This window comes from Lonchura striata, chromosome 11, assembly GCF_046129695.1.
Source record: "Lonchura striata isolate bLonStr1 chromosome 11, bLonStr1.mat, whole genome shotgun sequence".
Classification (NCBI taxonomy): Eukaryota; Metazoa; Chordata; class Aves; order Passeriformes; family Estrildidae; genus Lonchura; species Lonchura striata.
In genome coordinates this window covers 11404186-11462674 of record NC_134613.1, presented here as the reverse complement: position 1 = coordinate 11462674, position 58489 = coordinate 11404186, and the positions used below count along the sequence as shown (strand labels likewise).

At 42.5% G+C, this 58489-nt stretch overlaps 1 protein-coding gene across 1 annotated transcript; it reads right to left on the bottom strand.

The window, feature by feature from the left end:
• Nucleotides 1–5206: 5206 nt before the first annotated feature.
• Nucleotides 5207–53012, bottom strand: RFX7 (regulatory factor X7). Its single transcript, XM_021537403.3, has 9 exons — nucleotides 52915–53012; nucleotides 31564–31597; nucleotides 24392–24474; nucleotides 23481–23603; nucleotides 17429–17545; nucleotides 15587–15671; nucleotides 14714–14921; nucleotides 13416–13711; nucleotides 5207–12529 (listed from the first exon to the last, which is right to left on the bottom strand). The coding sequence occupies exons 4-9, from the start codon at nucleotides 23588–23590 to the stop codon at nucleotides 9218–9220; spliced, it is 4128 nt and encodes a 1375-aa protein (XP_021393078.3). The 5' UTR covers nucleotides 23591–23603; nucleotides 24392–24474; nucleotides 31564–31597; nucleotides 52915–53012; the 3' UTR covers nucleotides 5207–9217.
• Between the last annotated feature and the right edge of the window lie 5477 nt (nucleotides 53013–58489).

Below are 58489 nucleotides of genomic sequence, written 5' to 3'. Positions count from 1 at the left end.
AAACCAAGCCACTGCCTGCAGCAGTTTCAAGACCTGCAGTTCTACTTGCTCCTGCAGGACGACAGTGAGGTGTGACCATCACCCAGAGACAGACCAGATGTGAACCAGAAATTCTCTGCTCAAGTAGCTTTTTTCCAGGGCAACGTGCAGACAAGATTTAACATTGCTCTCCAAGCGTGGGCCTGTGTTCCCCAGGCACAAACACCTGCTCTGGGCCAGCTCCCTTCTTCCCTGCCTCCCAGGAAAGATGCTGAGCTCTCTAACTCTCACAGGGTAGAAGAGAAACTATAAAGATGTTTTTCCTAATTTTTGTGACTTGTATAACAGTTTACAAGCAATTTCTTTTGGAAATATCTCTGTATTGATGAGCAAACCTGCATAGTACGAAGAGCAACTATAGTGGAGGTGGAATGTCATACTCATTTTGTGCATATGCATTTGAATGAAATGGTAAACACTTGTCTGAATCACCACCACTCAAATGTCATATTTTTCTCTCTATTTTCAGCTTGAGGGGGAGAGAGCTGCCAGAACAGAAACCCTGAAGGGATGAGCTCCAGTCAACTGCTCCCAGATTAATTATCCACCAGTGATCCCATGTTTACCACACTGCTTGTGGATATTTTTGCTAACAGCTCAACCCATCACAATGTTAGAGAAGTAAGAACTTTTCAGGGATTACATATTTGGGTTTTTTTTCTTTAAATACCTTGAGAGTATCCTTCTCCATATGTGTATGAAGTAGTATGTTCTTTGCCAGTGCCTAAAATATTGCTAAGACCAGGAGAAGCTGTGTTCTGATACAGTGTGTGACTGAGCATCACTAATGCATTCCCATCTTCCCACATCTCAGTTTCACACAAGATGTTCCTTCTTGTAGTGTTTCTCTCTTATTTCATTAGGAAAATGGGAATAGTAAATAATTGCTATTATTAGTTTGTTTAAATTACTTCTGAGTTGTTTTTAATGTTCAAATACTTTTGAGTACACAGATTTTCAATATGTTATCTTTGGTCCACTGATTGGCTTCCAGTGATCTTGAAAGTTTTGTAATTGGGAATTAATTACTGATAACACCAAACTACACTTAATAGCACACCATCCAAGAAATGTCCACATATCTTCAGGTCTGGCTGGCATAGAAAGTAATCCCACAAGAAGGTACTCCTAAAAATCAGGCTGACTGACAAGAATGTAGGGCTTAGTGCATGCTGTAAAATATTTATTAATGATTAGGGTATTACCTCTGCCAAAAGCAAAGGGAAATGCAAATATCCTCCTATTATTATACAACTACTGGTTTTGATAAAAAGCTAACCTCAGATAATTCCTAAAGCACTGAAGTAATTTAAAGTTATGTGCAGCAGGTCTCCAGCAATTCCTTATTAGTAAGCACTGAGATCTGCTATTTTGGTTTTTCAGAGACAGCCATTTTAGGCCCCTGTGTTAGTTTTGCTGTCCACAATTAATCTTTGTCAGAGCAGATTTTAGTTATGCCATTGGTGCAAGAACCAAGAACCTTTGAGCAGGGCCTCTTAGACACAGGCACTTCATCATCCTTCTCATCTCTATATATGTAGCAGGAAAGTTGGTTTTAATTTTTCAAAGCAATTTGAAATAGAATCAAGGAGAATTTTTTTTCCAGTCAGAATTAGTAATTGCTTATACACAGCTTTTTAAACAACACATTTTGAAATGCCTCTTCTTGTCTCAGAGCAAGGAGGATTTGGGCATGATCCCTCTGGGAAATTATTATCATAGCCCTTGGAACAAGTGTCCATTAGAAGTACTGATACAGAGCAGGCAAATAGAACACTCAATGGTATTCTTGATAGGGAAAAGAGATGACCAAGTCTTTATCAGTTAATTTATAATGTAGGATAAGTTACAGAGTTGTGTTTTCCCATCCATACTAGAAACAAAAGAAGAATATTTGCAAAAAGAGAACCCAATAGTCGAAGTATGTTGAGAAAGTACGTTGAGAAGTAGGTAGGTTGGCTACCTGAAGAAGGCTGCAGGGACAGGTTCTCTTGATTCCCACTAGCTACCTGCTCCACACAGTGCTTCAAAAACCTGAGGCTACAGATGGACTCAGCTCCAGCAGCAGTCAGGTAATGCCCTGTTCTGTTTAGTCATCACAAAAATCCACTACTAACAAGTGAACATAAGGCTATCAACTCCTGAAGAAATAAAAAAAATATTTTCAGTTTCCTATGTATCTTCTTCTTCCCACCTTAACCACATATGAAGGCTTAAAAAGCACATTTAGCTTATTTGGTATAATACATACACAACTTTAAAAATAGTTACATCAAAAGTGGCCCCTTATATGCATAGGTAGGTTAAATGAAGCTCACAAACTGCTGAGGCTCATTTCAGTCCTTGGGCCAATTTTTCAAGTACAATTTTAACATTTGACTCAAAAACCCCCTACACAAACAGCAGCATATGCTTTGGATCAGTAGCATACTGCTAACATTGCTTGAACCAGCAGCTTGAGATCCACTGAAAATTTTATTCTAATAGGCATCATCTAATTAGGTAGTGTGCATAGGCAAAGTTCCAATGATACATAACTTACCATAATCCATATAAAAGAGTTTATTTAAAAGAAAGCTGACAGCAGAGAAAAGATGAGCCACAGGGACAAAAATGGAGCCTTTTAAATGATTTCAGAGCGGAGGTATTACCAGATATAGAAAATGGGTAGGCAGGCCCAGGAAGTACAGACTAAGGAGGAAGCATAACAAAGCCATTGGAGAATAGATATGCAAATGTTCCAACACATTTCAAGTATTTACATCACTAGTAGGATATTTCCTACATATCCAAAGCACATGGCAGAAATGTTATGACCTATCACGAACTGTAATAATTTAGTTACGTATTCTGCATTATATCAAGATAGTCTTTTATTTGGGGTATTTAAACACTTTAATCTGCAAGAAACAGCTGTCTTTTTAACACTAAATGTTTTCTAAACAATTTTTTCCATGCCCTCAGTTCACTTCCAACTTAATTAATCTGGCTTTCCTGAGTTTGTATTTCACCCCTTTCTTTTTTTAACAAGTTGGTTAGGAAAGGCAAAAGAAACTGAAGGATTTGCAATTTCATCAGGTAATGTTAACTATGCACTAGAAGGTGTTGATTTGTTACAAAAACAGTAACAAATGCACTCAGATCCTGTGAAGTAATGCTTAAAATGCCATTTGCTGGAGTGAGCACTATGAAGAGAGGACAGTACAAGCAGTCTCACATCCCTTCTGTTCCCACAACTGTGCAGCATGGAATGGGCCACCAATCCACCCACACATCTGGCCCATGGAAGGCGATCTTATTTGAGTTTTTATAGGATTTTCCTACCAGAAGCAACTCTGCTCACTACTTCAAAAGTCAAGCAGAAAGGATGTTCACATGAGAACTTCCAGCTGCACTTTCAGATAAAAGGCAAGGACACACAAGTGGCATCACTGCCAGCACTGAGTGGGAGCTGCCTGCAGGCTCCTCTGTTATGGCTACCTGGCCAAGGTTTCCCTGCAGGCAGAGGACAAACACAGCAGAGCACAAGGACAGCATAGCCCAGGCTTGGGCACAGGTTAATTGTTAACTATTTTGTGGATCCCAACTCAGAAACATCTTAAGCATACAGTCAGGTCCCTGCTCCTTCCTTAAGTTTGGAATAACTTCCTGGTGTTGCTCCAATTTGTAAGCCTCACTATATATTTTTCTTCAATTTTGTCTCCTTATCCAAGCTTAACTTGTACCATTTTTGAGAGAGGGAGGAGAGCAGCAAGATCCAAGCATTGGTTAACTCTGATTGGCTTCAGATGGAGCTTCTGTCTTTTGAGTCTAGAACAGTTTCCACAGAGGCCATTTATTCTGTGACCATGTAATAATGCAGGTCTGCTCTAGAGAAGAGCTATCAGTTGTCAGAGATACTGTATGGACTACATGAACCACTGCCTCATTTGACACAGCAATCCCTAACCCCAGAGGTAGAAGTCTGTTTACTGGAATATCAGCTGCATTCACACATACAGATTTGATTTCTGGAGACAAAAATATTTCAAAGCAATTGTTTAAGACTTACTCTGGATGTCTTTATTAAGCACATAAGCATCTAATTATTAGAAATCTACAAAGGTCAAGACTTCAGTTCCAAGATTTCTACCTTGTCAAATCTTTCCTGTTAGGACATTTCCATTCACAGATTTGTCTGCTCTTTTGATCCTTTTTATTAAGACAAATTCTTGCAAATTTAGAGCTGAGATATTCCAACTAAAACCCATTATTACTTCAAGTGAATCAGCAATTTCTAAAGTATCCTTCTATTATCTCCTACATTATATTCCATCTCATAGCTTGGGAGTTTTTAATTTGCATTTTTTATGACTGTGGAACATAAAGGGTGTCTGTCAATTGTTAGTTGAGAACTCTTTGTAAAGGCATGTTCAGAATGCAGTGAGATATTTTAATAGTATTCCTTCCCATGATATGTTAAAATTAGTATCTTTCTGATTCTTTTATGTCTCTGATAATTCTTTTTCGTTGTTGATGAGCCTAAGTGATTTTGTGCAACCACCAAATCTTGTCACCTGCCAGCTCATCTCAGCATCTCTATAGTCTGGGATGTAGTCTAAATCTGAACAAGTGCTATCTCTTTGGCATGAAACCCTGAATATTTATCCTTATTTTTTTGTAGCCAGTTCCTGCTTTGTGGCAATGCCTTTCCATCCTGTTCACACAGACTGTGCTAGGTACACTGATGGGTTTACATGCAATTTTACAATCCAAATACAGGACTCTGCAGATCAAAGCACACATTTCCCCTTTATGTCAGCAGCTCAAGCCACACTAACACCCTCTTGTAAGAGTGCCTTACGTATATGGGAAGGCAACACCAGCAATGGGATGTTGTATGTCACAACAGAAAGAGCTAGTACCCAGGCACTGCAACACCAGCAATGAATTGTTGTATGTCACAAGAGCAAAAGCTAGTACCCAGGCATGAAACCAACACTTGGACTTGATCTGACCAAGGCACTCCAGCGACGAAGATTCACCTTCTTGCTCAGCTTTACTGGGCTCAGCAATTGCAGCAAGGTTCAACTGGGCAGCTGACATCTGTCATCGCACAAACTACAAAGCTCTGTATTTTAGACCAGCCCTAAAGCACATTTTCCATATAAAGAAAAAACTCAAGAAATAATTTTAATACAAAATGTTTTTATTGTTTTTGAAAACATTTAAAAAACAATTTTTGAGCACTTTCAATAAAAAAAATAACTGAAATGCTACTGCAATATTCAACTACTGTAGTTTCAGCAGTACAACAGACAACAAAACACTGGGGAAGAGGGGAGAAACTGGATTTCCTGCACTAAATGAAAATGTGGAACAGGGATTTTTCTTTCCTTATGGTGCAGTAAATAAAGCACAGTATAGTACAAGACTATTATATGATCCTCAGATGCACTGCACAAGAAACGCTTTCCTTCTTTTCAGTTCAGAAGTCAGTGCTTATTGCAATTACTTGCAAATTATTTACTTCATGAATTATCATGATAAAATGATGCAAAAATGTTTTTCAACACCAGAACAATAAAAAATAATCCAAGAAAGGAACATATTCAACAATAACTAAGCTGAATTAGTTAACATAAAAAAGGAAATAACTTGTGAATAACTATGCTCACCTGGTTAACACTGAACCAGCTTCAATACAGCAAAAGAATAAAAAAAAAATAAAAGTGGTTACAGGAATATATCTAGTACTGTACAAGATTAAGTCATTAACACTCATGCACGTTTTGTGATCATGTATTAACATGGTGAAGCAAACTAAACTTAATTTTTCCTGCTGCAATATTCTCACGTAAGAGAATCAAAAATAGAAATATCTCATTGAGATCAATGCACATTGCTACATAAGACAATTTCACCTGTCACTTTTAATGACATTTTGCCTTTTAATAATGAAACACATTAAAAAGTTTTTTTTTTTTTTCATTTTGCCTTTTTTTTTAAATCTGTGGGCCGTATTTGTTGTATTTATCCTAAGGAATGTGCCTGCCACAGGTTCAACAGAATTTTAGTGCAATATATGAACCCAGAAAGTTTGCTGGACTAACCAAGCAATCAAATTTAAAGTGTTTGCTGCAATACTGTACACAGGGTACAAATTCACTAGTTTTTATACTTTAGCAAAAACTGCTATCAAAATAATTTATTTCTTATGTTAGTAGGAAGCCAATAATGTAAACAAGGGGTCAGAACTGTCTCAAATTCAAAGTTTTGGAGTATCTGACAAAGACAGGCTTCCATTTGTTAGGATCACAGAATTTTCCTTTGGGTATTGCATACTTTGGTGTGCAGTAGTGCTCTGTCTCAATGTATCATAAAGAACCAACTAGCACTAAGTACAGGGACCTAACATTATAACACCAACACACAAACTTCTCTAAAATGATACATACCAATGTACAAAGCTGTGCCTGTGCCTTGGATTTTACTTGAAACAATTCTTAGCAAATTTAATACTTTTAAATTTAAACATATATTTGCTTTTAACCCACTGATTATAGAATATTTCTGCTGATTAAGTCACATGTTAGGCCCAATGTAATGTTTGCATTTAAAGAGAATTTTAAATGCACTTTTAAAAACCTTTGGTGATGGCTGCATAATTTAGAATGCATCAACTTTAAATCTACTTTTGCTTTTGTGAGAAATCTTCTTTAAAAAATTAGCAGTTAGGCTAAACCTTCCTTCCCCCAAGTGCCCATCAGTGTCAGTGACTGCGACCCGAGGCGAGGCCAGCCCACTGTGGAACACGGGCTGCTGCAGCAGCCGGGCAGCTCCTCCCGCAGCTGGCATCGAGTCACAGAATGACACAAGGGCTGAGCTGGAAGGGATCCTCCCCCCTTCATCGAAGCAGGTTTCACCTATTCACAGTAGTGCTCGCACTTCACACAGGGTCAGGAAACAGAAACAAAAAGGTGCTGAGTGTCTCTCGGACCCATCCTCCTACCAGGGCGGGAGGATGTTCAACACATCCTCTCAAAAGGCCATGGGCAAGTACAGGATTCAAGCCCTGCCTTCAGCAACTTTAGTCTACAAGAAAAATAGTTCAAGTCTTACTGATGGACACCTGGCAGGACAACAAGCAGAAGGTTACTATGCAGCTTTTAGTCTCCTCCCCATTACCTTGGAAGAGTCACTTTGTCTTAAAGCAAACCACATTATCGCAACATCCTTGTGCTTCAAGGAGGGATCAGAACTCTCCAGGTTCGCTCCTGATGAAGTGGCAAAGCTTCTGATGCAAGCACAGTGAAATCAGACCCCCATAAGGTGCTATTACTTGGCACACCTGTTCGTCCTTGCAGAAGAAGCCCTAAACTGGTGATGAACTGGGGGAAGGGCAAGAGAAGCCATGATATGCCAGCATCTCCAGTGCCAATGCAGCAGCACAAGTTGAATCAGTACTGCCAAAAAAACTGACCAGTACTGGGATCTCAAGTCATTTCCAAAAACTGAAGAAACAGAAAACCACCAAGTCACTTAAAGAAAAACACAAATCACATGAAAAATCTGAGCATCTTCCCCTTAGAGAAATCTAGGGGGTGGTTACTGAACCTCCCCCTTCGTAAATTTATGACCACTCATCAAAGAAATGCAAGAGAAGAAAATCTTTCCTGCTCTATTTTCTGCTTTGTGTCAGGCCACAGGAAAAGTAATAATTTTTATACTAGGCCTAAAGGATAGTATTGTAGCATACTCAGTGCACCACTTTTTTTTGTAAAAATTTGCCTCTGCAAGTCCTCTTTCTAGCATCAAGGCCATAGCTGGGTAAATACCTCTCTCTTTTGACCATTAGAGACCCATATATGCCATGCTGATAAAATAAAAGGTCTTTTTGGTTTGAGTGAACCAGTGAGACATAAGTCTAATTCTCATTTTCCAGAGGGGCAGTACTTTTTTCCTTTTAAAAAAATAGATTGATCAACCCTGTCAAATCACTTTTGAAAACTGAATTCAGGCTTCTAAAACAGCAAGTATTTTTAAAAGAAGTTTTACCAAAAGAATGATCATGTGTTTTGCTGTGTATCTGTAAAGTGCCTGGCAGTATTATGGCTCTATATGAAATATTTTTAGATTAACCACGTTTTCTAAGATTTTAATAATCTTTTGTTTGAAAGAAGGCGAGCAAGAAAGAAAGGCTCAACCTACTGAAGTAGAGAAAAAATGACATCTTCCTATGCCCTACACTAGGTTAGGAAAGAGCAAACTTTTAAAGAAAGGAACTTTCAGAAACAGTATTTTAATGAGCTCCAGCAGCTCCCTATTAAAAAAAAAAGGAAAAAAAGAGGGAAAATATCACGTTCCTTCTCTAGCATTGATACACAGTACCTATCACTTTAAAATAGGGGGTTATGCCTAGATTAAATCTCAGTACTCAAAATCTTTTTGCATTAATTTTACCTAATATAAAAACATTGACATGAGAACTAAAATATCAAGTATGTAATGAATATTAATGGATAAAATAACTACATAGATTTATTTCTCTTAAATAAAAAAATTTAGTGCATCTTTTTCCTTGATCATTCCTGTTAGCTTTTCCCATCTCTGCGTTTTACTGGAGACGCCAATGGCACCAGTGCTACAGAGATTTCCAAAGGTCACCATCGAGCAGTGCTCCAGACAGCTACACAATGATCAGGCATCTGCATGTCACCTGGTCCACTTGTACCCACTCCCCACCACCTTACCTACCTGCAGGCACCCTGCATTTCAAACCTGGATAACAAAGGTCAGTACTGATCATCTAATAAGAAGCAACAACCAATACAAAGTATGGAAAGCCTACTAACAAACTTGAATTAAAACCTTCCCAAAGCATCAACCATAGCTGTCATCACTGGCTGCCATTAACCACTTCTTTATTTGCTAAAACAAGAAATGTTGAATGGGAAACACTCCAAAATTCAAATTTTAATACTGGCTCTTTGATAGCCCATCACCTTCAGAGATTTGTTTAAAATTGGTAAGACTGCCTTTTCCTTACTGAAGAATGAGCAACAGGTACAGCAAACTTTTTTTAAAAATGCCACAATACATAGCAAGTGTTTCTGCTGCAGGAGGCACTTCCATTAAGACAAATACAATACGTCTGTCTTTTAGATACAGTGTGCTACATACATATTATAAAACAAGATTAACCCAACATTTCAACAGCAGGATGATCCTTACTCTCCATCCACTCAAAACCTGATGCAGTCATTGAGTTAATGGATTCATTGCAGATTTGTTGAAACAAGGGGTCATTTTTTAATTCCTCCAGTGTAGCATCATCATCTTGTCCCTGCTGACGACCTGGATCAAACAGTAGATTTGTGTCTAAAGTGTTCAGATCGTTAATGCTGCCTGAGAGGTCGGAAGACAACCTGATGTCGCTGGGAAAGACAGATGCAACATTATTGAGATCTGATGCCACCTGATTCACCAGCTGCTGGTTTGTTGGCAGACTGTCCTCCCCTAAAAGGTCTTTTACAGTGCTGCTAAAATCTATTTGCTGCTCTCCGATGTCTGATTGTGCTTGGTTATCTCCAGAAGAAAAACTGATCTGATCGGTGCTGCTATTTTTTGTGAGGTAATTTGGTGTTTGGAATTCATAAACTGAAGTGCTGGAATTGATCATACTTTGTGGGTTGGCACTAGGAAAAGCGGTGGATGTCTCCAAAATCTGAGTGAGATTCATCCTGGCTGTGTAATTTGAGGGCATGTTGTTCATTCCCAAACCTCTCACTGCATCATCACTATCAGAATCAAGTTTGTTTAACAACACATTGGTTATTTTTTTAGTGTTTGTTTGTTTCTGAAGAGATGGGAAGGCCGTCTGCATCATCACAGTCAACGGGACTGACTGGCTTCTCTGTGCTATGTTATTGGCACTGGTGTCTGCATGGATATTAGCAAATACATTGTGAACTTCGGGAGTCACTGGACTTCCAAAAGGTGTCAGATTAGAACGTGGTATATTTGACACAGGGTAAACAGTGCTCCCACTGAGATTACGCTGGCGATGGACAGCAGGGCTCACACTCCGGCATCTCAGACTGTTGTTGAGAGATGAACCAGTTCCTTTGTTGTCCAAAGGAGCAGGAACAGCAAAGCCCTCCTGCTTGGTAGTGCTACTGACAGGGGCTGCCTGGTGCTGCACAGGTGAAACAGGAGTCACGCGACCAAAATGAGTGTCGTGGTGGCGCGGCTGAGACTGGTATGACTGGCCGGGAACTGCAAAAGCGTGAGGTTTCCTGAAGCGATCTTCCACCAGCTCCTGGTAGCTTGTAAGGATGCCATGGTTTGCAACTGAGGAATTACCAACCGCACTGTAGCCATTATTCATCCACTCGAGCTTGGTTTTGTCAGGATGGGTAGCCATAGGCCGCTGCATCGGCTTCACAGGGCTACTTGATATGATGCTGGCATCGTGGTAAGCCATACTAGAGCTGATGGGAGTAAATGCAAATGGGTTTCGGCATTCCACAGGACTTGGAGGGACACTGCTGCTGCAGTTGGAATGGGGTGTGCCAATGGGCGTGTGCCGGCTGCTTCCTAGGGCACTGTCAACGGGAGTCGTCTGAGCCAGCCTTGAACAAGGGCTCTCTCGAGACATGTTCTGGGATCCAGCAATCATTTCGGAGGTGGGTGTTGGAGTTGGGGTGGGAGTGGGAGTTGGGGTGGGAGTGGGGGTGGGAGTGTGAATTGGAGTGCTGTTGTTATGGATTGAATGGTAAAAGTGCGTGCTGCTTGGATGAGATGATACTGGAGCTCCTTGAGCTGCAGCCTGACTCTGAAGTGTCATTCCTAGACAACCACTATAAGGATGTGAATTATTCATGGACATTTGCTCCTCCATGAGCACCAGCTCCTCCACAATGCTGTCCTGGGTAAGGTCATCATCAAATGAAAAGAAGTTTTCATTTGACTGAGGGACTGTATGCTCAAACTCTTTCAGCTCAGACTGCAGAGGTAACTGATTTGAAGACTGTGCTTGTATTTGATCCAAGGAGTCCTGGATCTGGCTCTGTAACTGCTGGCTGTACACATCCTGCTGTATACCTTCGCAGTGCACCGGCTCCCATGCGGATTCCTGTAAGTCACTAGAGCCAGAGTGCCCAGCAATAGTCATAACACTGATATCTTGCTGCTGATCACAATTCACAGATGCAAAGTCAGAGGTTTTGGTGATATGGTGCCATGTATTTGGGTTAAAGCTGCCATCAGATTTTGAATCATTTTCTATGATAAACAAGTTTCCTTCCAATTTTACTTTTATATCTGGAGATGAAGCTGATGCAAGCTGCTGTTCTAAAGCAGGATCACAGGTATTTAAATTGGTGCTCAAAGAAAGGTCTGTTGCTAAGGTTGCAGCAGCTGTAGGAGGTACAGGTACTGTCACAGGTACCTTGATGGGAACTTGAGCAAGTGTTGCTGTATTGTCACTGTTAGCTAATGATCCGACCTTCAGAGACTTCTTAACATTGTTAGCTTTTTGACCCTCCACAGCACTACCAGTTGCAAACTGCTCCACTAGTGGTTTCTTTACAGGTGGTAACTGGGAATCCTGAAGTGTGGAAGGTTGTCGCTTTCTTGGACTTCTGGTGCATGTTTTGTCTTTAATCATGGACTCACTAGTAGGAGGTGAATTGATGCTGGTGCTGGACAAGTTTTGACTGGCAACTGTGAGCTTAAGAGGGCTTTGATTATTGCCTGCTGAAGAAACTGGTGTGATTTCATCAGACTGTGTCTTATATTTGGTCCCTGCTTCTTCAGCTTCCTGATCACAGCCCTTACCTGGTTTTACCTCAATGACATCATCCGTTGAAACCTTCAAGGCTGCAACCTCAAAATTAATTAGCTGTGCAGGAGGCAGGTCAGGGGTTGCCTTTATGGATTTAGACACGTCAGAGCTCTCTTGGCCTTGTGCAGAGTTCTCATCCAGCAATGCTTCTGGTTCTGTTTTGATCTTGACTGCAGGCGTAGCTACAGCAGTGCTAGGCTTGGATCCTGGAGACTGAAGTGAAACAACAGATCCATTTTTGATCTGTGGACCAGTCCTCCCTTCTTCCACTGCTCCTGCACTAGTGCTAACTGAAGGTGTCTGTTTGACGGGCACACTACTGCTGCTCGGGGCAAGAGATATTGCTGTCATTTTTACCACATTTAAGGAATTCACATGTGGGGCTGGCACAACAGTCTTGATTGGGCTACTGGTAAATAGCACCGTTGTGGGAGAGCGGATGGTGAGAGCACTGGTGCTTGCTGGCTTGGGTAAAATCTGCTGGTAGCGATGCCGGGCAGAGCGGTCACCAACGGGGCTAGCAGGAACGTTCTGGGGAGTCTTTGGTGGCTGCTTGACTGATTGCATGTGCTGAGTGACCACCTGAACATTGAGTGGCAGGACTTTGCTATCAGACGATCCCATAGGACTTGGAGATGTCACCAACTGCCTGGTTCTTGGCACCTGTAAAGAGAGAAAAAGAAAAGGTGTGGTAATGAAGTGAGAGGTGCCCAAGCCCACACATGATTTCAGCCCCAAACATTTCAAAAGTGAAAGACAACACAGCTCAATACACCAAAGGTAGTGAATGTCAGTTTGAAACAAAGTAAGTTCTACTTGTCTAAGACAATTTCTATTTCTCTGCCTAAGGATTGGTAGACAGACATATGCCTTCTATTTTTAAGGCATGAGGCACTGAGTGTACGCACTAGTCTGCTCTTCTGCTAATGAAAGGGTCATTCTCATACAATCCTTCACCACCTGGGACGAAAAGACAGACATACAAAGCTAAAGAGGAGAGGGTGTGTTCAAAATACTGCTCATTGTTAACTCAAAACTGAGTTAAATGCAAACTCACTATCAGACAAAAACTAGCTTACCTATCAAAATGAACAGTGAACATCTTAAAACCAAATAACCTTCCTATACTCCTTAGCCCAATTTCATAAGGCTGAAAGACAAAAATATTCTGCACTACAGACATTCATTCAAAATAAAATTGTACCTGTCACTAAATGCACTGGGCCAATGAAAGGCAATTTAGATTCTGTATTAGGGCCTCAGTGACCCACACAAATTAGTGTCAGCTCTCTCATCTAGTTAAACTTCATGTCCAGGCTCACTTTAATGACTTCCAAGATGAACTTGGCCCATGTTAGATGGTCAGAATTCTGCTGCCTCTGTATCAACCCAACTAATGAGCTCTGACACACTGCAGACAGAAAAGCATCAAGGCACCCAAGCCCTTGAATGGAAACGATTCTAATCCACTGTCACCACTGCTTAGCTACCGGCAATGTACAACCTTTGCAAAGGGTGGATTCTCTAGAGAATTGCCGGAGAGAATTACCGGTATGGGGCTGGGGACAGCAGCCACAACGATGCCAATAGGTGGAGGGGACAGAATGGCAGGACTTCCATTAGATATACTGGTCACACCGTTGGTTGCAGTGCCTTCTGTTTTCTTTACTGGAGACTCTCCAGGCAAAGGAGACTGCAGTTTCTGTTCTTGCTGCTTCTTCTGGATCTTACGCTGCAGCTGCTGCTTAGCATCAACAGGAGATGGCAGAGTTTTCACTTGTGGTTGAAAAGAATTACTTTCAGCAGTAGGTATAAAAGCTGAGGGCTGGGGGATCCCTTTTATTCCTGAAAACGAAAGAAGGAGAACAAATTGCAACCAAACATACCCTGTCTGCTGTGGTGACACTTCTACATCTAACAGATAATATATGGCAGGCATGTCCAAAACCATTCTGGGAACACTTCCTCCATGAGTTGCTACCATCCATTTCATGTTTAAATATATTCAGGTTCAGTTGATTCCCACATTTGTGGCAAAATTTCTGTCTATTAGACAAGCTAGGCATTAGCTGCTAAAATACTCTGTATGGGCCTCTCATTTCTAATCATGTGAAATGGCAACTTGTGTGTCAGCACAATCTCAGCCCGGTGCATTTCACTGAACTGGCAGCAGAGGGCGGCGGGCACGTTTCAGATGAGCCTTTAAAATCCAGAACCTGCCGTGGTTTTGTTTTGTTACCTGTTCTAAGGCAGCTTTAAATGAAAAATGTTTTCAGAAAGCTGTGGGTCTGTGTCACAGAGGAGCAGCTTTGATCAGATCATTATCTAATGGCCAAGGCATTAAATATAGTGTATCTAGTATCAGAATGGATGAAAACCTCTGTGTGATCAGGGATAATGGGGGAAAACAGCAAAAAGAGACAGAAAATTGTTTCCAAATCAGGGCAAGTTAGCAGATAGAAACACAGCTACACCAGCAGTCTATCTACAAACCAGCACTGTAGTAGCAACATACTCCTGTTCTAGTCAAATATGTAAGTTCAGCACGATTACTCACACACCCTGAAGCTCACATGCCCTTAAGTGCTTTAAAACACCAGGATCCTCACCACAGGAATGGGAGGATCACCATCTAAACCTGAGACCAGTGCTGATTTTCAGATCTTTACCCAGATGACCAGCAAGAACAGTAATTTTCAGCAACATGACTAAAATCACATAAATGAATGCTGAATGCTCAGAGTCAGTGTTTAAGTTTGCCCTGAAGAGAAGTGCTTTCTCAAACCAAGCTGTTACTGCTCTCTGCTGGAAGATCCCCCATTTCAACATTCAGCATTGTCTCATTACCTGCTGGTGCCCCTGCCATTACTGTTAAAGCTGCCATTGACTTGGTACCAATATAGTGACTTTTGACAAGGAAACGAGCCAATTCCAAAACTGTATCAAAAGGCTGGCTCAGCACTTTCTGGGCCCATTCACAAACAAGCCGGCAGGCTGCAGAGACGACTTCCTCATCTGCACTTTGCAGCTGCCCCGATGGCTCTGCTCCGTCCAACTAAACCAAACAAACAAAGGAGGAAAGGTTACTTGAATTAGTAAGGGTCATAAAAGCATGAAAACAAAAATAGAAAGCAAATTATTATCAGAATCACATCAGAAGTTGGAGCAGTATGCTCACAGTTTTACATGAAATTATGAGAATGAGATCACAACATCAATATCTTTCAAAATTAAATGTCTTAAAAATTTACAGGTTGTTCCCAAAGGCATTATATGGAATTGACATTCCTGGAAGAAAATCACAGACAGAATCCTAGTATTTGGAGCACCAACAATTCATTTCCCCCGTATCCAGAGTCTTGTCAACTTAGTAGTCACTACTACCTAGGAACTGCTTCTTTCACTGAACTATCTCTTCCTTAGCACTGACTTTAAAAAATATGGTAAAAGTAAAACAGAATCATAGTTTAAAATATGTATACAGTGGATAGGAACACTCTGGACATCTACCTCACCTCCTAAACTAGTTTAAGAGTATTGCAATTCATCACGAACTTTACAGAAAAAAACATTAAACACTGATTCAGAACACAAGAATCATAATAAAAATCTTAAAAGCTGAAAATATCTTCACTTTGTTTTGAAAAGCTCTGACATAAAAACAGCATAATAAATGCTAACTTGCAGAAATATATATAAATAAGCAAATACATATCATACCCCATCTCCAGTTTTATGAAAGTCAAGGTTTGGCAGTGTTGGCATATGCACAAAAGCCTTCTTCCTCAGTCCACTGTAGCAATATGTGAACAACAATTAAGGTCTACATTGTCTGCTTGTTAGCTGGGGGATAGAAGAGCAGTAATTCCTCTGATAACCCTCATAAGCTTCAAAAGCTAACTCAACACAGAACTAAGAATTCCTGTCATTAGCCTGATCTCACAGCCAGTCAGAAGTCTATCAATAGCTGCATTCTTGGCCAGGTCATTGGGTTTCTCAATCCAGGCAGAGATGCTGGGTATGATTAACTTCATTTGATGACTTAGAACAAGCACAAAACCATTCCAGGCAGCTTCAATCAGCTACTCAATATTAAAATAATTAACATAAATCTTGACTAAACTCTCTTTCTAAAACAAGATAGGACAATTAATAAAAAAAAAGTCAATCACTATTTAAAAATGCATTCTCAAACTTAGGTTCTACTTTGTTTCCTTCTCCTGAAGGACTTCCTCAAACTGAAGTTTCCCAGGACAAGATAAAAAGCCCAAGGAGTGCATTTCTTCCTAAGATTTCACACTATTCTTGAGGCACTCTCTCCTCATCCATGATAATTTTTCTGTAAAAATATAAAGACAGACTTTTTCTGACACTGATCTCATCATTTTCGTATACAAAAATATGCTCCCTTTATTATTTGTACTCACTGGTTTATAGGTCTAAAAATCAAATCATCCTTTCTTTTTCCTTTCCACAGCATCATCTGGGAGCTCACACACACTGTCTTTTCTCTATGACACACAAATCCTTTCCAGGATCACTAATTTCTCACATTCTGTAAATATGTCTGTATTCTTTCCTAGGCCATGGAGTTTGCAATTGCTTGCATTAACCTGGATGAAGCATAATTACAGTAAAAGAAATCTAAGGAGCCTGGGAATTACGGCAGGTGTGAGACAAGGTCACATTTTCATCATTCTGAATTAGAAACATTGGAAATAGAACTTAAAGAGATCCCCTGGGTCAAGCAACAATTACATTGTATGAGTTCTTCCTTAACACTTCTCTAGCTCTATCCAAACATGAGTACTAAGTTTCAGATTTCACTACTAGATAATCCAACGATGTATTCTATGAAACAGTTTAACTGACACATAACTTCTCTATTTACTACAGCATGGAAGGCTTTTTCCCTCAATGGAAGAGAAGCAATTCTGGGCTGCCTGCTAGCATTTAATTCTCTAAGTGCATGCTTCAAGTGAGACCTGGGAAAGGCCAGTACCACAGCAGATTCACTTCTTTTGGGTTCTTTTTAATTAGGGCCTACAAGCACCTCAATACCTTTTAGCCTTTTCATGGTCTCCCTGCCCTGCTTACTGCAGGGCTTTGCCTATCCAGCATGTCAGGAAGCAGTGAGAACCAGCCCTGGGGAATGCAGCAGGTAGGACATTACTTCACCATAGCTTCTAAGGGCTCTCATGGGAAGATGTAATTCTCAGCTCAGAAAAGAAAAATTCTGACTGATGAAAAAGCTGGCTTGAAAATCACTAACAGTTTTGGTTCCTTTATTCCAATATCCCTTTGCACCGAATTATAGAACTTTTTTGATGCCTTGCTGCTGTGACAACTAAGTGTCAGAACCAAATTTAAGTACTTGTTTCCAAAGTTATATCTTGCAACCTAACACTACTGCAACTAATAATTTTTAAAGAACGTTGGAAAAGTGTAGGCATTTTTTATTCAACATTACTTCTACATTTAGTCAGTAGTTAAGCCACAATGACAGATGTTCTCCAGGCAAGAGCGTAACAAGTTACTGAGAAGCATTCTAACAAAGGATATTTTGATTTGCCTCTTGTGCCTAGACGACGGGCCTTCATATTTGGAAAGACGTTTTTCATGATCTTTCCAAAGTCAGCAGCACTTAATGGGTGGTAGCCAAGATTGTCACAATAGCTCCTGCAACAAAGAGAAAGAAAGCGTGAATGGAATTGTACTTAATACAAGAGGCCAGCCTACATGCTAGACTCCAAAGGTTTTCAAAAGAAAACACTTATCCCCATCCATATTTAGAACCACATTTAACATTAATGAAGCTATCCACCACGAATTGAATGCATTAAAAATGTATAAACAGAGCTATTAATATCATAGTTTTTGCCTTGTTCTCTACTGAGTTCAAAGACAAGTCATGTGGAGACATAACAAGCAGCGGCACTATCTAGAGCACAGTTGAGATTTACTCCACATCTCAGTTTGAAGCATATGTTTCGATTCACATATTTCAGGACATAATAAAGCAGAGACCCTGCTCTAGCCAGAAGCACAGCTGAGTGTGGTAGGGCCTGCAGGAATATTTGAAAAGCAATAGGTAAGAGATGTGTCAGTGTCCAGAGAAAGATTTTGCATATAAAATTTTTATTTAGTAGACCTTAACAGAATTAAGCTTAAAAGATGCCTTCCCAGGGAACCAGCTTTATAGGCGTAACAAAAGCACATACTGAGGACCCAGTCCTCCTACCACTGTGACTCTACTGAACGATGAGAGATGCTTGATTATAGACAACCCTATTTAACAGTGCTAAATTAAAGAGATTCCAACTGCTGCTGCAAATGAAGATTGTCATGCAGCTCAGTATACAGCCTGATGATAGAGGGGAATAAAGAAACAAAACATAATTATTTTGCCATCTTTACTTGTTCTAGTAAAATGGGCACTGTCATCTGTCTTCAGTTCTCAAAAAGAGCAATAACAATTCTGATTCGGCATATGAGACATTTAAAAAATTACATTCTTGAGGCAGAGAACAAGAATTGTTGATTTTGCTGCAAAGGTGAATATGCTGGAAAATCAGAAACATAAAGGAGAAAACCAGGACCTATTTTGGAAGTACTTAAGGCTGCACAAAGACAGCAACTCCTTGCACTGTTGCACAGACATTGATGTGCTGTGGCCTAAAATGTACCAGTATAAAAACTTCTCAGTGAGATTCCCAACAGCCACAGCATCAACACGAGACAGCAACAACCTCCTATCCCGTGAGAAGTCCTATCAGCAATACACAAAAACAACCTGCCTCTGAAAAGGTGACTGCACATGATCAGTGTGGTTATCAGCAAGAGTGCAGAGAAACAATGACTTCACACCCCACAGTTGCCTCTGCCCTAACCAGGTACATACACACAAACCAACCCCGGAAACTCAGGTAGATGCAAAGGAAGAGCAGCAGTCTGAAACAGATGCTTCACCCCAGCATCACTTAGTAATGATCTGCATTCAGTCAAAATGTCTTCTCTTCAAGTTGTAGCTCTGTAGAAAGCTGTATGTATTTCTTGAGATTTATGAGATTTGTATTTATGAAATTTATTTTCTTTCACCACTGCCTTTACTTTCTCAGTAAAAATATTAGTTACTACAGAGCAAGTATCTGCTGCTTTTACCCTGGCTGTATGTTGGTATCCTCCACTTGGAAAGCACCACCACAGATTTAATGATTTTGATGATGACAAACAGCAACATTTATGCTCTTAGGTGCTGACACTCCCCTGCAGAGCCTCCCCACCACTTCCAGGGCCACTCTGTCCAAACCAGGATACATTGTCCAAACCATTGCCTACAACTGGTACACAGTCAGGCATCAGTCTTGTTTCTGTGTAGAATATCAAGAAGCTTTATATCCAATTTATATACCAACACATTTCATTTCAATGTATGTCACTCACAGAAGCTGGTTTCTAGATCTGTCCCTTTGAAGTTATTACAAAGGAATTCTCTGCTGCCTCACTGTACCCTCATAGGAATCACACATTGCTCTGTGTTTAATAAATAGATTTCTGTATGCCTTTTGTCCCTTGCATCTTGCCAGGCCTCCCTAGATTCAAACTTTAGACTGAAAATTCCTGAATGGAGGGTCTTTGCTGCTTACCAATGCTGATTACAAAACTTTAAATCTCAAATACCATTCAAAGGAGGACTCTGAATTTTTCTGCCATAGACAGTAGTATCTTTGATTAAAACTCAACAATGTCAGCAAAATAAAGTAAAAAAAACAAGCTAGCAAAATACCAGGATTAGGGACTTACTACTAACCTCAAAGTTAAAATTATTTCCCCCTTATGAGAAAATAAATAAATTAAAAGGGAATAAAGTTATCCATTCCTTGGGTCTAGCACATCTGCTGTAAGACAATCACTTGCTAGCAGTATAAACATACAGTCTAAATGGTCCCCTCTATCCCCAGTGGAAGCTCCTGCAAGCCTGTACATTCTGAGCTATCAGTATTATGGAATTTCAGTCTTCAGACAGATTACCCTACATGGCCCCTCCCCCTCCTGGCTCAGCTGAGAACCCTCCATGTCCATCTGCAGTCTCTCATTGACTTGACAGGACATACCAGGAGTGTCCTCCCCGAAGCTCTTCTCTCTGATCCTTGCACTCTTGGCACATCGCTGAGCCCAGGAGCTGTTTTGCTCTTTGAAAGGTGGGTGGGAAACAGACTGGGGGAGGGAGGGAAGGCCTAAGCAGAGACAGGAATGGCAAGGGACACGCGGTTGCTTTGTTCCTCTGTGCAGAGCTCCCCCACATGATAAGCAGAAAAGGTGCCTTTTTCTTTTTTTTGTAAGATCTTCAAATTGAATGTCCTCCAGACATAAAATACACTGGGAGCACATCTGAATTAAAATACACAAAAAAAAAATAACCAAAAAGCTGATGAAGAGAGACTATACAGCCCAGCTTACTGGGCAGAAAAAATCAGCATGAATAGCAAATGAAGAACCTATCAAATGAAACAAAATAGAATTATTGGTTTATCCAATCCACAAAACAATTGGTCTCTAAAAATGGGTTAGAGTCAAGAACCTCAGAAAGATGTAGGCTCTCATTAGGCTGACAAATAATGCTGGCACATAAATGAATCCTTATAATCAAATAGGATGGAAACCAGATGTCTGAAAACCACTAGAGAAATGAAATTGCAGGTCAGACTCCCAGGAGCAGCAGCAGAGGTGAGAAACAAGTGCTTTAAGTGGAGTTTGATTGGCTTTCAAATGAATTATATGGGTAGTTGCTTATGACACAGGACTAGACTTTGCAACACAATCAGTCCCATCCTATTCCTATCAGAAAATATATAAAAACCCTGGATAAGCACTACCCAACAAGATTAGTATGTACCTTGTGTCCTTTATGTGTTCAACAGACATGGTATACCTATACCTACTGGCCTCTTCTGTGTTAGCTTCTGAATATTTTTCTAACTTGTTGGTTAATATTCTTAACACTTAGTGCATATAATCTATGCATCAGGTGGCACCAAGTGGCCTAGCAGTCAGTAAAGCAAGGATTAATGATTTACAGACTCAAGGAAAGAGATACAGGATGACTCAAAGACCTCCTAATCCATATTAAGCGTATCAAGTGAATCTTCAGGACACCAAACTTAAATATGAATAACTTTTGTCCCTTATGTCACAGCAGTAGAAGTAAGGTAAGTGTTTACTCAAGAGTTTTCTGAATGCTCAACAAATCATTTTGTGGACAAGTAAGGATTTTGCCTGCATAAGGACTGCAGGACTGCAAATAGATTTGAAATCCTAATTCTCTAAACTCAGCTAAATCTACACATGGTTGTGTGCAGAAGGATGTTTTCTAATAGGGACAAGATACCCAAGTAAAATTGACTTACATGAAAACACTGAAAGGATCTAATGGGAAGCAGCATCCATTCACTGCATGCTGGATAACATGCTGGGCACCTCCCCTTGAGCTCCCATACTTTCTAGCCTGTATTCCCACCTAACTCTCAGAGGAAGATGGCAGAAGAACTTTGAGGACCCAACAGAAACCCAGCCTCTTACAGCTCAATGTATTCTGTCAGTACAAGCAGCATCAGAGCACCAACAAGAGGTGAACCAGTTCCCATCTACCTCCTTTCTAAAATTCAGCTGCAAGCTCTCAGCCTTCCCAAGTGCTACTGCCTTATATTGTGATGCATTTTTAATTTATCCCTTTCAAAAGAAAGATGAATCCACTCACTTTTATCCAGTTAGAAACATGAATTCACCCTTAAAATGAAGAGTAACAAAGCACAAAGAGTCACTGTATTGAGTAAGCCCAGTGAGAAGGGGCTACTGAAATGTGAAGGAGCTGAAAACACTATCAGCACTTGCCAATGGTGAACTTGTGTGGAGTGCAAGCTTCTGTCTTTCCCTCTTCATAGAAAAAAAATATGGAAGGTGATGCAGAAGGCTGGTAGTTTTGCATGATTTATTTTGACCAAAATTATTTTGACCAGGAATGAAGATGCTGGTATGATGCAGCAGTCTTCTGAAGTCCTGCACTTTTGGTTTACATATGCAGAGTGCATAAGCTTGCTTATGTGAGCTCATGAAAGATCCATCTCTACACACAGGAGAAATGGCAACTGGTTAATATAACAGAACTGAGTTTTGCGAGGTCCTAGTACCCTTAAGTAAAGAAAAAAGACATACCAAAACTAACTCACATATTTATATGCCTGTTCCTCACGTCCCACTCCAAGACTACTTCTCCTTTTGGGTGTAAGAATAGCTCATGAAAATATTCAAAGAAACGGAATGTTTTAAAAACAGAACAGAAGCTTTCAAAGGAGAGCAGATTCTAAACATTTGATATTTTTCCTGAATATTTGCTTACCACCCTTATTTTGTTAGGGAAAAAAAAATACAATACACAAATACTTGATGCAGCTACATACAAAGCCATCCAAATTTCACACTCCACAATCTGTAGATGATGATATTTCCGGGCATCTGCAGCTTGGCACAGCATGGAAGCCAAGCAGATTTGTTGCTGAAGCAGGCCATAAATTATTTAATAAGAAATATATTTAAGAATAAGGCTCCCATCTCTCTCCCGCACAGCAGCTGCCGCTGTTGCCGTGTCTGCGCAGCGGCTGCTGCTCGGGGATTGGCCACGGCGCCGTGTCTGTGCCATTGGCTGCACTGCCAGGCTGCGTCACCGCTCCTGGCCGGGCAGGAGCTCGCACAGAGGTGTGTGCATGTTTATCAACCCAGGCAAGCCAATGCCATCACGCTTCAGCTCAATCAGAGTAAAACACTTCAGCAGAGAGACTTAATTAAAGAGGCATTTGCAGAATGCAACCCTGCAATAACAATTACTAAGGGGTGAATCCTGTAGGCACTTAGGAGGTGAAGGGATTCAGCTCCCTGCAAATTACAGTAATCGTTCAGATTATGGAAATATTCATACTAGATCACAAATCTGTTATTCATCTTCAGGCAACTAGGCTGAGGATGATTATTTCTTTCCCCCTCCCCCATGGGGTATGTTCTGTAAATGAATTCAAATCCAACTTTCATCAGACAGCTCTCTCTCCCTTGCTTCTAATCACTTCCTCATTACACGGTAGCTTTGAGACTTGACAACACAGACTCACAGTGGCCTTGGTTACTGGTTTCATACATATTCAGATATATTGTGCCTCTATAGAAATCAGGTTTGCTGCAGGAAGGTGAATATTTATGCATTATTCTGGAAAGAAAGGTGCGATGGGCAAGATCATATGTGCAAAACAGCTGCAGCTATGGGGAACAATTCAACCCCTCACCCTTGTTAAGGCTGTCATATAGGTATGTAAACAAGCAGACTAGCACACGTTATAAGATCGTAACTGATGAGTTTTACCTGTGCCACTGCACAAAACAAACCCAATATTCATTCATTCACCTGATACTGATATTCACTTGTTAAGAAACACCTGTACCTTTCCTTCAGCAACTGTACATGTAATGCCTAATTTAAACATCACAATCTTATCTTCAGAGGCAGTAGTAACGAATATAGTTTGCCACAGAACACTGCACTGGCTAAAGCTGTACACATGGCACTCACTTGTACTCATCATAAACCTCCTGCTTGGGCAGGGATGTCTCGGGGTGCTCTTCCAGGGTGTTGCGTATCCACGAGAAGGCGTGCATCTGCTGGGCACGGCTGGAGGACATGGAGAGCTGATCGCTGGGGAGAGAACGAGCGGTGCTGATGAGGACATGGCTCTATAGAGGACTTAATAATTGTCTGTCTATACAGGTGGAGAGACACCAGAGACAAAAAAGGCTTGCTCCTCATGGATTTACCTATTCCTTGAGCCTTGGGCAGCAGTTTCTCCCTCTTTCACCTACAATTTAACAAAGAGACTCCACACTCCGGTCCTTGACTGATACACAGCTGCAAGTATGCAGTGACTCTTAAATTTATTATTCCTTACTGTCCACGTCTAAGCTTCTGCCCACTGAGTTGGTCAGCTGTCCTTTGGGAACACCCAGTTTTCCCAGGAGATACTCAGTGTGTTTCCTATAGGCATCTGCCTGCCTATAACCATCCTACTGGGAAGAGGTTTATTTTGTGACACTCTGATCTGCGGACAGGTTTTCTAGAACTTCCTTTAGTCAAACAAGTGTTACCAGAAATACCATCAGTTTTTTCTTTCACCCACCATCACACTGGTGTTGCTATTTTATGACTTCATACATAAACAGCGTAGGAACAATGACAAAGATTGTGAAACACTTTCTCTGATGACTCTTTCATTTCAAGATATTTATAATCACAAGCTTTTCATGCAATAAGAGATTCTAAAGTTTAAAAAAACCTCAACATCTGATCTTCAGGAAAATAAGAGTACTTAATGTTTAATAAAGGTTGCTTCTGCTACCAACATCATATGAATGATTCCTCAGCAGTTAAGTGCCACAGGAAGTAAAGCAAGTTTTCAGTATTAGCTGTTCACCTTTATACTCACATACCTTTTATCTCCATTGTTGGGACCCGAAGGCAGCTGAAGGTAGAGGTAGAGTTTCTCTAGGTCTGTAAACTTCTCAACTTCTTGCTAGATAAGGTGTTTTGGTTTGGAAAAAAAAATGTGGAGAGAGGTAGAAGAGGAAAAAGCAAGTAAGAATAGTTGAACCTGACAGCTAAAAACTGTCATCTGACAGTGTATTCCTAAATAATATAATTTCAAATAACAATATATTTATTTATGTGAAAGAACATGACTGTGAGCACTATGTGACTAGAAATGTGATTTCCTATTTTATTCACACATCATCACCCACCAGAAAGCACTTATTACAATTACAAAATTCACATACAATAAAAACAGAATCTGGAAAAATGTTAACAACAGATTGCTTCTGTAACCAGACATGTAACATGAAAACCTGATCTTGTCAGACCACACATGAAGCACCTCTGAGAATCCAGAATCACAACCAGCTATGCTGTAACAGCATAGAATGCCAGATGTGATCCTGCAATCCACTATATTTACTAATAGTTAAGTGTCATAGACTTTCATGAAGCTATTTAAAAACCTATATATGTACATATGTATTTTTTTGTTTCCTTTGAAAATCAGTTATTGAAATTGTTACTGCACACAAGCTCTTCATTTAACACCCATCTCAGTTATGCCCGACTCCCCCTCCAAAGGATACCAGCTGAGGATCAGACAGGATCCTCACAGATAAAACTTCCCCTGGTGTATGCAGTCAGTGACTGCTACACAGAGACTAGATTTTGGTCATCTGAAACCAGTACATGGACTTAAAAATAGAAGGAAAATGAACTGTGATAACATGCTTAGGGCCTCAGCAGCAATGCAAAGAAAGCCATGAACAGGAAGCACAGGGGGTTTCCTTTGGGAAGATGCTACAGAAACACTGCCTGAGCTGGTGCTCCATCAGGACAGAGTTCGAGACTCACATGATCCTTTTTGAAGTCAGAATACAGCTTCTGGATTACTGCTAACTCTCTTTGTCTTTACTGGTGTCTTACTGCCAATGTAACATTTTCCAGAAGCAACAGAAAAGAGGAGGGACCAACATGCAGTGAGACCTGGATCACTTCAGCAGTGAGCAGAATGGGGAGTGAGGAAACCAAAAACCTGAACTTCACTTTAAACTGGGGCTCCCTACCAGACCCCGTCACATCCAGACCAACCTTGCCAGCACAAAACTGACAGCAGCACAGGAAGGAGGTTCCACTTCCTCCTCCCAGCCCCCAGACCCTGCACAAGGACTGGTGGGACATGGTATGCAGGGAAGGGAGCTGGGAGAGCGCAGGGTCTCAACAGTCCCAGCCAGCAAACCCCAGCCCAGAAGTGCAGCACAGAACGGGGCCACCAGCGATGCCACAGACCTGCCCAGAGCCAAGAGAAACACTTCCAGCAGCACACAGGTAACATAGACACTGGATGTGTTGCTTTTGTAAGCTGAAGCAAACCACTGCATTTGGTTGGGTTTTTTTTCTCTGACAAACTCTTGAAATTTGCTGACACCAATTTCTGTGTGGCTCTACAGCAGCTTACACAGCAGTGGTGCTCAGACCACACAGTATCCAGAGAGGTATTTCTTAATAATGGGTGCATTTTGTCAAATTCTCTGTTTCGTCTTTCCTGGATGAATAACAACAGCATTTAAATTGGTGGGTTTTCCTTTAGCAAGTTCATTATTGCAAAGTCAACGCTCTAATCATCTTTGAGAAGACAGAAATTTAACAAGAAACTTTGTACTTCATTATTAGACATCCTCTTGTCCAAGGAACTTAGCCCTTTTTGTTTTAAATGACAAAAGCCCAAGCAGCACACCAAAGGACACTGTCTGGGTGGGACTACCTTGCATGGTAAGCACTATTTCATGAGACAAAAGCATCCCAGGCAAAATAAATTCCCCCGCCACACCCCGTGAGTCTGACACTGAAGTGAAAGACAAGTTCTCCCTTCCAAATCTATGCCCAAGTGCAACACAGGAGGCAAGGTTTTAGAAGAAATATGAAACCTTCCACCAAAATACATTGCAGTAGTTTCAGTGCCCACTGCAGCTGAAGCCATTTCTGGGTCATGGTAGGATGAACGGGCTGTGTGAAGGGCCCTGTCTGAGCCTCTCTGCTACACAGTCCCCTAATTAAAGAAAAACAAAACAACAAAAAGCCCCAACAACAAAAGAAAAAAATGTGACTGGGATTGTGTTAGCAGAACCTTTTCCAAAGGATGTGAATGAGCCAGTCACTCTCCCATGAGCAAAACTGCATCACTGCATCTGAGGTGGCTGATTACAGCTTCCTCTCATCCATCCATGGCAGAGGCAGCTGGAGAGTGATGTGATCTCACTGTCTGCACTCTAGCCCCACTCCTCTCCATTCCTGGCCCTAGGCAGCACTTTCTGCACAACTCCTTCAGCTTCCAGCAACAGTAGCAGGGAAACCCTGGAACACAGGACCTCCTCAGAATGGGAGAATTAAAAGAAGTCACAGGCAGTTCACAGAGGTAATCCTACCTGGCTGATAATTAGATAAACCTAAGCTTATTAGATGAGACTGAATCTATTTAGAGAAAATCATCTTGAAATTGAGTAAGTGGCAGCAAGGAGATAGAGTGTGGCAGTCAGTGCAAGTAGATTTGGGAAAGACAAAAAAGCATTTTGTTCAGTTAAAATTTGTTAAACAGTGTTTTGTTTAGGCTGTTTTCTCTACACATACCTGAAACCCTCAAAACTTGGTTACAGTCTTGGTAAGTACAGTCTCTTCAAACTTAGCTGACATCCATCAGTTCTCAATGCTAAAAGTCTGGTGAATCCAGTAATAACTGCACTTGTTGTTGCTACAATTGTTCAAAGCATCAAAAATTTACAATTCTTAATGCAATCAGGATCACAGAATTTGGGAAATTGGAGGAGCACTTCAGGTGCTCTACTAACTGACCAAGAAGAAAATGGTTCGTTCATTCTGTGTTATTCTTTGTGCTAGGCTGGATGCATATGGAAATAAGTAAAAAGAAACAAGAACACAAAATATTCTATTAATTCCCACCCCAATCCCCAAATACGTCAACAGTGTGGAAAAAATAGGTCATAAGAGTGGAAGAGAAAAGGAATGATGCTATTTGAGTGGCATCAAAAGGAAGAATGTGATGTTGGCACCATCTTGGACAAACTCCCCTTTGTGCAGCCTGTTAAAGCTTATGCTACTGTTGTTCCAAAAACCACAGAGCCTAGGCTATATTGGGGGAATCCTTTTCTGCTATTTAAAAGGATCTAAGTAAAAATCCTGCTTGAAGTATCCTGACCTTGACTGACTGATTCTATCACATCAGATGAAGATGGTCTAATTCTCCAAAGGCTATTTATAAATCATATTTCTTGAAGTTGCATTAGAAAAATGCAGAAGCATTCTAAACTGCTTGCAGGACACTGAGGTGTAAAGCCAGCACAAAGCATTGCCTCTGGTACTCATGCTCTTCACACATGACCTTTATCCCCTGCAATTGGAACCATAAAAACAAAGGAAGATTCAAAGAAGATGGGGAACAGGCAATGTTCATACTAATTTTTACAACTTGCCTTCAATTTAGCCAAAAATCTATCAAGCACTCAAAATACCTCCATAATCCTATATACTGAGACAGAAAAACTAAGGGCAAAGAATTAAAAACCTCAAGTCACAGCTAAGCAAAGACTTTCCGTAACACATAAAGAAACACGCATCTCTGCGATTTCTGTTCCGACAGTTACCAAATACAGACAGATAACTACAGAAATGCACAAAATAAGTAGCAAACAAATTAAACCACACAGATCTGCTCCAAATGAATCTGTCCTTTTCATGCCTAAGATAGACAAAGAGCAAGATTGTCATTGAAACAGATGCAACTTTCTTTATAATTTTAACAGGCATTTTGATTGAGCAAAATAAACACCTGTGAAATAAACCATAATGACCAAAATTATGTGGGATAGGGTTTTTAAAAATGAAAATAGCAGGTTTTGATATCTGCTTCCATTCTGGGAGACACTAACTTGCCACTGCAAGTTTCTGCAACATAAAGAGACAAAGATCTATTCAGCATAAGGTTAAGGACTTAATCTGTGCTATAGGAAACAGAGTTTATTCATGCTTCTGCCTGAATCAGAGAACCTAGAGATCTGAACATGAATCTCCAAACCCAAAGAATATATTTCAGGGTTCCTGACCTTGGTGGATTGTTTCTCTTCTTCTGGTTTCCTTTGACTGCTCATCTACTGTCAGGTCACAAACATTAGTCAAGCTTCATTTCAGAGCTGTCAAAAGGGATTACCAAAGGAAAACTCCAAGCAAAAAACCCATGTGCTTTTTCTGGATTGTTTACCTAGTCAGGCCAAACTTTAAATAAGATAGAAGAATATAGTAAGAAACAATCAGAAGAGCTGCTACTTCTGTCATGTACACAGTGCAAATGTCATTCAAATTTGAACTACTTGAAATTTCCATAATGAAAGCAGAATTACAAGTTATTTTTGTCCTCAAGTTTGGATAAGGGGAGCTGAAGGCCAGGGACACCGCAAGCTTTATGCAAGACTACTGTTTTAGAGAGCATGGACTGCTCTTAATATTTCTTTCCACATTTTGAGTATTTATAGACAACTATACTCTAATCAAAGTGAAAAAGGCTGTGCCAATGGCAATGTAACTTGCACCTACTGGCAGAAAGGCCCTGAAATTTGTCATACTTCAGCAGAACAAATATCTATTATTTAACAACGAGAACTAAAAATAGCAAAGTAGTCAAGCATTCTCCCCACTCTATGAATAGAGAAACAAAAAGCAAAGGTGAATTACTCTGGGTCAGATGGTTTGTTGGAACTATCACCAAGACAGAAAATAACTAATACTAAAAACACCCTTTTATTCTAGAAAGCAGCTAATATATACATTTTATATACTTTACCTCAGCAGAAGGAGGAACATATTCCATGTGTTAAACATTCCAAACAAGCCCTAAAAAGACATGGCAACTTTTTTCTGACAGTGCCCAAGCACAGCTGCCAAGGGCTCATGGAACTTCTGCCTGTCTTCTGCAGGGCCCAAGAGACAAGTGGCACCTTTGCTGCCACAGCACTGACAGACACTGCCTCAGCACAGCCACAGCACCAGCAGCTCTGGTTTCCACAGCCATTGATCCAGCACTCTCTCACCAGCACTGACCTCTTTTCAGAGGACTAAGGAAAGAAACCTTGGCCTTCCTGCTGAGTGACTATATGGAGCAAATAATTTTAAAAATCAGGTTCAAAAGTTCACTTAGTATGTGGCTACAAATATAACAAGTGAAATCATAAGAGAATCTACTGCTAGACATGTTTACTACAGTTAAAAAGATGCTACAATGAATTTTTAATGACTGTTTACACCACAATTCTTGCTAATTATCTTTTTTGGATTGCACAGTATACAATGATTTTTCTTATGATCTCCCAGAAAATGACAGTAATGTCGGAATGTGAGTGGTGCAGTGTAACAAGTTGAAGGCAGGTAACTCTGGACTCTTGTTTGAGCAGCTGCAGTCTCAGTGCCCTCACACTGAGAGCTCTGCCGTGAGCCACCTCCACACCAGGCTACTGCCATCACCTCTGCTTCTTCCTGCTTCTCTCCCTCCTGAACTGAGCTGAACTTGGCAGCCTACAAACATTTGTGTGCAGCTCTGCACATGGGGCTGTGACTGATGCTAAGGAAGGATTCAGGGCTACACAGACACAGCCTTTCAGTTCAACACGCTTTTAGATTCTGTCTTGCAGCTCACAGTTTTCCAAAGCACTTAAAACCACAGAAACAATTTTGCCAGAATTCAGGTATATTTTGATTTCCTTAAACTATTCTGATCTTGGATTTTTCTTTTTTAAACCTGAACAGCATTAGATCTACCTTTGCTAACCTAGAGTGACTTTTCCACTGTTGACACAACTCCTCTGAACTCATCAGCAGGACAGACAAGGAGGCATCTGGAACAGAAAACTAGACCATCAGGACACTGCTGCTCTTGACTTGTTCCAAGTCAAGCCATGGAGACTGCTTTGTGTCCAGGACTTCTCTGAGACCTATCCAATACCCTCAATGCAAACTGATAATCCCTGCCTCAGTATACAAAGTCCATAAATCTGCAGAATTTAATGCAGAAATAGTCCTATCGTAATTCCATTTTCTTAAAACAGACTGCCAAAAGTAGATGACTGGTTAGCCTCCTACTTATTTACTCCCTCTCCAATGCTACTTAGAAACATCCCAACATCCCTTTTTTTTTTTCTACAAAAATAGCTGGTGTTAAGAGTTTTACAAATGCAGTTTTGCAATCTGTCCTTTTACCACTGAAGACTCGCATACAAAATTAAGATTTAAGGCACCTGCTTGGTGTTCACAAATGTCAATAAGGAATAAAGGGGACAAAAATTACATTCTGCATCCCTATTCACACTATGTGCATCCAAGAACTTTTAAACAGAAGTTAAATGGGGTCTAAAGTTTATCTGAAACATAGTAAAGCTTTAAATTTTATACAATAATTAATTAAAAAATTTTATGGCAAGACAATTCAGAATTAAGCTTTAATTATATGGCTTCGAAGAGTATTCTTTGTTATCTCAGCCATACTATATGAAAGTATTCAGATGGTTGCTTATGACACTTCTTTGTCTTATCCACTGGTACTTCTGGATGAAGTGCTGAAGGTAGAAAGTCAGGATAAGCAATTCCTTCCAGTCCTAAGATTTATGAACTCAAGACTCTGATTTAAAAAAACTTGCAACCCGCTCACTACTAAAAACAAATAAAACCTCTTTCTGAACTAGTGCTTCCTAAAAATAATCTCTTATCACTGCCTAGATCCTGTCATTTTAATGCACAAATGAAGATGATGTTTTTGCAATTCAAGGGCCTTTCCCACTTTAAAAAATTATCTCTCTGCCCTGAGCAGCACAGCAGAGCTAACAGGACCTGCAGTGTTGCACATTTCTGTGAAAGTACCTGAGATGGTAACTAATTTTCATCACATTCAGTGGTAGTACCTTCAAGTACTGCTAAGGAAAGGCTTGATAATAGCTGTCAGTCTCTAGAGCCATCTATTTTGGTCTTGCAGCTCATTAAATATTGAAAAGCATTCTGGAGTTGTACTTACCAAAATGCAGTCCACTTTAGATTGTACAGTTTTGCTAGATGTGAGGGAAGAAAGAGAGAAGAGAAATATAGAATTAGTCTAAAATCAATGACAAAAACATTACATATAAGAATTTCTATCACTGCACTACAGGCTTTATATCTTACTCTGAATTATCCTACTAGTCTATGGATTACATAGTAATCCATAGTCTAGCTAGTCTAGTAATCCATAGTCAGCTATTTTCCTGTAGAAAGTCACCCAAACTTAACTGCTTGCTAGAATTCTTGCTGCTTGTTCTTTTACATCAGAATTGATTTTTTAAATTAAATACCACTGTAACTATTATCCCAAGCTGCAATGCAGCCAGGATGGATATCACAACTTTTACTGTAGCTCTTATATAATTCAAATGCTTTTGACTTGTTTATCTGTAAACACAATTAACATCCCCTTCTCCCCATGCTTCAGTAAATCCCACCACTTCAAGACATGTACTTCTAGCTTTCCAAAGACCTGCTACAAAGCACACAGCTGTTATTCCACTGGCAACTCTGGAGTTTTCCAAGTTAGTCTCTCTACCTCCCAGCTGGCTTATTAAGACTACACTGGGTGGGGATTCAATAGAAATATGCCAGGAATGACCTCAGTGCATGCACCAAGGCGGGCAAACAGTATGGAACTTATTATACTTCCTATAAACACACCCATGAGCAGCTCTTGTGTTTCTTAAGGGTGCTGTACTTCACATGCTTCATCTGACAGCATTAGTTGAAGGCATTGTACCACTGCTCTGAAGGGGAGCAGGTTTCCCACACAGAAAACCCTAGCCTGAACACATACTGAACAAGCATCAAACAATTATTTTTTTGAGTTCAGAGAGCAATTATTTATTTTCCTAGTAAAATAAAACATAATTCAATCTCCTTAAACAACAAAACATCTCATGGAAGCTATTTTACTTTTGTACAGGTGCTAAAAAAGCTAGACTAAGTTAGGCAGCTGATGGCTCTCCTAAAACTCTAAGTAAGAAACACGCAAAACAAATGGCTCTAGTGTCTGGTGGTGATAGGAACCAGCATCTACTGTTCCATCAGATGCTCAGAGGCAGGAGTTTAGTTGCCCTGCTCATTACACCACTTCCACTTTGAAACACAACAGTCTAAAAATCTGTTTCGTAGAGGCTGCTAACACTGATGCCCCTTCCCATACCAGAAAAGCTCGGGTTAGAGTGACAGAATACAATAAAAGATTTCAACAGGTAAGAACATTTGACAAGTTCACTGAAGCAGATCCATCAGCAGCCATCCACTTCAGCTGACTTTGTGTAGGAGAAGCCATCAGGTGGGTAGACAGGAACACAGAGACAATAAAACAGAGCTGCCGGAGATTTTGAAGAACAGAGAGTACCAAGGATGGTAATATGGAAGTTTTGCCTTGCCTTGGGAAAGGTGCAGCAGCTGAAGAAGGGAACCTAAATGTCATCTCACTTGTCAAAAACCACCATCTTAGCAGAAAAGTCAATGGACACCAAGCATGGAAACCTGCTGCTGCTGCATGTTGCCAGTGCACCTGACCCAAAGCTGAGGAAATTGATGGGGATGCTCCAGCAGCACTTCTCCACCCTGGACTCCACCACTGCCTCCAACCCCGAGCAAGGTCTCACAGTTCCTGTGCTGCTACAGATCAACAGCCTCTCCTACAAAGCAGCAGGCAACAGGAATCAGGCAGATGTACCCATTCTTGTACCCAAACCTCTTGTATGGCTTCACAAGGCAGCTTACACAGAAAGGGTGCATAAAGGGCAAGGGGATGAAGGGTACAGACATAGGAAACTTAGCCCAAACACACCCTCTACAGACTTGCAAACACCATGCACTGGGCTTTTCAGGAGAGCACATTCCAGCCAGGACAGCTTCCCTTCTGCCAACCTGAGCATCAGCACGCACATTTGCATTAACATCTTCTTGCAAAGAGAAAGGCAAGTTGCCAGGAGGCAGCTGGGCAGGAGATCCCTAGAGCTGTCCTTTTATCTCCAAATATCAGTCTGAGTCAAGAATTGTAAACTCTCAAATTTAGTTCAGGCTCTTTCAGTTGTGACCTCTGCTCCTACAGCACCGATCAACAGTGTTGAGGAGCTGCAGCAGAGGAGCAATAACAGGGCCAGTAAATACAGCTCACTTTGTTTCCTTTTTGTAAACTGGTGGCACAAAAAGGACCGTCAAGCTCATGTCCTCCAATCTGCAATCAGATGTTGTGACATTTTAAAAGGCAAAGGTCCCACTGCTTCAACAGGGCTAAGTGTGATCTCTATTTAAAACCCAATTTTTCCATCTTCTGCTCCACACTCTTGAGTATACTTGGAGGACACAATCAAAATTTGTTAGTGGTAAACTGAGGTGTCTTTCTTTCTAACCAGAGCACAGGTAAATGTTGCTTCACTTTATAAACCTTGTGCCTAACAACAAAAACGCTTATTTCCCTTCCAGCAGAAGCAAATTCAAGCAGTGGCAGCCCTGAGGAATGAGCCCTTTGACTGGGACAGTACTGGGAGTGACCTTCTCATGGACCTGAGCACTGCAGAGAAACAATCCATTTGGTGACAATGGAGGATACATCCCCAGCACATCAGGAGATAAAAGGACAAGTGACAAGAAGTGGCAAAGGGACAGACATCCCAGTTACACCTGCCACCTTTGTTTATTTTGCCCCACTTCTTCTTCTCTAGCAGGACATGCATGCTTTGAAAGCTGAAGTTTCATTTACAAGTCAGTCAGTCTGCTTCTGTCCCTGCCAAATGCATCCCATACCTAATTACTACTGCAACTACCATGCATGCAACCAGCAATCCCAAAAACCAGGCTGAATCAGGCCCTTCACAGAGCCATTTCTAACATCTGGAGGCCATTACCCACACATTTTGCTGCAAGCCTAGGAGTAGCTGCAACAGAGCAGCAGGAATTATATTCTTTCTCTAATGAAAAGAACCACTTTAATCTATTTGGAACCTAAACCCATTAGAAACTCAGAAACTGCACCTAAAGCCCGCAGCCAGCATTGTTCCTCCTGGAGGCTCATTGTGATTCACCCCCACCTAGAAGCACACCTGGTGTTACTCTCTTTCATAGCTCTAGTCTCCCTCAAGTTAGTCTACTTACTTGATCCAAAAATTAATTCAGGCTACTTCAAGCAGTTTTATCCAGGACAAGATCTGTCTCTTGTGAGCAACAACAAATATGGCTGCTTTTACAGCTGCCTTGGATTTGCCAACTTGTGCTCAATGACCCAACACAAGAACTGTGCAGCATAAAATTTTATATCAAAACCATGTATGTCCTCCAATAAAAAAATACAGACACTATCACAACCAAAAAGGAGGCACTTATTCAGTGGGTGCCATCCTATTGACTGTTTCAAAGTTAAGGCGCACAGAGTAACTCAAGAGGGACCCTATTGTACTGTCTAGAGCAATGCTCCTCAAAAATGTCAACTCTGATGTGCACTGATGGTGTTCAGAGCCATCTGGCCATTTCTGGTCACCTATCCACCAGCCACTCAAAAGAGAAAATGAGGTTTCTTTGTCTGTGCTTGGAGAAGCAGCACAGGGCAGCTCCCTACAAAAGCTGCTGTGTCTCATGGAGAACCCCAGACCCTACAACTTCCCAGAGACCCACGTGTTGGCTGTTTCGGGTCTGCAGCAAAAAGCCTTACAGGAAGAGGCAAGACCTCTGAAGGATTCTTGAAGGTAAATTTCAAAGGCTGTAGCGATTGACACTTCTAAAGGCTGAAGACAAACTCCTCAAATTATCTTTGGGAGAATGATGAGGAGAAATCAGATGAAAGTATTTCCTCAAACTGCTCTTCTATCTTCTGCCAAAGTATGCATTTCTGTTTTCCCTGACCTATTTATGTACTGTTGCTCAGAATAGCCCTGACTTGGCATGGGCAGAATGAGGAGTGTGTTCTCTTCTCAGGTGAGCAGCTGAGTTCACTTTGCACTGAGGGAGAGAGAGGGAAAAAAGCAGAAGAATAAGGCAAGGAGATGCAATTCTTTTTTCTAAGTGGCATAAAACCAGATGCTGCCAACCTTCCTCTAATTAAGCAATACTTTACTTTCAGGAAGAGGCAGCTGAATTGTACTGAGCAATATAGGACTATTGTATTACCAGAAGTGGCACAATTGAGTTGTTCTGAGCATGAGTACCTCCTTAATGTTGCAAATAAGAGAAGCCATCTAACTACAAGGGGTAAGAGAAGCTTTATGTTGTGAGACCAGAAAAAGGGAGGTGGCTGCGAGAAATAAAAGAAAGCCCTTGAATTTATCAGCTACTGCCTGGTTAACCCTGAGCCTTCCCAAAGCCTGCACAGCACTGACACTAACCCTTAGCAGCTTTGCAGCTGAGAGCATTCAGCCCCTGTGAAAGGCACAGCCTGACCAGCACGGTGGGAGCAGAGTGAACACTCACCCTGCAGCACAGCTCCTCTCCTGGGACACTCACCCAGAGCACGATGCTGCCACTGGGGCTCCTGGGCTGAGTCCCTGGGGACAGCAGCACCTCCAGGACATCGCTGTGCTGCTCCAGCCCCGAAAGTCACACATCTCTCACCATCCAGGCACTGGCAGGGCACTCATCCCTCAAATGGAGGAGGATGTCAACAACAGCAGAGCCAGCTCAACCAAACTCAGCAGACACGCACAGCTACCATTTGTTGTGCAGAATTTAATAATGGTTTGAGTAGGTGGTCACATGTGGGAAGCCCAGAGTGATTTTTTCATCGAAAGTTTGGTGCATTCCACAAAATTACCACAGATACTCTGTATCCCATTCAGCCCAAGATTGCAAATATTTGCAAGAACTGAAACATCCTCCTGAAAACAGCGTCTGTATAGCTATGTTTAATGTGCTTACCACTTATTGGACAGTCTAGAGAAAACATTATTTCTGCCAAACCATAATGCAATTGATGAAAAGAAACTGCTTTCCCTAACTGCTCATAACTGAGCCTTACATCTGGAAGGCAGGGCTTAACTCCTGACCAGACAGCAAGGGCTCCCCTCTGCAGGGGCTCCGTTTCCAGTACTAGAGTATTAAGTTACATTATTACCCAACATGCAGGACTTACAGCAAAAAGTTGCAACTAAAATGGAAAACCCTAGCGGGCAGTTACTTACCATGGGCACAGTTACCTAGTTATTCACCTCAGACTGCAAACCACCCTCTCAGCCATTTGAGAGAGAAAATGTTTACAAAGTTATAAAATAAAAGTCCTTTGGTAATATGGAAAAACCAAAAGCCCATCAGGGACTGTTCAGGCCACAAGAAAGTTCTGAGTGGCTCATATGTAGTGTATGGTGACACTGCTGCCCTGGTATTTTACTCACACCTGAAAACAAGCCTTCCACATGAGAAGAATACCCAAGACAACACTTGGAGCTGTCTGCCAAAGAAGGAATGTCTTGGCCATACGTCCTTTCAAAAATTACTTGGATCTGAAATGGCTCCATTCCCCAGGGCATCAGCTGTTCCCCCATACCATCCCCAAGGTTGTTTGTCAACCTGCTTAGCAACAGGCCCTGGGGGCACTCTGGAAGGGCTGCCCCTGTTGGGAGCAGTAGCACCAGAGCAGCACTGCCAGGCACGGGTCTCCCAGGCACAGGAGGCACTTGGGTGTTGACAGCCCCCAAGAACTCCTCCTGTGTGGTGTCCTGCTGCCCCTTTTCCTCTTGCAGAAATCCACTTCAGCTCCCAAGGAAAACAAGTCAGAGTCCACTACAAAGTACCAACAGTGACAGAATTGGCAAAGCCATCTTTCTGAAAGCCTTGTTAAAATAGGGAAGGTCATTATTAAACTGACCACATACCCTTTCGGAAAGATTCAGTCTGAATTCCTACTCTGACGACATCAGGTGACATTTAAAAAAAAGAAGCTCTATTTACTCTGTGTGCTGTGAGGAACCACTCAATAAAAGGATTACCAACCCCATTACAGTAAGTGGTACTATCAGAAAGGTACTATTATCACATCCTTACCACGACAAGCACTGTGTCCCAGCAGTGCCTGCAGCAATCAGCCCTTAATTCTAAATCTTACTGAATTAATGCTTCTCTTTCTTAGACTAACAGCTCTAAATATATCTTTATATAACCTTCCACTCAGAAGCACAAAGAAATGTTAAACTGGAGCCAAGGATCATCTAAGGAGAAAATTATGAAACAGCCGCCTATGTGTGCTGCTACTCAATTAACATCTTAACATATGCCATGTTACATTGTCTGGCTTGGCTCACAGTGATAAAGAAGTAAAATGGCTGTAAAAGCATTTCAATTAAATATTTAGAAAGCAGAGCTGCACAAGGTTGAAACATGTTTGAATTAGCAAAATGACGACTATCCATACTGCTCGGCTAATGCCGTAAGAGCTCTAGCACGGGGCACCAAGCGAGGAAAGCACAGCCAGGCATGGCCCTGCAGCCCAGGGCCAGGAACCCTCTGCCATCCTCACCTGCCACCCTCGGGCGTGCAGCAGCCAAGAATCAGGCGGCTTCTGATGCCACCTAGGGGCTCTGTCCCTGCCTGCACTGCTCCCTCCCCCGGGAGAATCCAGTGTCGTGCCCCACACACCAGGCACTTGAGCCTAGCACAAACACGGGCAAACAGTGGCAAAACATTTAATGCAAGACAAATTAGGTCTTTCAGGATTCAAATGCAGATATATTTTTATTCCATATAAAAGCCACAAGGACCACAATTGCATCCTAAAAGCACATGAAGTATCGCTATTTCTCTGAAGTACAAAAATAGAGCAATGTCCAATTCTCAGACCTCAAAAAGTAAACAAAATGAGAATTCACCAACTGGTAAATATTGCCTCTTTCAGTCTGAAAGCAGATTCCTCCTCAATCCCAGGCAAATCACCCTTCTCAGCAAAATCAGGAGGCAAATGCTCAGCAAGCCAATAAAAGAGTGCAACAAGAGGGGTGAGCTGCAACTACTTCATCCTTCCTGTAACCTAATCCACCTCCTGCCACTCACCACAGAGAATAAGCTAAACCAGTTATTCCATCAGGCATAAGAAGGAGCAATGCTACATCACAGTGATGAAAACAGCGGTTCAGCATGCCTTGAAGTTAATGCAGATTAAAATGCGTCAAATGCGTGACTTCAACACTTGTTACTTAAATAAATGCAATTAAAATAGTTCATAGAGAATAAAAATTTAATCCCTTCCCCATTTCTGACACTATGATCATTTTATGAGTATAAATAATGCCAACTATACAAACAGCTGAACAAAGAAGAAGATGAGGCAGTTAATGAAATGCCCAAGTCTCAAATATAGTCCATTGTAATGAACTGCCAAGAAATAATTAGCCAGCAGACATCAGAATACCTACGTCTGAAACGTAGGTCTATAAACATCTCTTTCAGCTCTCTGAAGAAATCTAGTTGTATTCAATGGTAAAGGCTTGTTCCACTATTCTTAGAATAACTGGGAGAACTTGCAACAACCACACACTGCCAGGTGTTCTATTCCAACAAGACAGTCGTTTAAGTTTCTAGGGTTGGGGTTTTTTTAACATTTATTTAAATTCAGTATATTGCCATAAGTTACTGTAATGAACACTCAGAAGAGACAAAGAAAATGCTTTTACACAGCTCTCACCCTGGCTCTTTCAGCACCGCTCGGAATTAAAATCAGTGCATATTGTTATATTCAGGCAGGAGATTCTGTTCCAAGGATGCAATGCCCTCTGTACAGGATGTGGGAAGATAATACGACTTCAGAGGAGCCACATCCTGTATTTATTACTAATAATCTACAACCTTAAAAAAGCATCATGAAAAAAAACCAATTTCAGTAGAAATTTCATCTCAGGAATGTCCCACTGAAAGTAGAAAGATGGATGCTGCATAAACCAGACATGCAGGTTTGTGGCTACACAGCAAATCATCCATTGCAACAGTTCACATATTCCATAATGAAAACTGCTGGGTTTAAAACTAATTATGAAAAAACAAATCAACTTTTGGTTGCTTCACAATCCAGTCTATAGATAGCTAAAAGACCTGCTGTGCTATTTTCAGCTGAGGTCATCAGAAGCCCCATCACAACATTACTTAAGGGTCTGAACTGGAGGCACTGTAAAGCCAGCAATGAGACACTGGGATTTTTCTCCAGCCTTTGTCCCACAGGGCTCCAAGAAAGGATGCCTAATGAAACTAAGTGGGTGACACTCCTCAGCAGAACTTAAAAACCAAACAGGAAATTCAGTGCATCTATAAAACACGTGCACAAAATTGTTTCTCTTCCATGCCTGCAGAGCCAACAAGCTGAGGAGGAGGAGGAAGGCAGCACCTTGCTGTACATCAGCCTGCCACAGGTCACAGGCCTGGTTCTCCACTGCCTTTCCCTTGGGAAATGGTAGTAACAGACACTTGATAGCAAAGCAAAACAATATTAATGTGAGAGAATAGGAAGAGTTCTACACTCTGCTTACATGAAACACACACCCAGAAATGTTCAAATCTGCACAGCGCTGTGTTTAGTGTACATAGCTCAGAACTCAGCTGAACCCAGCAGAACAGCTCCCAGTGGCAGCAGCTCTGCAGCCAGGCTTTCCCACCACACGTGTTTCCCAATGCTGGCACAGGTGCCCAGATGGCAGATTTAAACCTGCTGATAAAAACTGGATTTCTTCTTCTTTATTTCACATTATTTCCTTCAACATTTTCAAGACCCACAGCTATCCTAGTTAGTTCTCTTAACAGAGAGATTTGTTGCTACTGTTACCTCTTTTACCTCTTTATTTCCCTGCTCATTTGATACCCAGGGGCTGTCACCTGGTTTGCAGTGCCACAGCCCAGTCCCATCCAAGCTCTTCTGTGGCTTTATCCTGGGGGAGCAGATGAGACCCCCCTTCCCTGCAGAGTCCCACACACCGCTCAAGTCACAAGAAGCCATCCCCTCCCCAAAACCTGCAGGGCCAACAGCTGTCCCACTGCCAGCCTGGAAATGTGCCCCAGCCTTCCCCAGCTGCCATCTCGGTGCTCCCTGGGCCTGGCACACCCTGGGAAGCAGAGAAGCAATCCAGGAGCTGCCCTGGGCCTCTCACAGACACTGCACTGAGGAGGCCCAGCTTCCTGCAGGGCTTCCCTGGCACACTCTTCATCCCTCCTCCATGCCACAGATATCCTTCTCTCCCCTCCACATCAAACAGCTCCCCCATAGGTATCAGCCTGTCTTTTTGTACACAAATCCAGCTTTTATCTAGCCCTCTCCTCCCAAGGCTGCTTGCAACATCCCATTACCCCTGCTTCTGCCCCAATTTTTGCACACATGCATTCCTCTTTCTCCTTGCTCTTTTTTCTCTCATGGCTGCCCACCACACAGTTCCCCTGCACCCTTTTTTGCACTTGAGGAACCTGACTCCCATGGAATGCAATTCTTGCAACCTCTTAGGTTTCCCTGTGCTGAGTAATGCCCTGAGTATCTACATGCACTCCCCAAGCATCTGCCTACTAAAAGAGTCACTCACTTCTTTCCTGCTAGATGGGCACAGCTTCAGGGCCATAGGAAAGGCAAATTCTCTCCAAGTTGTGCCATGGCACATCCCAGAACCCTCTCCTGTCTTTGACTTTACCGTCAGGTGAAAATTTAAAGCTGAACACATGCAGGATGAACGTGGCACCGCTGCCTGATGGTGACCATACAACCTCCCATCTCAGAGGACTCCCCCTTGTTCAACTTCCACAGGTTCTTTCAGGCATCCATCCTCCAGCCTTGCACCTGCACTGAGACACTTCTCACTCAGCTCTGCTGATCAGCTTCAGCCCACTCTAGACACAGAAACTCTCTGGCTTCTGCAAATAAAGAGCTGCAAGTAGCCACAAGACTCTTGCCTATCTCAAAGGTCAGTTCACTGAATGCTAAAGCAGTGTAACTCATCAGCTTTCCATCATACTCTGCTTCTAGGGGTAGAAAAAATAATCTGTGACACCTTTTAAAATGGTTTTAAACCCTAAACGAAGATCTTCAGAAGAGTTACAAATGCATGCTACTCCAATTCTTAAGGATTTTTTTAAAAGGAGTTTAAACATAACTGCACTCACCCCTAGGTGGCAAATTAACTCTTTCCAACAGGTATCTTACATGGCCCTGCATGGCAGGACTGGCTGCTCCCACCTGGCTCATGTGTGCAGCTCTGGGGCTGCCACCATCAGGCCAGCCCAGCTCCACAGCAGCAGCAGCACAGAGCTCCAGGGCAGCACTGCAGAAGCTGCAGTGTGGGGCAGGCCAACACCTTGCACTCACCCCACACACTGCCTCCTTCCCTGCCAGGCTGCCTCTGCAGCTGTGATGGCCCAACAAGTGAGTCTACCAGAATACTTCATCCAAAACCTGCTCATGAATGAAAAATATGAACAGCAAGCATCTGACCAACATTTAATACCCCACAACTTTAAGGTTCAGTTCTCTGTCCTCAGAACAGGGAACAATGTGTGCAGACTGTTGCCTCACCATCCTACTTCTACAGGCAACGAGGGGAACAGGACCTGGCTAACAACTTAGCCATTTTCTTCTCAAGTAACACACCTGCTCTGCAGGCACAGCATCATCCATAAGCATTTTGACATCTATTTCAGAAGTTTTCACATTGTCATGGTTTCTTTTGAAAATGCAGCAGAGGGCTTGTGACCTGTCCTAGTACAAAGTACTGAAGCCACAGCCACACAGGCCACTGAGTTCAGCACCCTATTCAGACAATTTACAGAACACCTGCATGGATTCATTATTCTTAGCATGTATATTCTAAACATCCCAGGGAGCTACACAGTTGCACCACAGCTTATTTAGTAAAAGAGTTAAAACCAGAAAAGGCTGTGCTTGATTAAATCTAGATCAGATTTCAGAAAAGCTGCACTAAACTTCTGACTTTCCAAAAACCGTAACAGCACAGAATTATATTTCAGATGTATGTAGACAGTTCTACAGAAGTACTCACCAGGGTAACAGCGCTGTTGACATTCACCTGCAGGCTACTGCACGTTTTCAGCATCTAACAATCCACTGAATCATGCTTCTGCAAGAGTCTGCTAATGGTACCCACAATTACTTGTCTGAGGGGTCCTTCCAGAAGGAGACATTGTTTAAAAGCACTACAGAATTGATCAGTCTGGATTTTCATTCCTGTGAATCACATCACGAGTAAACACTGCAGCAGGAGAGCAGATGTCTGCATTACGAGAATGAAAATCCTAATTACTAACAGTTTTATTTCAATTTTCACTGTGAACTATCTGCTGCTTTGCCACTCCTTTGCTCAGGAGCTGAACTAATCAAGCCAAAACTGCAACTCACCTTTCTGAGTTTGACAAATTTCAGGAGAATACAATGCACTCAAGCTATCTCCAGGTCCTACACTGGGCCTCACCACAAAGCTACTGCTACTTAAAGTACTCAGCAGTAACTAAGAACTTTACTGAAGTGACAAGAAACACTGTAAAGTGACATATAACAATTATTAGCTCTGCACTGCAAACACTTTGCCCATTGCAAATATTTTCATCCTGAACAGCTGGAGCTACTGCCCGACAGCATCCCAGTACATACATGGGTGACTGAGTGCTCACAGAGGGGCTTCCACACATGGACCCACGGTACACATGAGCTAAACTGCATTTCTCAATTACCTTTCAAGTTTCACCAACTTGATTGTACAAGCCATAATGATACATGAACCCACATTCCTACCCCCTCCAAGAGAAGTAAGCTGCTAGCAAGAAAGAGGCAGTCCATGCAGATATGTTCCATGAAAGCTAAGTGAGGACTGCCTAAACTCACTGGTACTAAACAAAACTAAGTATTTTATTTTGTGTTTATTCTTAGCCTTAGAGCTCAAGACTATTAGCATTTTTCAGCTGCTATTAACCAAAAACTGACTACTCAGAGCATATTCAGGGTAATCAGACACCTGGCTTCTACTCAGAAGTAACCAGTAACAGAGAGGTGTCTGGATATCTTCATGGATCACAGACTTAATTACACAGGTTACCAAATCTTAAGGGTCAGCATTTTAGCTTTTTTTTTTTTTTTGCATGATAAAATGATGCTCAAGATTAATATTTAACTGAAGATTCACTATGAACTTCATTTAGACAAACCTTTGTCCAGTCTAATTAAACACACAGAAACAACCAATATTTCCAAATATTTCATTTCATTCAGCAAGCTATCTCCCAACAACTAACAGATTATGCTCAAAATATCCCTTTTCCAGGGGTATTTCTCACATTTTAAAATTATATATACCATTCCCATTTCACTCACTTGTTGAATGGAAGAGGCAAATACTTTTCCCTCAGCTGCCATTTAATTTCACTTAATTTTTAGGAGTCAATGATTGAACTAAACCACTGAAATCAAGAATAATGAAGGTAATGCTACAGAACAGGCTCCTGGAGCCAAAAGCAGGCTTAGCTCTTCAGCAAAATGTGATTCCAGGTGTGCAGCTTCCAATTACTGCCAGTGAGTAACTTGACTGTCTTTTAAATATCAACTAATTCATTTAGTTTATATGGCCACTAATAGCAACTGTAGGCCCTCACCATTTATCATGCCAAAAGGCTTAACACAGAAAGAAAATCAAATCATAAAGAAAATTGACCAACCTTAATGAAAGGAATTTTGTCACACTTTGTCAGAGCTTGGATAAAAAGTTTCTGTAGCACAATCTGACTCCTGCAAAAATAGTTCAAAATTATTTTTAGCCTTTTCTTCGGACAGTCCCATCACAGCAGAAGGAGTTGCAGCTTTCACCAAGGGCTGGCCAGCCTCACAGATGCCTCAGGCACAGCTACCAAGGTCCAGAGAAGCAGTGCAAGGAGCACAGAGCAACCAGGACCTGGCACACAGCATCGATGCCGAGCAGCAACGAGCACAGCTCTGCTTGGCAGGGCACCCTGTGTGCTCTTCCCAAGAAACTGCTGCCCACACAACAAACTGGTCCTGCCAGAGGATGTCCAGCTCTGAAGCAGATGCCTCGAGTCTCAATTTCAGATTGCCTCCAGACACTGCATTCACACAGGATCCAGAATCCCCCTGCAGCAAGCACCCAAGCCTCTCAAGTACTTTCCTCCACTGAACTAGCAATAAAACTAACACAGTTCTGAAAGGAGCTGTCACATGTTTTCAGAGCAAATTAAAAAACAAGACTAAAATTCCATCCACAAAAAATATTAAATAAATGTTGAAGTTTTTCAATTCAGAGGCCTTCAAAGAGTTACCACTTGTGGTACTAAGTAACTGCCTTTCCAGTCTGTATTTTAATGTAGTGGTGGTTCTGAAGAGGAAGGGAGAAGGGACACGGGAATATTTCCACTGAAGTCACAAAGACTACTCCAGGTATTTTCAAGTGATTTCTAAACAAGGGCAAGAAGGAGGTAAGGCAAACACAGGAGAACAAGCTGCTCATCCTATTATCCAGTACGTTTTTCTTATACACACTAATTTTTGTTTGTCTAAAGGACGCTTGTGTTGACACTTACAAGGCAACCTCGCTCCTACTGAGAAAAAGTTGCAACAGTTTGTGTTGCTGACCACCTTAAAAACAGTATAATCCACTTTACTTTATATGCAAAGTCATGAACTGTAATTCCTACTGTCCAGTGCAATCTAACTTTTTCACCCACAGGTGTCCCAAAACCTTATAAAGGCAATTAGGAATTTCTGACTGAGAAATACAGGTTGCCTGCACGCCTGTGAGGCCATCCATCAGAAAGGACACCCATCCATGACAGACCTTGATATTTAACCACAAACTTCCTCTCAGGGGGAGATACAAATATGCCTCATTTAATAAACAAGTTCTCCCCAGGAACAAGATTGAAGTACTGACAATGGGCAAGGGACGGCGCTCCCAGGCAGCTCCAGGGAAAGGCGGAGTGGGATTCATCACTGTGGAGGAACACAGGTACACCCCAGACAGCCAGGGACACACGTCCTGCCCTGGAACAGGCAGGACCTGCCCTTGCAGGGTGTCTGTGGGTCACAGCTGGGGAGGGACAACAGCTCAGGTCACACAAGCCATGAGGACAATGCACTCAGCGGGGGCAGGTCCCACCAGCCCCACTCCTGCGGCTACACCTGGCCTGCCACCCTTTGACAGGTACAATGCCACCACAGCAACCACAAGCCATTAAAAAGAAGCCACAAAGGAAATATTTGGGAAGTTTTGAATGTTTTTTTTCCACTGTCTTAATGATTAAACATTCAACACCACAAAACACTGGGCAGCTTACTGAAAGCCTGTTGATGGCACAGCAGCTGATAACAAGCATCCTACTTGGTGAGAGATAATCCTTGTTCCATTAAATCAAGAAAGCATTAAAAGTGAGATACTGGATAACTCCATTTAGAACAAAACAAAACAAAACAAACCCTCAAAATTCCCAAAGATCTAGTGTAATAGAAATATCCCACCACTTCCAGAATTTTTAGATTTAGGGGATTCTTCTCACTGGCTTGAAAGCACCAATTTGTGCTGGCCTTTTGCTCAGGCTCTTTCAGGGTGACAGTGCACACACTGCTTTTTCACCTATTCAACTGACCTTGAGTCACCTGCTGATAGCTTGTACACACAGCCCAGCATTCTACCTGGACTGCTGCAGAGGGAGGTGAGGGAGCCACCACCCTGTCCTCATTGCCACAGTTTAAAAATAAAGAGCTCCTTATTTATATATCAGGTTTTGTAATATTAGATATTAGAAAGGCTTGAACCAAAAATCCAAATTTGGATCCTGATCTGAATTTTGCAGCTCTGGCCCTTCTCCAAATACTTCTGTTTGGCAAGCAGCTGAGTAGAGTAACAAGAGAAGGCAACATACATAACTTATGGGATCCGTATAAAAACATTAGAGCTCAACCCCTGCTTTCAAAACTATACACACACAGAGAAAAAGACTAACAAACCACCCCAAGCTCCAATTAATTAAAAGATTAATCAGTGCTTCAGTATAAGTCTGATCACCCCAACCTGAGCAGTACTGTCATCTCACCTAATTATATGATTTTTTCTGATTCATTTATACAGTGTCCAGAAACTCTTAGGGGGAGTTTCCAAGTGTAGAGGTTTCAGGTAGAGATTTGGATTCCTACTTGCCAGTGGCATATAGACACATGTAAATAAAAGCAAAACTCTCCCAAATGGCAAACAACCCAGCTACAGAGGCCTGGGATGACAACCCTGCAATTCTGTGCTTCTTAAGGACTCAGAACTGAACCATGAGCGTCATACCTCTGACTTGGTTCAATGGAGAAAATCCTGCAGTGGAAAGTAAAATGTTTATGAAACAAGGAATTGCATATATTTGATGCTGTGAAGTCAACAACTGCATGCACTCCAATGCATTCCAAATGAACAAAGTAAAACTTATCCAAATCTTTTATTAATTGAATAGTGGTTTTCCCTCATATAGTTTTTTTAGATTCTATTGTTTCAAAAAACAAAGACAAACAAAACCCACAGACAAGAGTGAAAAATCCACTCTTCCTAAAAGCAGGTTTATAAAGACCTTTTTTCTGCAAAGCTATTCCCTTCAACTCAGAGCCAGGATATTCAATAAAACCTCAGCTCCGTTCTCCAAAGGTTACATAAAGGTCACCATTCATTTTACTCAGGTTTATTTTCTAACCTTGTAAAAACGCCTGCAGACCAAATTGGCTTGCACACCTGCTGACCTAGAAACTCCAGCACTGTGGTGGCCGTGCCCCGTTTTGGAAAGTTCCTCCTCCTCCCACGCCGCTGGCAGCGATGGCTGCGCCGCTGCCCTGCCCGCAGCCCAGGCTTCCCCTACAGCACAGGGATGCACGCCGCAGGGAATGAGACAGATCTTCAACCCTGCTTTGCTGAGAAGGAATCCTTCTGGGGCTGCCCCACAAAAGGAGTGCCCTGTACACAGGAATGTGCAGTAACATAAAGAGCGAACCTGGCCCTATTTCAGAGGATTGGAAGATGGAACAACCCATGGAGGCCATGTCCAGGAGAAGTCAAGTTGAGAAAGGGACAAATGGTGTAGGATTGCTTTTTGCCAATTCATGAGTTCTGCACCACAGATGGTTATATCCTGGTTTAAAATTTGTTTGCGATCAGAGTTAGGTACATCAAGTGACTGGATGGATTGTTTTATGGAAACATCTTTTCTAAGAGCTAGCACTTTTTTCCCTCCACAAGAACTACATGGGAACTTGTACAGAACCAGGTGGAGTGAAATTAAACAAATTACACTTTCTGTTCCTGTCCATTTGGGGAAGCAGAGTGTGAAGGAGAATGACAAGCTGCTAAATCTTTGCCCAAGGAGGGGTGACCTTCCCTGAAATCACCATGAACTAATCTAAAATATGGCCCATGGTTCAGTTTTTTCCTATGTATTTTTGAGTGTTTATACACCATATCAGGAAACACATTCAGGATAGGCAAACCTTACCAACACCTGGAATCACTGGAACCAAGAAGCCAGGGAAAACTGAGTCAGTGACAAGAAATCTTTGCAGTTTTACATTCCCATAATTTCTCAGCTAACGGGCTCAAGGTACTTTTTCAAAGCAGGTAGACACACTTCTGATGTTGCACAGATTAAGTGAAGTAAGTGCAGCCTGTACACCTGTCAGTGACAATTATTTGAGTTTCCTTACAGAAATCAGTAATCCATAATTAAAGAATTATAACCTGTGTTTCCCACCTCCAACAATGAATTAACCAGGATGAAGCAGGGAATGACAGCCACTGCATTTTGAGCTGGGGGCACAGAATAACCACAAGTACTCTGTAATCAGAGGAAATTTTGAGTTCTCTCAGTTTTGACAGGATACTTAACAAAATATTGAAGGTTATGTCAGGGTTTTTTTCTCTTACTTCCTGTCTCCCTCTTCCAAGCAACAAGAGAGAAAATGCAGATGGATTGGTTTACACATTAATCGAACCTGACTCAAGAAATTCTTGTTTTAAAAAAATACATACATAAATTTCCACTGCAAAAGAAAACAAGGATATACCAAAAAGGTATATCTATCTGCATTTGCTAAAAGCCTGAAACACACACCCCCCAAACTTCCTTCCTCATTGCCAGGCATTTTATTAAAAATATCAAGTCAATCAATATTAATTTTATTAAAAATATGAAATCAATCATTTTTTCTGCTGACCTAATTATACACATAAGTAGCAATTCCTATTATGAAAAACCTCAATGGCATTTCCCAAGTTGAAGAACACTTTCTCTGCCAACAGCTAAGTGACAATCCACGCTTGCTGACAATGCCTAATGAGGAGTGATGGATGCAAAAGGGAGCAGGAATGTTTTAAGTCATAAAAAAGAATGGAGCCTTCTAAAGATTAGAAAACACTGGTGTTACAATAAGCTAATCTGGTTTTCTAGCACAATAATAAGAGCACAATTCATCTCCTACTCCTTCTTCAACATGAGACAAACTGGGCATTAGGACACAATTTTGGCACTGCCCAGACTCGCTCGTGTGGTTTTCCAATACAACTTCTAGCTAGAAGAACAACTGGAGGACAAAAATTATGGGCCTGAAACCCACACACACATCCAGCTTGAAATGGCTGCAAATGCAGTGCTTTGTGTTTGCCACTCCACACTGCCTGGCCCTCAGCTTGGTTTACACATGAGACAGTGGGGTGGGGAAGGAGAGAAATTAACCTCTCAAGCAGAATTGTAATATTCAAATCCTAACAGATGCCTTTAGGACAAAAAGAGCTGAGATGAAGGCAAGGTGGAAGAAGCTGTGGCCAACCCATGCACAGATGCAAGCACCAGATTACTATTTACAATGGTAAACAAGTGCTCATTGCAGAACCATCACCAGTTATTTGCAACAGTGAACAAGAAAACAAACCTGTCCGCTTCTTCAATGTTTGCAGATACTGGATTTTGGATTAATACCGTCAGTGGAGGGATTAAATTACCTAAAACTGTCGGTCTTTTATGCCAGCAATGACAGACCCTCAGCTGACACCATCCTCCCTTGGCTATCTCTGCATCTCAATCCTCGTGCCACGCTGCTTTTACATCCGTACTTCGCTGGCTGTCTTCAGCTGTAAGATATTCCTTGGCAAATTAATGTGATCCTGAGTAGACTCTGTCTTCACCACCATATGTCTGGGTACAGAAACATCATATACAAATAACACACACTTGGTAATACAGTAACCTCACCCAAAGAAATAAGTGAAACCCCATTAGTCTATATGCTCAGACAGCTGACTAGGGAGGTTGTCCCGCCTCGGGCTCCAACGTCTGGACAAAAAGCTATTAATAAATATGAAAGCTTTAACGAATCTAAAGAGAAATAAAAACAGGCAGATTAAGGCCCCGTGTCCAGTGAAGACCAGGGCAATTTACAAACCCGACCATGCTGACACTAATCAGTCAGGCTGGGCTCCCAAAGATGTGTTCTCTCTGTCTAGACTTCTAATCCGTCAATGGGAAAAGACATCCAGTGTTATTTCTGCCCGCTTCACCCACACCGTAAGAACACATCCAACCACCTCAGCAACTCACACGCAGCACGAAACAAAACCAGACACCACTTTGCTGCATGTGTTCAAGTGGGGCAGCTGGGACTCAAATACAGATAGACAGTGATGAGCTTCAATTACTGTAACCAAATAGCAGTTAAATACCTGTATATGATGTTGTAATGCAAATAAATACTTCCTGATTTGCTTTTAAGCACAGCTACGTCACTCTTCTATCCTCCCCTCCTTAGCTCAAACTAGTGGTCATCTTTTATGCCTAAACACACCCCCCAAAAAAAAAAAAAAAACCCAAACAAAAAAAAACCAAAAAAAACCAAACAAAAAAAACAAACCCCAACAGACTGGACACCTAAAAAGCATATTTGTAAATCTTCAGTACTTATTCTGACCATGCCTGCAAACGCAACCAGCAGGGCCTAAACTATTGTTTCAATTCAAGGGACTCCACATGTACACAATTACTTAATATACTTTTGTCAAACTACATTTTAATTTAATACAGATAATTAAATAAGTACAAATTGAGATAATTAATAGCTCATTGTCCCACTCGTGGTCTGCATCAGTCTCTATATTTGTCTGGGAAGTGGAGGGACAAGCACAGACTTGTTTGTGACCCTCAAGTCCAGTATTTACGTTGCTGCTATATTTTGCTATTCTATTTTCACTGACAATACAATCTGAAGATTGAAACCCTTAAAAAGACCAACCAAACAAACAAAACCTGTAACAAACACAACCAACTAAAAGCCTCCATCCATGGTGTACAAACACGTGCGGGGGAAAAAAGGAGCTGAGAGAAAACAAGAGAGAAGAGTACTGAGCTGGATGTGCTAACCTGCTGGGAAGCAAAGGGGGAACTGAATGCACCGACCTGCCAGCACATGCAACTGGCAGGGAAAGAGGGGAGGAAGAGGAGGGAAGGATAAAAGAGGAAGAAGCTCTGCTCTGCTCATTACGCCTCATTCTGTTAACAGCAGTGCACTGCCATTTTCACAGCTGGCCTTCCACAACCTCTGCTGGTGTTTATCCATCATCAGCACCCACTGAACAGAGAGCAAACCCCCGTTTGCTGCCAGTTCAGAAGGAGACCTTCCACTGTTTGTTGGGGTGCAGTGTGCACAACGTCCTCAGCAGTGCTCCTCATCCCTGCTGCACCAAAACAACCACTGCACCTCCAGGAAGATGCAAATTCACATTGAACTCCAACCTCAAAGGAAGACTGCTTGATCACAATAGAGAAGAGTAAGATTTGAAAACATCAAAAGAAGATGTTTTCTTATAAAAAAATAACCTTATCTTCAAATACTGCATTTCAACAGCACAACCTGCAGGGAACAGATGCTGCCTGGGAGCAGCAGGGAAGTTGAAGCCTGGTGCAGGAAGCAGGTAGCCAGGAGGAACACTCCGTGAAGGTGAGGAACGCCTGTGAAAGCATCAGGAGACAGGGCTGCAAGGTGCTGAAAGCCTCTGCCGGTCACAGGCACCTGGCACCAGGCAAGCCACTCACCCCGGGCAAAACGCTTCATTCCTTTGTACCAAACATGGGCTCGGGCTATTCCCCAAGTTCACCTGAATCAAACAAGCAGCGTTCATTTCAGAAGCTAACATATGTGCTCTTTTACCTTGAGAAGAAAAGCCACAATAAAAGGGTTTACTTAGTAGCCATTTTGTCTTCAACTTGGACATGATACCTCCTAATCTGAATGCAATGTAAACATGCTCGCCGAGGCTCATTTCCAAACAGCACGTTCATGCAAAGAGAAGGAAATGTGAAAAGACCATCACTAAATACCACAATAAATTAGGAGGGTGTGAGATTTTATGATCCAAAAAGACAGAAAATTCTGCAGATCATATGCCTTCTCTAGGTCACATTGCAGAGAAGACCAAAACAAAAGGTAGCAAGTGTGGATGAAGGAAAATGAACTATTATTTACTGTTTAAATAAATAAAAATAAAATAACCGCCATCCCAATAATAAAAGCAATTTCAGTATGCCATACAATAAAAAAAATCTGAAGGTAAGATTATATTTAGATTCTCTTTATTTTCTAGCGACATCCATTCAAACCAAACAATCTAACTGTAATATGACGTAATATGCCAGCTAGATCAGTATGTTTTTATTGGGATGAGTGTATGTATAAAATACACATGGTGTGTGTGTATATAAAGGAAAACATAACATGAGTAACCTGTATTTACAACTCCCAACTTTCAGTACTCTTTACCAGTGCCCTCAGCCAAAAGCAGCTTTTAAAACCGTACATAAAATACAAATGCTGCAGGTGACAGCCTCTTACAGATACTAAAAAAAAAAAAACCATAAAACAAAGAACAACAAAGTGCTCTATTTGCACCAAACTAAACTCGATTTACCTCGTTCGCCTAATACACATAAAATGAAATTCTTAAATAAAATGCTAAGTTTACTAGGAAACTGAATATTTAGTGAAAGGAATCAACAAAAACAACCTGGATTCCTATGCAGAAACTTGAAAACCATCGTGAGCTCCAGCCAAAACTGCATTTGAACAGCCTGAGACCTCAGAAGAGCAGAGGTTTACAGGAGGCTGGACAATCGCCGCCTTCCTGCCCAGCTCCGCATCCCCCGCTGCAGCAGCGCGCTGCCGGGCGCTCATGTGCGCGCTGCGAGCGCGGCCGGGAGCGCCGCGGGCCGCAGGTGACCGAGCGCGGCGCGGCCGCGACCCCCGCCCGCCGACACGCGTGGGACCCGCGCCGCCCGCACAAAGGGGCCGCGCCCCCCGCAGCCCTTCCCCCGCTCCCCCGGCCCGGGGCCCGGCCCTTACCAGATGGAGCTGCGGATCTTGTGCTGCAGCGCGCTGGCCTCGCCGCCCTGCAGCCCCGGCACCAGGGCCGGCAGGGCCCCGCCGGGCGCGGGGGTGCCGGCGAGCCGCCGCGGCGGCTGCCCCCCCTCCGGCTGCTGCTCCTCGGCCATGGGACGCGAGCGGCGCTGGCCGCACTAGGCCTCTGCCGCAGCGCTCGAGTGAGTCGCCTTCCCCCGCCGCCCGGGGGACATCACGGGCGGAACCCGGCCCGCCGCTACGCCGCAGGATGGCGAGCCCGGCCCGCGGCTCGGCGCATGGCGCCCGGCCCCCGCCGCCCCCGCGCAGGGTCGCTCCGCGCTCCCCCGCCCCGCAGCAGCACCTGGCCCGGCCCGGCCCGCCCCGCGCCGCTCCTCGCCCCGCGGCCGCCGTGCCCGCCCGGCCGCCGAGTGCGCAGGCTCGGCGTGCCCGACACACGGGCCGCCCCGCGCCGCCGCCGCCGCCGCCGCCGCCGGGGAGGGGGCCGGGGCCGGGGCCGCGACTGGGGCCGGGGGCGGCGAGCGCAGCCGGAGCGGGGGGGCGGCCCGTCCGTCAGCCGCGGCGGGGAGGGGGCTGGCCTGCGCCCGGAGCGGCCCGGCGGCGCAAACAACACGTGTGTGCGCGTGTGTGCCCGCGAGTCACGGCGCGCACCGCGCGGCACACGCCGCTGCCCCGCTGCCCGGGCGCGCCGCAGACACGTGAAGGCGCTGCGGCGGCAGCAGCATTACATCAGCTGCGGCACCGCGGCCGGGAGCGCCCCGCGCCCGGCCCGCCCTCCGCCAAGGCTCCTCACAAATAACAAGTGCTCGCACGGCGCTGGGCGAGCCGGACGCGGCATGGGCGGCAGGCCGGGCCGCCGCTCGCCCTCAGGCTTCCTGCGTGCCCCCGAGACATAAGTGGGGCCGGGCTGCCGTTAGTCCCACCGGCCTTCACCCGCAACCTTTCTGTGAAAACAATTTCCCAAAATTTAAATTGTGCAGCTGCCACAACTGCTTTCTCTGAACTACAGGCACAAGCCATGTTTCTGCCCTTGGGATCGTGGCTTTTAATGGAAAAAGCCAGAGGAACTGCACAGCCTGGGATAGTGAACAGGTAAATACCTAAATTCAGGGACGATGATACGACTCCATGACCCATGTGGGTCCCTTCGAACTCTGGATATTCCACGGTAATTGTTTCTCTTCCCTGTAGGGTTATGGTAACACAGCCTGCTCAAGCTGCCCCCCTGTTGCCCCTCTTTTCCCAGCCACTCCAGTTCTGGTCTGTTCCCACTGGAATTTACAACTGGGACACTCAGCCCACTTGGCAGGGACATGCAGGTACCCTCTCTGACACAAGGATGCAGTGACTCCCTCCCTAACTTGTGCTGGTCACAGAAAATGTGGGCTTAAAGGTGACTAATAATATAAATATACACATGGAGACACGGCATTGCTAAATTTAGGAGATGAGCATTTTGTCATCAGCCGAAGCAAAGGCCTTTCAAAAATAAATATTTGCTTATGTCTCCACTGCTCCAAAATCAGGACATTAATGGCTGTGACAATGACGGTGATCTTCCCCTTACAAAACCTCTCATCAGAATCAAACAAACTAAGCCTTCTTGTTCCTGCCTCTTATTTAAAGTGTTTTTTAATGATAATTAAAAATTTCTGAAAGTCATTTAAAAAAAATTAGGAAAAAATAAAAGCAAAAATTTTAATCATAAGTAAACAAAAAAGTAATCAATTTTAAATCCTAACAGTTATGCTTTTTGCAAGAAAACTACATCAGTGTGCAGGTAAACTGGCACAGGAAGACAAGGGTGAATGTTCTTGGTGATATTTTTTAGTTTTGTGGCAATTTCCCCTTAAGAGCAACTGCATCAACACAGTCAGGGTTGCTTCTGTTGAGATCTTTTGTTGGACTCAGTCACATCTGCCCGATCAGAATTTAACCCACAGGGATCCAAGCCATAAAATCATTCTGGCCAACACTTATATATTGTCTCAGATTGAAACTGATGACCCTACACCTCAGAATAAGGTTCAACAGATGCGCATCATGTTTGCAGGAGCACAGACCATTACAATAAATTGTAGAAAATACACATTGTTTCAGTGTTGCTTTCAGTCTAAACCAGCTGGATGACAAGTTTACTATTTAGTTCCTCATTAATTTAGGTCCCAGACATGTCCTTTTAATCATGTTTATTTAGAGCTGTATGGGCATCATGTGACCCAGAAAAAAATAATAGTCACTTCTCTTCTGCAAAATCTGCAATACCACGCCAGACTGGCACCCAGAGGCACCAGTGCCACCCTGAAATCACACCAGGTGTTTTAGGGCAGAATGGGATTAAACTGGCACAGAGATTAAACAAGTGAGCCAGACTCCCAGGTTGCATTTTGGTGGTCAAAATGGTCCATGGGCTTCCAAAGCCATGTTTATGCTCCCATATCTCACTATCAATCAATTGTTCTATAAAAAATTTTTTTTTTCCTGTGCCTTTGGTGTGAAGCCTTCCAAGTACAGGCCTGTTATTGCTGGGTTTGAGCATCAGGCCCAAAACAAGATTTTACAAGAGCCCAAAATGAGATCAGGCTCCTGTTTTGTGTAAAGAAAAGATTTGCTTCTCAGGCCTAGCAGCAAATAAAAAATTAACATTTTTTCACAGTGTGATACTTAGAAGAAATGGGGCTGTGTTGTGTATAAGTACAGAGAAGCTCTCTCTCTGCTCTCCATAAGCCTTTTCCTGTTAGGAGTAACTCCCCTCAGTGCTCTCCTGGCGTTGGCACAGGTCTGTCACCTGCCTGTTTGCACACCCAGTGGGGAGTCCTTTACACACCCACTGCTTCCACACCCAGCATGGGAGTCCTGCCCTTTACACGCTCACAGGTCCATAAATGGGGGCCATTTCGGCTGCCTCCCACACAACCTGCTGAATTTGCCTCGTGTTTCGTACAGTCTCATGCACCTCTGCAAAATGGGCAAAGATGCTGGCAGCTCATACACAGTTTATGTGGCCATGTGTAACTACAGCAAATACACAAAGAGCTTGTGCTGACAGAATTAACTTGAAGATACTGAAGGAATTATTTAGCCACTATAAGATGAACAGCCATGAGATGGACAGACTGGACATCTCTCCACCAAAGACCACTACAACCTTCTGCTGGAGTTCTTGTACCTAATGGTTCTGAAAACCTTAATTTGATGCAGACATTTAGCTCCTGGTCAGCACTCTATAAGAAACACACCAAAAGTAATACATATGAGTTATTTTAAGTCCCCTTACTGTAAAGAAAGACGTGTGAAAGTTACAGCATGTCAGAAACCAGACTAGTGTTGGCAGGACCAGGATCTTTCCTGTTCCTTCCCATTTTCCAAACATCTGCCCTTGTGGAAGAGCACAGCAGCTGAACTGTATGTGAGTGCTTCCTCTCTCCTTCTACAGGCAGATTTTACTTGTCTAGAAAACTGATGTCGCTGTACTAGAGCTACAATTTATGTCTTTTCTAACTCAAGAGCACTGCAAGTCTCCTGTGCCGGACAGATATATTAATCCGAGGATGATCTTCAACAGAGAATGAAAGCTGTTCTGGAGAGAAAGCTGGCTGGCTGCATGAGGACGAGCTCCACTGTGCTGTCCTGACACAGCTGGGAGCCAACTCCATTTTGCCAGGTTAATTCCAAAAGCTCTGTTTATATTCCCTCTATTTCTGGAGCTTCGGATCTAACACATTCCCTCTCTGTGGGGAAAAGTTGTGCTTAAGTATTGTCCAACCCATTTTCCAAGATTTTCTCTGCTGTAGTTCAGCGTGGCTTTGTTTTGTTTTGATTTTTCCATAATAGATTGTGTCTGACAGTTGGGGAATACAGTGTCTCTCGCTTTCAAGGAGGAATGCCTCGCTGCCCTTTCTCCAGCTCGCAGCCAGCACTGAGGGGAAGGAGCTTTTCCCACTCTCCTGTCCACAGAGAGGGATCTGCCACCTCTTGTCTAGCACAGGGCCAGGGACCTGCATGCGCAGAGGTATGAGCCAGATAAATTATGAAATCTCACTATCTTTATTCTCAAAACAAACATGAAGCACATTCTCTGAGGATAATTGACTTTAAAGGTTTGCTAAAAAAAGACACTTCCCAAAAGCTTTAAACTCCAGTTCAGTGAACTCAATTTTGATGCCTTTTTGCAACTCTCCTTCCCCAGGGATGCCTGTCTCTGTGTATCCTGAGCTATGCCCAAGACATTTTGCTCTGGTTCTGTTTATTTTCTTAGCTCCATGCATGTGTAGTATCTGTAAAATCTAAGTGCAATAACTAGTAATTGCCCTAACCATTTTAATGAAAACTTCAGCTTTTATAGTTTCAATTATTAAAGGAAAAAAAAAAAAAAAAAAAAAAAGCCAGTTAGCCCAGCTTCAAATTCACATCATCCCAGCTGACAGAAGAAAATTATCTGTTCAAACTGGGTAGTGGAAAGGGGGCTACTTTAATTAAAACGAAAGCCTGCTTCACCAGAAATTTTATAAGCTTTGCTGGGTCTTGCAGCATCTGTTTGGAGTGGGAGTGAGCATTGTGTGGTGCACAGTATGGCCACTTGGCAAATAACAGGAAATGTTAAAAACGTGCTGGGGAAGTCTGAGGTAGGCCCCATGATCATGAGTCCTTCTCTAGCAAAGGAAGAGCATTAACCACCCCTCTGCCTAGTGATGGAAATGGCTTTGGACTCTGCATGGCAGCTTATGAGCCCTTCCTCTGTGTGAATGTGGACGATCCTGAGGTGTGAGACAGCAAGGCCTGGGCTCCCAGCCTGGCTATGGCTCACCAGGGCTGGTCGGAGGAGGATGTGGCATTCTGCATCTTGGGTAAGACATTGATCACTTGCATTCCATAAGTGATGATGACTAAATTAAATTCCCAAGGTCTATCCATGTTCTTTCATGATACAGATACTTTGAAACTTTATTTCTGTAGACTGTCTTCTCTGTACAGTACTATAAATCTTTGTCTTAGTGTAATGTCAAATGGGCTCAGCTGCTCAACTGTAAAAAATGCAGTGTGGTGTTCCTAGATACTGCATTCTTGACTTCAAGTTGGAAGAAGTCAATAAGGTGGGAAAAGGTAGCAACTACTATAGCCTAAGAAAACTACTTATTAGAGGACAGTGGATAGTAAAAGTGATGATTAAGGCTGTCCTGTACAGGACTGATAAGTAGGAAGGAAGGGCTCTCACTGAAAGAAATACCAAAGTTTGGTACTTGGCTGAATGAGGTTTTAAACAATTTTTCCCCATTTTTGGGTCTGTTGAATGTTGATGCTCTGCAAGTAGAAACTCGGGGAAAAATATTTTTAGTCTGACCACTATGCAGATGCCTCATCTTGTCAGTTGTCGGAGACCAGTTTTGGGGAGATTCTGAGTGAATAATGCTCAAGGAGGAAGAAATATATGCAAGTGACATAACAAGGCAATCAGCACTTCAGTATTCCTGGGATTTCTTTCCATTTGAGATCCCGTAGTAATCTGGAAAGGCACAAGCATTCAAAATCCAACACTGCCTACCTGCAGATTGGCTGGAGT

Coding starts and splice junctions, on each gene's coding strand:
- RFX7 (XM_021537403.3), bottom strand. CDS start 23,590: ATGTCCTCCAGCCGTGCCCAGCAGATGCACGCCTTCTCGTGGATACGC. Junction 17,546..23,480: donor GAGGTTTATGATGAGTACAA/GTGAGTGCCATG, acceptor TCTTTGTTGCAG/GAGCTATTGTGACAATCTTG. Junction 15,672..17,428: donor GGCACAAGAGGCAAATCAAA/ATATCCTTTGTT, acceptor ATTGTTGTTCAC/ATATTGCTACAGTGGACTGA.